The sequence below is a fragment of the Nomascus leucogenys genome, unplaced genomic scaffold, assembly GCF_006542625.1.
Source record: "Nomascus leucogenys isolate Asia unplaced genomic scaffold, Asia_NLE_v1 Super-Scaffold_285, whole genome shotgun sequence".
Lineage (NCBI taxonomy): Eukaryota > Metazoa > Chordata > Mammalia > Primates > Hylobatidae > Nomascus > Nomascus leucogenys.
The window spans coordinates 2,115,370-2,186,240 of NW_022095770.1; the positions used below are offsets into that span (position 1 = coordinate 2,115,370).

At 39.8% G+C, this 70,871-nt stretch overlaps 6 protein-coding genes and 1 pseudogene across 27 annotated transcripts; 5 read left to right on the top strand and 2 right to left on the bottom strand.

The window, feature by feature from the left end:
• Positions 1–4,343: 4,343 nt before the first annotated feature.
• Positions 4,344–4,868, top strand: LOC100583689 (keratin-associated protein 4-2). The gene has a single exon (XM_012503703.1). The coding sequence runs from the start codon at positions 4,344–4,346 to the stop codon at positions 4,866–4,868; it is 525 nt and encodes a 174-aa protein (XP_012359157.1).
• Positions 4,869–15,599: 10,731 nt separating this feature from the next.
• Positions 15,600–16,548, top strand: LOC100580808 (keratin-associated protein 4-12-like). 4 transcript variants are annotated; one of them, XM_030808209.1, is made up of 2 exons: positions 15,600–15,888; positions 15,935–16,548. In XM_030808209.1, exons 1-2 carry the CDS (start codon positions 15,629–15,631, stop codon positions 16,260–16,262), a joined length of 588 nt encoding a protein of 195 aa, XP_030664069.1. In that variant the 5' UTR covers positions 15,600–15,628; the 3' UTR covers positions 16,263–16,548. The 4 variants fall into 4 exon arrangements, with proteins under 4 accessions (XP_030664069.1, XP_030664071.1, XP_030664072.1 ...); XM_030808211.1 differs by having other exon boundaries at positions 15,629–15,918; positions 15,979–16,249; XM_030808212.1 differs by having other exon boundaries at positions 15,629–15,909; positions 16,000–16,249.
• An 8,966-nt stretch (positions 16,549–25,514) lies between these two features.
• Positions 25,515–26,105, top strand: LOC100580484 (keratin-associated protein 4-6-like). 2 transcript variants are annotated; one of them, XM_030808215.1, is made up of 2 exons: positions 25,515–25,795; positions 25,841–26,105. In XM_030808215.1, the coding sequence occupies exons 1-2, from the start codon at positions 25,515–25,517 to the stop codon at positions 26,103–26,105; spliced, it is 546 nt and encodes a 181-aa protein (XP_030664075.1). The 2 variants fall into 2 exon arrangements, with proteins under 2 accessions (XP_030664075.1, XP_003279454.1); XM_003279406.1 differs by having other exon boundaries at positions 25,515–26,105.
• Positions 26,106–42,374: 16,269 nt separating this feature from the next.
• LOC100580141 (keratin-associated protein 4-12) lies at positions 42,375–43,443 on the top strand. 3 transcript variants are annotated; one of them, XM_030808213.1, is made up of 2 exons: positions 42,428–42,629; positions 42,720–43,018. In XM_030808213.1, the coding sequence occupies exons 1-2, from the start codon at positions 42,428–42,430 to the stop codon at positions 43,016–43,018; spliced, it is 501 nt and encodes a 166-aa protein (XP_030664073.1). The 3 variants fall into 3 exon arrangements, with proteins under 3 accessions (XP_003279453.2, XP_030664073.1, XP_012359159.2); XM_012503705.2 differs by having other exon boundaries at positions 42,428–42,573; positions 42,619–43,018; XM_003279405.3 differs by having other exon boundaries at positions 42,375–43,443.
• A 4,907-nt stretch (positions 43,444–48,350) lies between these two features.
• On the top strand, positions 48,351–49,890 carry LOC100593409 (keratin-associated protein 4-7). Of its 13 annotated transcripts, none has more exons than XM_012497554.2 (4): positions 48,351–48,558; positions 48,787–48,823; positions 48,869–49,123; positions 49,214–49,343. In XM_012497554.2, the coding sequence occupies exons 1-4, from the start codon at positions 48,351–48,353 to the stop codon at positions 49,341–49,343; spliced, it is 630 nt and encodes a 209-aa protein (XP_012353008.1). The 13 variants fall into 13 exon arrangements, with proteins under 13 accessions (XP_012353008.1, XP_030664067.1, XP_012353007.1 ...); XM_030808207.1 differs by having other exon boundaries at positions 48,351–48,416; positions 48,657–48,823; positions 48,854–49,123; XM_012497553.1 differs by having other exon boundaries at positions 48,351–48,502; positions 48,623–48,853; positions 49,094–49,343.
• Positions 49,891–55,977: 6,087 nt separating this feature from the next.
• LOC100593988 (keratin-associated protein 4-9-like) lies at positions 55,978–57,107 on the bottom strand. Of its 4 annotated transcripts, none has more exons than XM_004091387.1 (2): positions 56,755–57,107; positions 55,978–56,724 (listed from the first exon to the last, which is right to left on the bottom strand). In XM_004091387.1, the coding sequence occupies exons 1-2, from the start codon at positions 57,105–57,107 to the stop codon at positions 56,445–56,447; spliced, it is 633 nt and encodes a 210-aa protein (XP_004091435.1). In that variant the 3' UTR covers positions 55,978–56,444. The 4 variants fall into 4 exon arrangements, with proteins under 4 accessions (XP_004091435.1, XP_004091436.1, XP_003278340.2 ...); XM_004091388.1 differs by having other exon boundaries at positions 56,445–56,739; positions 56,890–57,107; XM_003278292.2 differs by having other exon boundaries at positions 56,445–56,694.
• Positions 57,108–69,188: 12,081 nt separating this feature from the next.
• On the bottom strand, positions 69,189–69,607 carry LOC100605510 (annotated as a pseudogene).
• Positions 69,608–70,871: the final 1,264 nt, after the last annotated feature.

Here is a 70,871-nt window from a genome sequence, read left to right on the forward strand (position 1 = left end):
TAACACATATAACATGAAAGCTGTGGAATATAACTGCCAGCACAAAAAATTGTCTTCAATAAACTACATCGCATGATGTGATTTAAACTAATTTAAATAGAAACAGCTCAGTATAGAGTATATTCTGTGGACTTGAGAATTATACAGAGTTGAGGCTGAATTCTAACTGTACTGCATACCGACTATGATCTGAGACATGGTATTTAAACTCTGTCAAACTAGGATTACTTTTCTCTTAAGAAAGGATCATAATAACTCAAAAACACATGAAGGTAATCATAAAATGTCAATGAGATAAAGGTGCCTGATTGACAAATAAAAGCACGCTCTCTTGTACTACCAATTAGCCTCTGTTGTATTTTTGTTTTACTTTTTGTTTTGAAATAACTATAGATTAACATGAAGTTGAATAAGAAAAAGTTCCCTGTACCCTTCATCCAGTTTCCCCCAGTGGTCACTTCTCATAGGACCATAGTACATGTCGAATCCCAAAGTCTGACACTGGTACTAAGTTCTAGGGATCTAGTAACTAGCATGGTGATTACAGTTAAAAATACTGTATTGAGTACTTGAAATTTCCTGAAAAAGTAGATCTTAATTGTTGTCACTACACACACAGAAAAGAATAACTATGTGAGGTGATAAGGTATTAACTAACTTGGTTGTGATAATCATCTCACAATATATACATATCAAGGCATCACATTGTACACTTGATATATAAAATTCTAATTGCCAACTACACCTCAATAAAGCTGGGGAAAAATGAAAGTGCTAAAGTACTAGAAGAAATCATGAGAGATTTCTAAACATAATGCAAACTTACATTAAGCAAAAAACACACTCACAAAGAAAAAAAATTGTCAATTAATGTAAATAAGAGTGACCTCCACTGAGTCATCAGTAGGCACCAGTCATCAGGGTTCCTCAAGGGTGTGATTATTTTCCCATAATATAAGGTCTCGAGGAAATCTTAGAGTTGTTCTCATCCACCATAAAGGGGCTTACCACAGTTTTAACCCCATAACAGCTTGGAACCTGCTTCTGTTCACTCTGACTGAGGAAAAAGGCTCAGGACCTCAATACGATGCTGTGTCTGGGTACATCAGAGCCAGTGCAGGCTCAGAACACCAGCCAGCGCTGAAGCAGGGGCATTCGGGAGCCAGATTGTTATCCTGGTTGTGTAATCCTGGAAATCAGGAACAGGGCAGCAGTAGAAACTGGTTAACAATATAACAACATCGTATTCCATTTATTAGACTTACATGCACCTGAGTGCAGAGAGGGAAGCTCAAAGTAATTTCATCCAATTCCCTCCATCTACCAGTCAGCAACACCAGCTCACACTGAAACCCCTCCCCTGATTATCTCTAGAGGCAGCCCATTTCATAAGGCACCTTCCTCATGGTGAGTCAGATTTTGTTTCTCCCTAGGAACATCCTATCTTCCCTATCCTATATCAGCCCATGGCAGCCATCTGAGGAAGTCCATTCTCATACAGAGCCCCTTTAGGCTGCACTGCCATTGCTTTGCTCCACTTTTCTCCTTTTTAGGTTAAATTTCCAAAGCGTTTCCATTTGTTCCTCATTGATCATAATGCCACCCTCACAGCAACTTTGCTTTTCATAAACCCCAATTTATCTTTATCCTTCTAGCCTGGATTGAAATGCATTTTCCAGATGTGTTCTGAACACTCTGGGAAGATTAGAAATGCCTCATCTACCTTAGTAAATGTTCCACTTTCATGAATGTTTCAAGTTTGCATGCAGGAGTTAACACAGCATTAGTGGCAGTAAGTGGTTGGCAGTAAGTGTGAACTAATACTGAGGTTACTAGAGTGTGAAACACCGAAGTAGTCCTCATCATAAACTGCTTCAAGGTCTTCTCATACACATACAGTGGTTGTTTCTGGACGAGAAATTCTCAACCTGTCTTTCTACTGCATGCCTGGAGTAATAGGGCTCATTGTGGTGATCCAGGTTGAGTACCTTATATCTGAAATGCTTGGCACCAGAAGTGTTTCAAATTTCACGTTTTTTCAGAGTCGGAATATTCACATTATACTTGTTGAGCATCCCTAAAGCAGAAACCTGAAATCCTAAATGTTCTATTGGGCATTTTCTTTGAGCATCATATAGGTACTCAAAAAGTTTTCGGTTTTGGAGCATTTCGGATTTTGGATTTTCAGATAAGATGTCCTCAACCTGTAATATTTTGTCTGGTGAAGGGATGCTAAGAGTGGACACAACCTTACGGTGTGTGCATAATTAAATAAATACTCCCAATAAATTTAGATATATTCACTCCTCCTCAATCTCTTTTGCTATGCTGCATTAATAACCACTCATTTGATCTATGATTGGTTCTGATATTTCATCTTTTTAGGTCTGATTCCCTGTGAGAGTATTTCTGTAGTTTTGGAACCATGGTTCTGCCATTTGGTATTTTCTTTGAGCATCATATAGGTACTCAAAAAGGTACCTATATTCACTTTTTCTTACCTTCATGACCCCCAAATATTTGATGAGCAAGTTTTATGGAAAGACCCTCAGCAGAGTTGGGGTGTCCATAGTATCCTCAGAGAGACCAGTCCAAACGGAAATGGCTAACCCAAGAGCATCCTAAATTGGAGGGTGATACATAATTGGAAGAATATGGCACAAAGACAGGAAGTTTCTGCCTTCTTCCTTGGGTTTCCTTAACACCCAGGTTTGGGGGAGAGTGTGTGTGTGTGTGTGTGTATAATATTCCTAAGGTAAAGGGCCTTAGGAGATAAATGTAAATACTTATATATATAAAAATATATATATTCCTAAATATGTTATTATATATATTATATATATACATATTATTAAATACAAACATATATGAAGAATATGTATTACATATAATGTATTATATATTATATATAATATATTCATAAATCTATAATATATATATTCCTATATTACCTATATATAAAGTTCTCTCTCTCTCTCTCTCTCTCTCTCTATATATATATATATATATATATACACACACATACATATATATATTCCTAAGGTCCTTTGGGGGAATATATATATTCCCCCAAACCTGTAATTTTCAAAAGAAAATTATGGGCCTAGAAGAATTAAAATCACCCAAGGTGAGACATAATGTGTATGTATGTGTGTGTATGTGTATATATAAATATATATATATATACATACATGTATATATAAACATATATATGTGTGTGTATGTGTGTGTAGATATGTGTGTATATTTATATATATATAGTGTGTGTGTGTGTATATATATATAGCAAGGACACTGGGTCCTTTACCTTAGGTTGGCAAGTAAACCTTAGAAATAGAGGAGATGACTCAATGTGACTGTTAAAGCCAGAGAGACAGGAAGGAAAAGTCAGAAGGAAAATCAGCCCCTCAGAGCAGAGAGCGGAGGGACCTGAACCTTTTAGTATAGCTGATCTCTATAGCCAATTTCCCCTAAAGGCCCCGAAACTGAGTTTTGGAATGCTGTTTCTCAAGAAAAAGAAGCATCAATAATTCATGACTTAGATGTCCACCTTAAAACAATTCTGCTTTCCCCATCAGAACGTCTAGAAAATGGGTCATGATTCATTGTATGGAAGGTGGCAAGGAATATATCCTAATAGTATTTGTGTTTTCATGCCACCAGTCACCTGTTTCACATTCAAACCTTCATTGCCCACTTGATCTATAACAAACATGCCATGAGATTAAAACACAGCTTTCTCCTCCTGAGTCACCAAAAGAAAATTATGGGCCTAGAAGAATTAAAATCACCCAAGGTCAGACATAATGGATTAAGGAAAATGAGGCTGCAGCACGTGGTACCTACAGGCAGATGTCACATGGCAGTTCAAGGAGGAAGCTACAGCAAGAGGCTTTATTGAGGTGTAGTTGGCAATTAGAATTTTATATATATCAAGTGTGCAATGTGATGCCTTGATATGTATATATTGCGAAATGATTATCACAACCAAGTTAGTTAATACCTTATCACCTCACATAGTTATTCTTTTCTGTGTGTGTAGTGACAACAATTCAGATCTACTTTTTTCAGATTGTTCAAGAAGAGATGACCTGTGGAATCCTAACACACCAGGGGCAGGAAATAATGCTTTTCTCCATGTTGACAAATTTAAGCAGAAAAACAAACTTGCCTAATTTGATAATTGCCTACTTAACAGGACAAACAATAATAAGGAAAGAGTGCTGCATCTGATGACATCAGCCCTTAGCAGGGTATAAAAGAGGATCTGCGGCAAGGAGACTTCCAAACCTTCCAAACGCTCCTTCCTGGAAACCCACCCGAAACCTCCACCCTCTGACACCATGGTCAACTCCTGTTGTGGCTCTGTGTGCTCTGACCAGGGCTGTGGCCTAGAGAACTGCTGCCGCCCCAGCTGCTGCCAGACCACCTGCTGCAGGACCACCTGCTGCCGCCCCAGCTGCTGTGTGTCCAGCTGCTGCAGACCCCAGTGCTGCCAGTCTGTGTGCTGCCGGCCCACCTGCTGCAGACCCCAGTGCTGCCAGACCACCTGCTGCAGGACAACCTGCTGCCGCCCCAGCTGCTGTGTGTCCAGCTGCTGCAGACCCCAGTGCTGCCAGTCTGTGTGCTGCCGGCCCACCTGCTGCAGACCCCAGTGCTGCCAGACCACCTGCTGCAGGACAACCTGCTGCCGCCCCAGCTGCTGTGTGTCCAGCTGCTGCAGACCCCAGTGCTGCCAGTCTGTGTGCTGCCAGCCCACATGTTGCAGATCACAGTGCTGCCAGACTACGTGCTATAGGACCTACTGCCGCCCCAGCTGCTGCAGGCCCCAGTGCTGCCAGTCTGTGTGCTGCCAGCCCACCTGCTGACACCCCAGCTACTGTGTGTCCAGCTGCTGCAGACCCCAGTGCTGCCAGACCACCTGCTGCAGGACCACCTGCAGCCGCCCCAGCTGCTGTGTGTCCAGCTGCTACTGGCCCCAGTGTGGCCAGTCTCTGTGCCACTAGCCTATCTGCTGGCAAACCACCTGCTACAGGACCACCTGCTGCCACCCCAGCTATTGCATTTCCAGCTGCTACCAGTCTTCCTGCAGTATCTCTAGCAGCAGTAGCTCCTCCTGCTGTGACTTCAGCTGCCGCAGGCCCTCCTGCTGCATCTCCAGTTGCTGCCACCCCAGCTGCTACCAGACCACCTGCTGCAGAACCCAGTGTTTCAACCCAACTGCTGTGTGTCCAGTTGCTGTCGCCCCAACTGCTGCCAGACAACGTGCTGCCGCCCAACCTGCTCTAGTGCTTCTTGCTGCCAAGGCTGTCATCTGGACTCACCCGATTCTCATCGACCAGCATTCTTGATGTAGCTCATCTATGAGCTGAGTCATGGGAAGCTAGTTGGAAAACTTGAGTTCCAACCAATTCTTAGATTGAATCTGGCCTCCAAATATATGCTCCCCCCACATTTTACCTCTCTACCAAATGAACATAAGTTGTAATTTGCTCTGAAATCTGTCAACTATCTTAATTGAAATATTTGCTCTCTGCCATAATTTCTCATATGGAACTATTCCATTTTAAACAAATATTTATCTAAATAAATCTTAAATAAATTTTCAGGCATAGAAATATACAGATACTATGTCTCATTATTTTTCTTTTTTGAGTGTGGTCATTACCAGTCAATTTTTCTGTTGCTCTTCTCTGCAGAGGAGAAGACAACAGCATGTAATTTCAGGGGCACCACCTCTATTTCCTCAGCATGCTTTATTTTAATATACAATGGTGGTTTCTTAGAGCAAGCACCTGGAACTCTCTTCTTGAAGAGTTTCTCTAGCCAAGGAGCAAGCTCTGGACTGTAGAGTTCTCTCAGAAGAGTATTCAACAAATGAGTAAGGGTTGGTGAACACATGCTTTAGTTATTTCTCCTCCAGTTGGGAGCATGTTGTACCAGCCTGTCAGAGGTCCTCAGAGACACCAAATTCCAGCTGCCTACAGGGCTATTCTGATCATTAACTCATCTTGTATTCACTTCCCTCCCATTTTTCATGTTCCATACAGCACTTCTTGGGACCACCTCCCAAATATACTCCTGGGTCGGCTCCAGTGGGTACCCAATCTAAGACACCAGTGTTCCTAACCTCAGTATTAGTGCCCTTCAAAACATTTTTCCTTTTGTATTGATATATAACAGATGCACATGTAAAATTTTGATACATCCATATAATTTGTAAAGATCCAATCAGGGTAATTGGATTATCCATCAAAATTTATCTTTTCTTTATGCTAGGAACATCTGAATTATTCCTTCGTAGCTACTTTGAAATGTTTAATAGATTGTTGTTAACTATAGTCATCCTACAGTTATATTGAATACTAGGTCATATTTTTATGTCTAACTTATATTCGTACACATCAATTCACCTCTTCATTTCCCACAGGCACCCTCCTCTGACTCTGATAACCAGCAATCTATTCTTTATCTTCATGAGTTCCATTCCATTAGCAATTTGTCTTTCTGTGCTTGGCCTATTTCACATAACATAATTAAATCATTTTTATACAATATCAGTGGTTGCCCCAGTGTCACGGTCAACTCTTGAGTATACTGTCTAGTAAATAGGTAAATGTTCTAAATAAATTTTCTTCCTCTTCTTCTTCTCCTTCTTCTTCTTCTTCTTCTTCTTCTTCTTCTTCTTCTTCTTCTTCTTCTTCTTCTTCTTCTTCTTCTTCTTCCTTCTTCTTCTTTCTTCTTCTTTCTTCTTCTTCTTTCTTCTTCTTTCTTCTTCTTTCTTCTTCTTCCTCTTCCTCCTCCTCCTCCTCTTCTTCTTCTTCTTCTTCTTCTTCTTCTTCTTCTTCTTCTTCTTCTTCTTCTTTTTCTTCTTCTTCTTTTTCTTCTTCTTCTTCTCAGTTTTGGCACAGTTATCTCTGGACTAGTTGTCTTTAATCTCTCTCTCTCTCTCTCTCTTTTTTTTTTTTTTTTGAGATAGAGTCTTGTTCTGTCACCCAGGCTGGAGGGCAGTGGTGCCGTCTCAGCTCACTGCAACCTCCACCTCCCAGGTTCAAGTGATTTTCCCACCTCAGCCCCTCAAGTATCTGGAATTACAGGTATGTGCCACCACGTCCAGCTAATTTTTGTATTTTTAGTAGAGACGGGCTTTCATCATGTTGGCCAGGCTGGCCTCGAACTCCTGACCTCAAGTGATCCATCTGCCTCAGCCTCCAAAAGTGCTGGGATTACAGGTATGAGCCATCACACCCGGTCTTCAATCTCTTTTTCTTCCACATTATTATATCTGAAGGATAAGGCAGAATTGCCAGGCTAGTAACTTTTATTCTAAAAGAAACTGTGTTTAAGAGGTGTGCTAAGTTGGATTCATTCAAAATAGAGCCAGAAACAAGGATTCTTGGTAAGTGATTTATAAGAAAATGCTCTCAGGAGAAATCAGTAAGAAACTGGGAAGCAGAATACAGGAGTTTAAAAACCTAAGGCAGAAAATGATTTTTATTAAATTATTTTCTCTTCTGACCCCATAGGAAGCTCTAGAGTGTAATTAGTATCACAGACCTATCTTTCTGAGAGGCAAGGTGTTTGGAATTTTGCACTCAGACATCAGTTACCACTAGCTATGGGTCAACCCAGAGGAAGAAGATTCATAGATGGTCCAATCCTCCAGATGAAGTATCAATTAGGTAAACATAAAAAAAAAGAACTTCTAAAATGACAACAAAACAATTAGTTTAAAGAGAAAAAAGTGCATAAAAGAAAAAAATACAGCTGTTCTGTGTAATAAAAGAGGTACCATTTAGGTAGACTTGAGACAATCTGTGTGTATGTTTCTCTTTCACTGTTTATTATTAATAAATTGGCCTATGCATATTTCTGTCTCTTTTTCTGCACAACCGGAGAGTACATGTTATCAGGGGATCATACAATTGAATAATTAAATTGATATTCTCTAATGAGATTTTTTTTTTATCAAAGCTAGGATTCTGTCTCATAGCAGAAATAGGAAAATGTATAAAAGGAGGCATAGTTGAACCTAATACATCTAACATAAGAGCTATGAATTGCAACAGCCACCGAAATAGAAAGTCCTCAATAAACTGCATCCCATGAAGTGATTTAAACTTATTTAAAGGAAGGGATTTAAACTGATAGGGAAGATCTATATACAGTATAGCCTGTGCACTTGGGAATTAGAGAGAGTTGGGGTGAATTCTGACTGTACTACATACCAGGTATGTTCTTGTACATGTTAACTATCTCAGCCTAGGGTTGCCTTACTTTAAAGAAAGGATCACAATAGCCACAAAATATAGTAAGGATGTCATAAATATTCAATGAGATTGGCAAGTAAAAGCATGCTCCCCTTTTTTTCCCAATAATCCTCATATATATATTTTTAACTTTTTATTTAGAAATAACTATAAATTCACAGAAAGTAGAAAAAAAAAGTACAGCAAAGTCCTGTGCACCCTTCACCCAATTTTCCCCAGTCGTCACATATTCCGTCGCTAGAGTACATGTCAAACCCCACAAACTGACATTGGTAAAATCCACAGAACTTGTTCTAGTTTTATCAGTTTTACACGCACTTGTGTATGCATATGTGTATGTCTGTGTATGTTTGTGTGTAAATGTATGGATAACTTAGAAGGAATGGATGAATTCCTAGAAACATAATAACTACCGTGACTGAATCATGAAGAATAGAAAATCTGAGTAGTCCAATAATGAATAAGAAGATTAAAGTAGCAATAACAAACCTCCCAGCAAAGAATAGCCCAATACCAGATAGCTTCACATGTGAATTCTACCAAGCATCTGAAGAAGGATTAATGCCAATCCTTATCAAACTCTTCCACAAAAAGTGAAGAGGAGGGAACACTTCCAACATCTGTTTATAATGGCAGCATTACTCTTTACCAAAGCCAGATAAAGACACTACAAAAAAAGAAAATTATAGGCCAATATACTTTATAAACATAAATGCAAAAATACAAAATACTCAACAGGATACCAGGAAACCTTATTCAACAACGTATTAAAAAGATCATTCACCGTGATCAAGTGGGATTCACTCAGAGGATGCAAGGTTAGGTCAACACACGGAAATCAATAAACATGATACATCACATTAATAGAATGAAGGACAAAAAGCATATGATCACTTAAGTAGATGCAAAAAAAGCATTTTTCAAAATTCAAAATCTTTTTATAAAAAAACTCACAGCAAATTAGGTATAGAGGGAATGTACCTCAACGTAATAAAGGTCACATATGACAAACCCATAGCTGACATCACACTGAATAGGGAAAAACTGAAAGCATTCTCCCTAAGAATTGGAACAAGACTAGGATGCCAACTTTCACTACTCCTATTCAACATAGTATTGGAAGCCCTAGCCACAGCAATCAAGCAAGAGAAAGAGATAAACAGCATTCAAATTTGAAAACAGAAAGTCAAGTTATTTTTGTTTGCTGAATGAAATTGGACCCCTTTCTCTCACCGTGTATAAAAGTCAACTCAAGATGGATCAAAGACTTACATGTAAAATATGAAACTGTAAAAATACCAGAAGAAAACCTAGGAAAAACTCTTCTGGACCTTGATCTAGCCAAAGAATTCATGACTAAGATCTCAAAAGCACAGGCAACAAAAGCAAAAATTGGCAGACGGGACTTATTTAATCTAAAAAGATGACATGATCTTATATCTAGAAAACCCTAAAGGCTCCACCAAAAAACTCTTGGATTTGATAAGCGAATTCAGTAAAGTTTCAGAATATGAAATCAACAAGCAAAAATCAGTAGCATTTATATACACCAATAATGATCCAGCTGAACACCAAATCAAGAACACAATCTCATTTACAATGGTTACAAAAATACTTAAGAATGTATTTATCAAATGAAGTGAAAGATACCTGCAAGGAAAACTACAAAACATTGACAAAAGAAATTGTAGATAACACAAACAAATGGCAAACATCTCATTCTCATGGATCAGAAGAATTAATGCTGTCAAAATGACCACACTGCCCAAAGCAGTCTACAGACTCAATGCAATTCCTACTGAAATACTAACGTCATTTTTAATGGAATTAGGGAAAAAAATCCTAAAATTGATAGGGAAGTGAAAAAGAGCCCAAGTAGCTAAAGCAATCCGAAGGGGCGGGGGAAGCTGGAGGCATTACATTACCTGTTCTCAAATTATATTAAAAGGCTATAGTAACCAAAACAGCATTGTTTGGGGTTAAAAATAGACACATAGATCAGTGGAACAGAACAGAGAACCCAGAAGTATAGCCACGTACTTACAGCAAACTGATTTTTGACAGTTGATAAGAATATACATGGGAAAGGAAATCCTATTCAATAAACAAATGATGCTGGGTACATTGGATTGCCTTTGCAGAAGAATGAAACTGGATCCCTATCTCTCACCATGTACAAAAATCAACTCAAGGTGCATTAAAGGCTTCAGTGTAAGACATGAAGCTATAAAAAAATACTAGAAAAGGCCGGGCGTGGTAGCTCATGCCTGTAATCCCAGCACTTTGGGAGGCTGAGGCAGGTGGATTGCTTGAGGTCAGGAGTTCAAGACCAGCCTGACCAACATGGTGAAACCCCTTCTCTACTAAAAATACAAAAATTAGCCAGGCATGGTGGTGGGTGCCTGTAATTTCAGCTACTCCAGAGGCTAAGGCAGGAGAAATCACTTGAACCTGGGAGGCAGAGGTTGCAGTGAGCCGAGACCAAGCCATTGCACTCCAGGCTGGGTGACAGAGTGAGACTCCATCAAAAAAAAAAAGAAAAAAAAGAAAAGAAAGAAAGAGAGAAAGAAAGAAAAATAAATAAATAAATAAGCTAGAAGAAAGCCTAGGGAAAACTCTTCTGGACATTGGTGTAGCCAAAAACTCATGACTATGCCCTCTAAAGCACAGGCAACAAAACAGAAAATAGGCAAATAAGATTTATCTAAACTAAAAAGTTTCTGCACTATAAGAATTAAAGAAAAAGGAAAGAAACACAAAAGACAGCTTGCCATTTAAGACAGGTTTATTTTAGAGAAAACAAACCTAAGAGCGGCATTTGGCAGAGTCAACTTGGAGGCACACTCTTTTACAGACTGAGAGTTTTTAAGGATTCAGGGTGGGAGAGTTTATTAGAGGCTTGGACTGCTTCTGTGTCTCTTTGTAGTGCTTATCTGGGAGGGAAAGTTGGGTGTCTATTTTCTTGCAGGCATATCCCCTGAGTCTGCATTTAACTTCCCTATCTTAGTGCACGTGAGGCGAAAGGAAAGTGCTTATTAAGGCCCACTCTTTTACTGGGGCCCATTGTACGAGGGTGACGTTTGGCAGTTACCCAAGAGACATTCCTCCTGCTTCCTTCTGTGCCCGAGCTATCTTATCTGTGTTTTACTGTCTGCTGTTTCTGGCTGCTTGTAGTTAGAAGACAAGTGATTTCCTTGAAATGCATGAGGCTAGAAAGGGAGCTGCAACTTCAAGTGGCAGTGTTTGTCCAAGATGACAGTGCTCCTGGTCTGTCATGCACAGCAAAAGACTTAATCAACAGAGTGAACAGGCAACCTGCAGAATGGGAGAAAATATCTGCAAACTATCCATCCAACAGGGGATTAATACCCAGAATTTACAAGGAACTCTAACAACAAAAACATCGCAAATAATTCCATTAAAAAGGGGAAAAGGACATGAATAGACATTCTTCAAAAGAACACATACAAATGGCCAATAAGCATTTGAAATAATGCTCATCATCACTAATCATTAAACAAATGCCAATTAAAACCACAGTGAGAGATCATCTTATACCAGTAAGAATGGCTGTTTTTAAAAAGACAGAAATAACAAATGTTGATGAAGGTGAAGCTGAAAGGGAACCCATAAACAGTTGTTGAGAATGTAAATTAGTGCAACCTCTATGGAAAACAGTATGGAGATTTTTCAAAGAACTAAAACTAGAACTACCATTTGATCCAGCGATCCCATGAGTGAGCGTCTACCTGAAGGAAAAGAAATCATTATACCAAAAATATACCTGCACACATATGTTTATTGCACCACTATTTATAGTAGCAAACGTATGGAATCAACCTAAATGTCCATCAATGGACGACTGGATAAAGAAAATGTGCTATATATAAACAATGGAATACTCTTCAGCCATAAAACATAATGAAACCATGTCTTTTGCAGAAACATGGATGGAACCGGAGGCCATTATCTTAAATGAAACAACTCAGACATAGAAAGACAAATACTGCATGTTCTCAGTTACAGTGGGGCCAAATGATGCGTACACATGGACGTAGAGAGTGGAATGACAGACAATAGAGAGTCTGAAGGGCAGGGGTGTAGGAGGGTGATGGATGATGAGAAATTACTTGATGGGTAGAATGCATGTTATTTCAGTGATGGATACTCTAATCGTCCTGACTCGGCCATTATGCAATATATCCATGTAACAAAATTATACATGTACACAAATAAAATATTTTAAAAATATCTGAATTGGAAAGGAAGAAGTTAAATTGTTTCTATCTGCAGATGACATAATCTTATATGTAGAAAACCCTAAAGACTCTACTGAGAAACTATGAGAACTAATAAACAAATTCAGTAAGGTTGCAGAGTATAAAATCAACATACAAAACCCAGTAGGTTTTCTAAACACTAATAGCAAACTATCTGAAAAAGAAATCAAGAAAACTATTTCATTTACAATAGTTACAATAAAATAAAATAAAATAAAATACTTAGGCACAAGTTTAACCAAGGAAGTGAGGATATCTACACTGAAAACTGTAAAACACAGATGAAAGAAATTGACGAAAACACAAATAAATGGAATGATATCCTGTGTTTATGAACTGAAGGAATATTGTCCAAATATTATTAAAGCAATCTACAGATCTCATGCAATCCCTATAAATATACCAATGACATTCTTCACGGAAATATTTTTAAAAAGTTCTAAAATTTGTATAGAACCATAAAAAACCAAAGTGATCTTGGACACTAAGAATATAGCTAGAAGCACCACACTCCCTGACTTCAAAATAAACCACAACACTGCAGTAACCAAAATACCATCATTCTGACATAAAAACAGACACACAGACCAATGGAATGGAATAGAGAGACCAGAAATAAAGTCACTCATTTACAGCCAATTGATTTTCAACAAAGATGCCAAGAATGGGGGAAGGACAGTTTCTTCAATAAATTGTGTTAGGAAAACTGGGTATCTGCATGCAGAAGAATGAAATTAGTCCCTCATTTCTTACAGTATACAAAATTCAGTTCAAATGGGTTAATGGCTTGAATGTAAGATCAAAAGCTATGAAATTTTTGGAAGAAAGCATGGGGGAAAGATTCATGACATTGGTCTCGGCAGTGACTTTTTGAATATGACCTCAAAAGCACAGGCGACGAAAGAAAAATTAGATGACCGAGATTACATCAAACTAAAAAGCTTCCGCATAGCAAAGGAAACCACAAAAAGAGTCAAGAGATAACCTACAGAATGGGAGAAAATATTTATAAAGTACGTATCTCATAAGGGGTTAACATCCAAAATATAAAAGGAGCTCAAACAACTCACAAGCAAGAAAACAAAAACCTGATTAAAAATGGGCAAAAGACCTGACTAGACATTTCTCAAAAGACATACAAATGGCTAACAGGTTTGTGAAAAACTACTCAACATTACTAATCATTAGGAAAATACAAATCAAAACTACATTGAGATATCACCTTACTCCTGTTAGAATGGCTATCATCAAAAAGACAAAAGACGACAAGTATTGGCAAGGATGTGAAAAAAACTCCCTTGTACACTGTTAGTGAGAATGTAAATTAGTTCAGCCATTATGGAAAACAATATAAGGGTTCCTCAAAAAATTAAAACTGGAATTACCATATGATCCCACAATCCACTTCTGGGTACCTTATGTATCTAAAGGAAATGAACTCAGTATGTTGAAGAAATAACTGCATGTCCAGATTTATTGCAGCACCACTCACAATTGCCAAGATATGCACACAATGCAAGTGTCCACCAACGAGTAGGTGGATAAAGAAGATGCAGTATATACTCAATGCAATACTATTTGGCTGTAAAAAGAAGGAAGTTCTGTCATTTGTGACAACATGGATACATCTCAAGGAAATTATGCTAAGTGAAGTAAATCAGTCATAGAAAGACAGATAGCACATGATCTCACTCACATGATCGCACTCAAAAAAGTTGGTATCATAGAAGTGGAGCAGAGAATGAAGATAACCAGAGGCTGGGGGTGGCTGGGGAGTCAGGGGCTTGAGGAGATACTGGTCAAAAGATATATAATTGTAGCTAGACAGGAGGAATCAGTTCAAGAGGTCTACTTGTATAGCATGGCGACTATAGTTAATGATGATATATTGTACATATTGTATTCTTGAAAAATTCTAAGAATGGATATTAAGTGTTCTCACTGCAAAAAAATTGATAGGTATGAGAGGTAATGCATTTCTTAGCTAGATTTAACCCTTTCCACAATGTATATATGCTTCAAAATATTATGTTGTACATGGTAAATACAATATTATACGTCAATCTGAAAAATAACTAATTGTTTTTAATTTCACTGAGTTTGAGCTCTTTCTATATTCAGCACATCATGCAAGACACAGTAGTGGGGGTAGATAGATTCTTAAAAGTATTATACATATGTTACACAGTGTTAGGGAGACTGGGTGAAGTACAGACAGCCTCTCCTGGGACTGTTTGTTACAGCTGTGTATAAATCTACAATTATCTCAAATTTCTTTTTTAAAAAGTGAAAACACACACCTGCATTATGTTAACAGACAGTTAGAGGCATTTAAAAAAACAATGAGTTATGGAATACAAATGGGACTATGTCTTCCAGAATCTAATAGATTAGCTGGAGAGACATGACACAAAATATAGGAGAACAAAATATCAACTTAAGAAACTGACCTATTAGTAACACCAAGTATAAAAATTTAAGGTTATAGAACATGACCCAAAATTCGAAACATCCAGGGAAACCCATTTCAATAGTGTAGAGGTCATCAAGGCCACATGCAGGCATTGCTGTCCCTTTGCTTATTGCTTAATAATGACCCACAGACTAGGAATGCCACACTGAGCAGATGGGCTTTCTTTGCTGTTGGTCACTAGAGGAAATGCATAACTGGAAGTGTGACTGACCAAATCCCATTTTGGTAGAGGATACCTGAAGCGAGAGTGAGAAATGCAATTCCAAATGCAGGGAATCACATGAACAGCCCTCTGTGGAGGAAGAGGAAGACAATGTGGTCTAGAAGATGCTACCAAGGTGTGAATCATGAGAGAAGGCAGACGTGATAGATCTTATTACATCCGGACAAGAAAATTTTGTTTTCAACAAGTTTAAACCATTAAATGGGCAAACATTATTGTGTAATCTGATAATCACTTAGTTATTAAGTAAACAAAAACAAGCAAAATGCAGTAACAACAGGACAGCTGGGCAGTATATAAGAGGCTGTGGCCCAAGGACACTTCCAAACTTGAGAACCTCATTCTTCTAGAAATCCACCCAGAACCTCCACCCTCTGACACCATGGTCAGCTCCTGTTGTGGCTCTGTCAGCTCTGAGCAGAGCTGTGGCCTGGAGAACTGCTGCTGTCCCAGCTGCTGTGAGACCACCTGCTGCAGGACCACCTGCTGCCGCCCCAGCTGCTGTGTGTCCAGCCGCTGCAGACCCCAGTGCTGCCAGTCTGTGTGCTGCCAGCCCACCTGCTGCCGCCCTAGCTGCTGCATCTCCAGCTGCTGCCGCCCCTCTTTCTGTGAATCCAGCTGCTGCCACCCCAGCTGCTGTGTGTCCAGCTGTTGCAGACCCCAGTGTTGCCAGTCTGTGTGCTGTCAGCCCACCTGCTGCCGCCCCAGCTGCTGCCAGACCACCTGCTACAGGACCACCTGCTGCCGCCCCAGCTGCTGTGTGTCCAGCTGCTGCAGACCCCAGTGCTGCCAGTCTGTGTGCTGCCAGCCCACCTGCTGCCGCCCCAGCTGCTGCATCTCCAGCAGCTGCTGCCCCTCTTGCTGTGAATCCAGCTGCTGCCGCCCCTGCTCCTGCCTGCGTCCAGTCTGTGGCCGAGTCTCCTGCCACACCACTTGCTATCACCCAACCTGTGTCATCTCCACCTGCCCCCGCCCCTTGTGCTGTGCCTCCTCTTGCTGCTAATCTCTCCTTATGATATTTGTCATACTATGAATATCTTCATTAGTCATATAAAATTCACTGTAGCCAGCCAGTCACTGGAAAAATGAACACTTCCCTGCCAGTTTGTCTCATGTGGCATTCAGAGTGGACATTCAGCTCTTCTAGGAAATGACAGACATAAACACATTCATTAAAATATGTTATGCCAGGCCCCAATGTAGTTATTTTTAGATGAGCAGTGTCTTATTCGAAGGGGACACTAACTGTGATGATCTCATATAATATTGTTTTCATGTATTAATAAACAGCCATTTCCCTAATATTGAAATCTTCTGATTTGTTAGTGATTTCATTGTGACTGTGTGTGTGTGTGTGTGTGTGTGTGTGTGTGTGTCTTTACCTGTCAGTTCACATCGAGGGCCATCTCTCTTCAAATGCAGGAGAGCATGTTTAAGAGCCTGGGCTCTTGATTCATGTTACCTGTATTGGAATCACGACTCCCCTAGGTATTTCTTGTATGGCATGGGTCAACTTTTTTAATCTCCTCAGGCCTCAGTTTTCTTTCTCTGTGAATAGAGATAATGCATTACATTCTTTAAATGTTCAGAGACATAACCCGTGTAATATACTCCCCACAGGGCCTGGTACGTAATACAGTATAGACTCTTAATGGATACAGTTTCTGGCCAAGCGTGGTGGCTCACATCTGCAATCCTAGCACTTTGGGAGGCTGAGTGGGTGGATCACTTGAGGCCAGGAATTCGAGACCAGTGTGGGCAACATGGTGAAATCCCTTCTCTACTGAAAGTACAAAAATTGCTTGGGTGTCATGGTGCACACCTGTAGTCCCAGCTACTTGGGAGGCTGAAGCAGGTGAATCACCTGAACCCAGGAGGAGGAGGTTGCAGTGAGCCGAGATCATGTCACTGCACTCCAGCCTGGATGACAGAGCAACTCTGTCTCAATAAATAAAGAAATAAATACAATTTCTGCTGTTACTATGATTGAAACACTACCCCGGGCTAGAATAATAGCTTAGCATAATGTTCTTTTTGACAGAACGCAAGAAAATTTGTATCATTGTTGCACTGTCTTCTACAACTCAAAATTAAGTTTTGGTATATGCCTCAAATGTCCCTTAAAAACTCCAGCAAGTTGAACATCATGAAGTCATCTACATTTTGTCTGACTGTATTTGTACTTCCAGTATGTTCCATTATTGGTTGTGGAAATTTTGAGTGTTCTCCCTAGCTCAGGTACTTTCCTTTCTCCCTCACTCCTTCCTTCCTTCCTTCCTTCCTTTTTTCCTCTCTTAACATAAAATGATCTTTCAGAATACAAAGTGTACCTTCTAAGTCAAGATTTCGGGAAATTTATGACATCCATGGCAGCTTTCTCATAAAAGTTTTACATCTTTTAATTAATAGATGCTCAAAGTCTTAGTATTTCCAGATTGAAACTCCTTTATAATTTTAGCCCATAATGTTACTGAGGTTTTTTCATTTTCTTGATGGTTTTACTCCTTTGTTTTGGGCTTTAATCACCTTGCTTTGTCTTAAGAGAACATGGGTGGGACTTTTCCTTGAGACTCAGTTTTCTCATCACCAAAACTCAAATAAGTGTTATTCTATGTAGATGAAAAAATGTGTCACAATATGTGCAATATATCTTATTTATATAAATATAAGGGTTTATATTTTGGCTAATAATCCAAAGTATATTAAAACTGCTTTAAATCCAAAATTTCTACAAATCAGAATTTTATTTATTGGCTGTGTTATATTTCCAAAGAAATGTAACTAAGAGCTAATTAGTAATTCTGAAATGTAAAAATAAAGAAGTTTTAAGTTGTCAAGAGACTACATGAATAGAAGTTAACATTACGTGGGCTTCACTCCAGCCTAAGTTAGGCGTTATGGTCTTAGCATATCATAAAAATGCCTTGCAGACACTTTCAGCTTCAGCCTTTTCCACTCACTCTAAATTATTCTACAGAGTACAGACTTGTCATTTCATACATCAGAATTAACAAACCTTTTATCCTCTCATATGTTCTTCTTTGACAACTGCTCATTACAGGATGCAGGCTTTGGTTTTAACATTAGGCTTTATTAGCTAAAGTGAAATCAAAGACTATAGGTTTTATATGGTCTTTTCAGTATTAAAGTATATGAGGCTTGTAATTTCCTGTGTCCACAAGAACTGGGCCACAGCAGGAATGAGATGACACAGTGTATCTGTGTAATAATGAGACTATTTGTGCAAAGGTGTAGCTAGAGTTCAGGGAAAGCAACAAGGGAAAGCTCAGTACCTAGGGTTCACAATAACAAGGAGCAGGTACCCTGGGTCTGAAGGCCTATGCAATAATTTGGGTGAAATGTCCCAAGGGTGGCATGTGAAACTTCTTAGGATAAGTATGCACAGACACTCAAGTACAGTCATTGGCTTTGGAGAGAGTTATGGTGCTCTGAAGGGTCCAAGGATGATATGGAAGACATTGTGGTGAAACCCAAGGTAGATATAAATTTATGAATGGGAAAGTGTGACTGCAGTTATTATTCTGTGGTCACATCGGCTTTATCTAAATGCATAGTAGAGATGGATTTTAAGTGAATGAAACATGGACTTAGTTGATGTTTCATTCGCTTCAAAGTCTCTCAGTGTTATTTGCCCATGCTAAATATATACCTTTGGAATTGTTCAAGCCTTTCTGGTTAGTAAAACTAAGCAAGATAGAACTCCAGAAGGGCAACAAGAGATGCCTGTTTTGATTAAAGAAGTAACTGAAATAAGAGTTTTAATTCCCATGAACTCCCTTATAACAGTCCCATCTGGCCAGTAAGTAAGGAAGAGGTTAATCAACAGGCTTGGTGATTAAACAAGTTGGTTCCACCAATTGTTTCAGCTGCACCACCTAAGTCAGAATTTTACAGGAAACTCAACAAACCTAGTAAGACTCATACGCCACTGCAGACTCAGCTAGTGTAATCTTTTCAATGCCAGTTTCAGAGGCCAGACAGGTGCAATTCACATTTTCATGGCAAGGAACCCAGTATACATATACCATTTTGCCACACAGATATATGAGTTCACTAGCATATTGCCATAACCTATTAAGGCAGGCTTGAACTTGATAACCATTAAAAGCATGTTAATACCATACATTGATGACTGTGATACTAGCGCATGAAAAATCATTAGCGAATTGAAAATCAAGTCCAGAAATAGACTAACGTACATAAAAGAATTTATTATATGAAAAGGTGGCACTTTAACTTAGTAATGGAAAGATGTATTGTTTAATAAATGATGTTGAGCCTTGGTCATATCTGATTATAAAACATTTAAACCTCATATTTTGTATCTGTATAAATTCCTAGTAGGTAAAATATTTTAAAATATAAAACATGAAACCTTGAAGTTAACAGAAATTATGGGATAATGTTTATGTAAATTTATAACTGGAAAGGCCTTTTAAAATATGACACATACCCAGGAGCTGTCAAAGAAAAAAAATTCATAATTTTACTGCATCAAAATCAACATGAGGATAGAGAAAATTCCTTTCATATTTGATTTTGCAGAGAGGTAGTATGTTTAGTGATTAAAAACATGGACCCAGTGCTGGGCTGGCTGAAATAAAATTATACTTTCCCTGCTTACTGGCTTGAATCCCACCTGTGCCTTAAGTTTCTCTTCTGTAAAGGGAGGATTATAATAGAATTTACCATACTGGATTGTTGGGACTAGTAATTGAGTGAATATATGTAAAACAGTAGAACAATTGCAAAACATGTCATTTGTTATTTTGTTATTCCAGCATCCAGCAAAATTCTCAGTATACAATATTTAGAGAAGAAAGAAAAAGAAAGAAAGAAAGAAGGAAGGAAGGAAGGAAGGAAGGGAGGGAGGGAGGGAGGGAGGGAGGGAGGGAGGGAGGGAGGGAGGGAGGGAGGGAGGGACAGGAATTCCGTAACACGTTGGGTTTTTATTTTGCTTAAGTTTCTGAAAAGAACAAGTATAGTTAGTGCATAATTGTGCCAATGATTCCATTCTAGTCTTTTAATGTAAATATTTCTTCCTTATCTCTAAATGGCTTATTGTTTTTAAGTTCTTCTTTTTTAGGCACATCTTATCCTTTCTGATTTATTTATCCTTTAAAAATTTTAATTATTGGCTTTAAGTAGGTAGGGAGTATAAATTACATATATAGAAAATTATAGAATATGTAAACAATTAGTTCAATTGAAATATCTTTTATAACTTTTAGGAAGAACCCTTCTTATACCTCTATTTTCAATTTGTTCCAAGTCTCTAAGGATTCTTTCAAAGAAAGAATTTAGTTATTTCATAAATAAATTTATTATTTCATAATAAAGAGAATAATTTATCTTCGTTATGCTCATGGCCATCACCTGATGCTGAGAGTTCAAATTTTACTCTGTCTCACTTCAACTTTTTTCTTTTGTTTTCTTTTTTTTTTTTTTTTTTGAGATGGAGTCTCACTCTGTTGCCCAGGCTGGGGTGCAGTGGCGTGATCTCCACTCACCACAAGCTCCGCCTCCCGGGTTCATGCCATTTTCCTGCTTCAGCCTCCCGAGTAGCTGGGACTACAGGTGCTCGCCACCATGCCCAGCTAATTTTTTTGTATTTTTAATAGAGACAGGGTTTCACCGTGTTACCCAGGATGGTCTTGATCTCCTGACCTCATGATCCACCTGCCTCGGCCTTCCAAAGTGCTGGGATTACAGGTGTGAGCCACCGCGTCCAGCCTCACTTCAATTTTTTAATGGCATCTCTTCCCAGAAATCCAGGAGTGTTTTGTCATTTCTAAAGGCAGATCAAAAATTAAAATAAATTGTGCATAGCATATATATTGAAAGCACTATTGCCAAAATTATAACAGCAAGAAAATTATCACAGTGGAAGAGATCTGACTGAACCAACTCCTATCTTGCCTTTAACCTCCAAATTGCCCTGGGCTTGGGCCAAGCTAACCTGGGGGATGAATTTAGTTTATAGTTTAAATGATAATATCCATTCCACAAAACTAAACCACCTTTGTAAAACTAATGAAAGTTCAGCAGGTTAAGAGGATGAGAGGAGGCTGAGTTCTGCTAAGGTGTAGACATAAGCAATTACCAGCCACCATACCAGAGGTCGCAAGATTTGCAACTTCCCTAATTACTCCTGCAGATAACATCACTACTGTCGAACCTAAATTTAGACTTTTGAGATGTCTTTTCATGTTTTTGCATTTCTGATAATCAGTAGGCCCACCTGTACCTGTGACTCTTGACTCAACTGGTCCTGCCCCCACCGACCCCCGATGCCTGAAGCAAACTCAGCTCACAGGGACCATGGTCCACAGCCCTATGATTACATCCACAACCAATCAGCAGCACCCATTCCTTTGCCCACAAAACTATCCTTGAAAAACTCTGGCATCCTAATTTTCAAGGAGGCTGATATGAATAATAACAAAGCTCTGGTCTCCTTTTTAGCTGGCTCTATGCACATTAAACTCTTTCTCTATTGCAATTCCCCTGTCTTGGTAAGTTTGCTCTATCTGGGCAGCAAGCAAAATGAACCCAAGCAAGCAAAATGAACCCACCGGGTGGTTACAATATCACCTAACATTCCTTCCTGAAGGCTTTTCATAGCTCCCCACCATTTCTTCCAGGATTTGAGGGTACCCACAATTTCTCCCACATGCTATCAATCCCAACTTCTCTCATTACTTCTCAAAACACACCTTTCAGCATATCACTTTCACCATCACAAGCCAGGGTCATGCTGCATCTCAATTATGTGCTCCTTTTATATCCCCTTTCTCTTCACCTATTTGAATGGTTTGTATTCTCAAAGGTCAGTGTGACCCTTGAAAGCCTTGACAAAATCTTCATCCATTAAACATATGTTTCCTCATTCTATTTCAGGTTCTGTTATATAAAGATGAATAGATCATAGTCTATGCCCTAATGGAGTTTGTATTTCAGAAGGAGCCAATAGACAAATGAATTTCTGATAGAGAATCAGATGGTAGAGGCTGTGCATATATAAGGCACAACAGATGTGCAATGGAGGAAGGACCTTGCTTTGTGTGAGAACAAGAAAGATATTGGAGAAAAATGGCATCTGGACAGTATAAAACAACTAGAAGAATGCTAAATTAAGAAAATAAAAAATATTTTACCCCAAATATATTTTTTTGACATATTTTAAGGGCCACATGGCCAGCAGACTAAAGTGGCCCTGCAAAGCTGTCTTTTGTGAAGGAAATTTGCATCTGTAGAGAATCTCCATTAATGCAGCCAGGCCTTCTCATTATAGGCCTTTCCTGGATCTAGAAAAGAATAACTGACTGTCTGACACCCTTAGAGTTCTGAAAAAAATTATTTACCATCTGTTTTCTCTGAGAGTTGCTACCTGTGAGATTTCATCCACATAACAAGACCCCCTTTGCTAGCCAAGCCTCTTTCTTTCTCCCTCCCATAACCTGTTGATATGGTTAGGCTTTGTGTCCCCACCCAAATCTCATCTTGAATTGTAGTTCTCGTAATCCTCACGTGTCATGAGAAGGACAAAGGGGGAGGGAATTTAATCATGGGGTTGGTTACCTTCATGTGATAGTGAGTTCTCTTGAGATTTAATGGTTTTATAAAGGGCTTATCTTCCTTCTCCTCTGCACTTCTCCTTGCTTCTATGATGTGAAGAAGGACGTGATTGCCTCCCCTTCTGCCACGATTATAAGTTTCCTGAGGCTCCTCCAGCCATGGTGAACTGTGAGTCAATTAAACCTCTTTCTTTTGTAAATTACCCAGTCTTGGGTATTTCTTCATAGTAGCATGAGAATGGACCAATACACCTACCTGCCTTGCCACTAAAACCTGTTTCCTGTTTTTGGCCATGCTCTGAGCCCTCATTCTTTCTGTGACCTCAAGATGATGTATAAGCTTCTGTACCTCATTGAGGGGTTGAGTTTTCATTCTGAAGGCTCTTGGGTATACTTGTTAGATAAATGTGTACGCCTTTTCTCCTACTAATCAGTCTGCCTCAAGTCAGTGATTTTTCAGTGAGGAAAATCATTCCTCCATTGCACTTCTGTGGTGCCTTATCTACACATGGGTTCTATCATCTCATTCTCCATTGGAAATTCATGTGTCTATCGGCTCCTTCTAGAATACAAACTAGGGCAGAGATCTCCAGGTTCCTCAGGCCCCACATAAGCTCACAAGAGACATCCCTTCATTCCCAGGAAGAGAAAATATCATGAAGGTAATTTGTTCTTTCCTTGAATAATTGCTTTTCCTTGAATGTCCACAGCACTAAAGAAGACCCTTTATTTAGAACCATAATCATGTGAGGATTTTGTTTAAAAACTCTTTGTGGGCCTGGCACGGTGGCTGTCTCCTGTAATCCCAGCACTTTGGAAGGCCAAGGTGGGTGGATCACCTGAGGTCCGGAGTTTGAAATCAGCCTGGCCAACATGGTGAAACCCCATCTCTACTAAAAATACAAAATTAGCCGGGCGTGGTGATGCATGGCTGTAATCCCAGCTACTTGGGAGGCTGAGGCAGAAGAATTACTTGAACTTGGAAAGTGGAGGTTGTAGTGAGCTGAGATTGTGCCATTGCACTCCAGCCTGGGCAACAAGAGTGAAACTCCATCTCAAAAAATAAATACATAAATAAATAAAATAAAAACTTATTATGAATGCAATTTCTGTGTAAATGTAACTGGACCCATGTTCAACTGCTTGCTGCTGGAAAGCCAACACATACGAGGCAAGGGCTGGTGAAAGGAAAGTTAGTTCTAGTTGGAGAGCCAGTAAACCAAGAAGATAACCTTGCTTTGTGTGAGGCCAAGAAAGATATTGGAGAAAAATGGCATTTGAACTAACCGGTAACGAATAATCAGAAGAATGCTAAGTGAAGGAAATAAAAACATTTAGCCCCAGGATATACCTCATTGACATCCTTTAGCTAGTGAACTAGCATTCTAAAGTGCCATCTTAAATTTTAAAATTTGCCATAGGGTTTTGAAAGGGAAACTTGGCAATAGGAGACATGCAGGGGTGGTGCAGGGTGCTGAGTCTGCATGTTTTGTTCCAATGGCTATCTTGGGTGTCCAGAGGTTTGGGAGGCATTATTTTGACTTCAGCCCAATGGTGGTGGACTAATTGTTCAAGATTCCCCCTATGTGAGAGGATTCCCCAGGGCTCTGTGCCTGGTTTGTTTCAAGATTAGCCTCTGGAATTTCTTAAGCAAAAATATAATTAGATAAGATATTAGATATTATTGCCAGAAGGGAGTGTGCAGAGAGGGAAGGAATGAAGAGGTGAGAGGGGAGGAAAGGAAGAGAAAGTGGGTAATTTTTAAAATTGAGGTCCACAGTTACATAAGTACCTATAAGTTAAAGAATATACCTTTTATATTCCTCTCAATGCTTCTAAAAAATACCTTAGAAATAAGTGATACTAAAAAAACCCTGCTAGATGTTTTAGCTCAAAATGTATGAAAAAGATTTTAACAAAATGTCAATAAAGCATAACCATTACACATTTGATATTTCAAAAGGCAGATCAAAAACTATGATCCACATTACTCTACCTCAGCCTGTAGGACGCTTTTGAAGACAGACACAGCTCAAGCCCAGATGATGCTTTGTTCCTTAGAAACAGTGAGTCATTACTAACTGTTTCAAGGTGCACCAGAGTGATGAGAATTAACACAGCTTGCAATGACCTAGGAATTTAGTTAGCTCAATGGCCACCCAGAATACATACAATGAATCATAAGCTTCCTCATTTCTAACACTCAAAAACAGGAGCATACTTTCTTTTTTCCTGTCAGCATTCCAGCTGATTGACACATGCATTTCTCCATTAGAGATCTTAGCCCAATCAGAAGCTCTCCCAAAATGATATCAAGATGAGAAACAGACAAGCGACAGTGGCCCTCCCATATCACATGATACCCAGAGACTGAAGTCATGTGACACTGAAACCAAGGAAAGGAAAACAAGAGGTGACTCATGTGGGAACACCAGGGTGAGAAAAGGGAAATAATCATTTTCTATATATTGGGATTTTTTACTAGAAAAACACAATAATATAATTTAGTAATTGCATTTGCGTCATATAAACAAAAACAAGGAAACAATCTTCTCATAATCACAAAGGCTCTTCAGCTGGGTATAAAAGGGGACATGTAGCAAGGAGACTCCCAAACTCACGAAACTCACTCTCCTGGAAACCCACCCAGAACGTTTACCCTCTGACACCATGGTCAGCTCCTATTGTGGTTCCGTCTGCCCTGACCAGGGCTGTAGCCTGGAGACCTGCTGCTGCCCCAGCTGCTGCCGCCCCAGCTGCTGCCAGACCACCTGCTGCAGGACCACCTGCTGCCGCCCCAGCTGCTGTGTGTCCAGCTGCTGCAGACCCCAGTGCTGCCAGTCTGTGTGCTGCCAGCCCACCTGCTGCCGTCCTAGCTGCTGTCAGACCACCTGCTGCAGGACCACCTGCTGCCGCCCTAGCTGCTGTGTATCCAGCTGTTGCAGACCCCAGTGCTGCCAGACCACCTGCTGCAGGACCACCTGCTGTCGCCCCAGCTGCTGTGTGTCCAGGTGCTGCAGGCCCCAGTGCTGCCAGTCTGTGTGCTGCCAGCCCACCTGCTGCCGTCCCAGCTGCTGCATCTCTAGCTGCTGCTGCCCCTCTTGCTGTGAATCCAGCTGCTGCTGCCCCTGCTGCTGCCGTCCCTGCTGCTGCCTGCGTCCAGTCTGTGGCCGAGTCTCCTGCCACACCACTTGCTATCGCCCAACCTGTGTCATTTCCACCTGCCCCCGTCCCTTGTGCTGTGCCTCCTCTTGCTGCTGATCTCCTTTCCTGAACCTATCTCCTCCCCTTCAGCTCACTCATCACAGAAGCAGACCTTGTACATCTCACAGACAACTCAGGAGAGGGCATTCCCACCAACTGTGTGTCCATATCCTGGACATATATCTAGAATATATGTCCTGGCTATATGTCTAGAATATGTGTTCACCATGTTGACCCAAGTGTGAAATTAGATGTTATTTACAGAAAGAAATTAATAGAATTTACCAAATTTTATACCTTATATTTGTATTTATGGATACCAAGTTCTTCTGTCCAAAACATGGAAATTCTTGCAGGGTAACTCAGGGCAAGAATGTCTCACTCTCAGATTTGAAAGTCTGATTGTTTCACCCTGTATTTCCTTTTACGGCAATGTTTCTGTATCTTATTTTTGCTGCTTCTGAATAAAACTCCACTTTCGTCGCATAGAAATACAATGTTCTTTTTGTGTTGCTTTGTAATGATTGTCCTTAGTTCCTGAGAAATTACACCCAAAACACAACTGAACAAATCCTATTCTTGCTCTCACCTTCAAGAAAATCTCAACATGTAATGACTTAAAAAAAATGGCAATACATGGATGTTTCCGAAAGTATTGAAAAAAATAAAGATTTTTAGTTAAGTTTTTTTTATGAATATGGAGAAGGGTTATATCCCACAGCTAAATTTTCTTAAATATTTTTGAAAGTGTATCTTTCCCTACAATCTCACTCCTCTCTTATTTGCTTTATTCTTCCATTTCCCTCCTCCACCCATGCCCCCCAATCCTGTTATCTTGTTCTGCCCTTATCTCTTTTATCCCATTCCTGTAAAACCAGAGGCTACTCTTTAAGGTTTATCCATCTCTCATGTAATTCAATTTATCACACTCTCAGTTGCTTTAATTTCATCTCCATCCATTAACAACGAAATAATTACCTTTAGGGAAAATCAATCTTCTGAGAAGTTGGGGAATTGCAGAAAATGTAAAATACTCAAATTTTAGTATTTTTCCTACCTTAGTGACTTTTCTGTGATGTGTATTTAACAACATGATCTTGAGGCACATGGTCTTGGTCAATAAATTCTACAAAAATGAATTTTCATAGAGAAATATGGGGACTTAGAAGAAACCAACTAACGGACTAGTTTGGTTCTTATCTAAACCCAGAATATGGCCTATAAACTCCATCCTAGGGGGAAAATGGTGAAAATAAATTTTACGTCAATTCAAGCTAGTAAAAGCAGGAGAAACATTTAGAAAGTTCTGTACTAGATACATATTCTAGGAGTTAAAGTTCCAGTAAATAATGTAGTGGTATTGAATCGTGAATCTTTAACTTCCATAGGTTCTACTACATGAACAAACAATAATTTAGACCACGTAGGGGCATTATTCCTCCACATCACTTACAGCACACAACTCCTAATGGGTCAGAGAAAGTAGGTGAAAAGTAAATGAACCTTCAGTTGGTCTCAGTATATGAAATGGGACTTTGAATGCCATGGGACTGAATGTGGCTTCCTGGTCATAGGGAATAAGGGTCTGAGAATAAGACATCTACGCCCTGATCTGTGGGATACTCCATCACTTGTAAGTTGAAAACAAAGCAACAGAAACCACAGGAGACTGGAAAGGCATCACCAGAGAAGTAAGACAACAACTAACAGAGTGCAAGGTCCAAAATCCCGATGAAGGAAAGAGTGGTCACTTGACAAATTAAAGGACACTCATAGGTGAGAACTGAACTGTGAGAACACTTGGACACAGGGCAAGGAACATCACACACTGGGGCCTGTAGGGGGGTGTGGGGCTGGGGGAGGGCTAGCATTAGGAGAAATACCTAATGTAAATGATGAGTTGATGGGTGCAGCAAACCAACATGGCACATGTATACCTATGTAACAAGCCTGCACATTGTGCACATGTACCCTAGAACATAAAGTATAATTAAAAAAAATTAAAGGACAGAATTCTACTTCCAGTTGTGACAAAGTATCTGATAGAAGATTCAACCTCTCAGTAGGAATGACTCTGATAATTAGACAAAACTAAGAAAACAGTTGTTGATGAGCATTGGGAGTTGACTTATATTTGAGGGACAATGGTCTCAGAAAAAAATTAAACTCCTTCAGCTGAAAGACAAGATCACCCCCAGCCTCTACAGTTTTTCATATATAATTTCTGAATTTCTTGCATTCAATTAAAAAAATTACCATGCATGCCAGAAAAAAATGACTAAATGAGAAAATCAAGAAGAAGAAAAGGAAATAGAAACAGAGCCAAGGATGATCTATATACAGGTACTAACACTGACTTTAGAATACTTACAATTAATATGTTTGAAATAATAGATTAAAAATGTAAATTTTATTAAAGAAGTAGAATCTATTTTTAAAAAGTTCAGTGAAAATTCTAGAACCAAAAAACTCAAAAACTGAAATTAAGAATTCAATAAATAAGTTTAACAGAAGATTAGACAGAAGACAGGAACAGCAAAATGGAAGTAGAAAATATTCACATTGGAATGCAGAGAGAAGAAAAGTTTTAAAATGGAGAAAATAGCATAAGGCACACTTGGAGCATAGTGAAAAGTCTAACATACATGTAAATTGGAGTCCCAGAAAGAGAGAAGAGAGAATGGAGAAGTTATAAACAAAGAGATACTGGAGGGCAATTTGAAATAATTGATGACAGACCTTAAGTCACAGATTCTAGAACATCTCTGAACCCAAGCAGAGTGAATAAAAACAAAAACAACATGTAGGCACATCAAGGAAAGTTGTTGAAAACCAAAGATAAAAAGAAAATCATAAACATAACAAGAAATGGGTACAGCCATTATAGAAAGCAGTATGGAAATTTCTTTGAAAATTACAATAGATCTACATATAAAATCTAGCAATTCCACTTCTAGGTATATATCTGAAGGTAAAAAATCAGTATCCTCGAGTTATCTGCGCTCTCATGTTTACTGCAACATTATTCTCAATAGCTAGGATATGGATTCAGCATGTGTCCATTGAAGGATCAATGGATATATATTTATATGTATATACAAATATAAATATATATATAATATTATATATTTTATATATAAAATTTTGTATATAAAGTATATATTATATATATTTTGAATATAGAATATATACAATATATATTTAGTATATAATATATATTATATATTAATACTATATATTATATATTTATTATATTATTATATTTATAATATATATAAATAATAAAATTAATAACATATTATATATTAATAATAAATTATCAATAAAATAAAATATTAAAATATATATTATATATTTATATATATTTATTGTATATTCATTATATAATATATAATATATAATATTATATTATATATATTATATACATATAATATATATTATATATTATATAAAATATATATTATATATTATATACTATATAATATATATAATATATATTATATAAAATATATATTATATATTATATAGTATATAATATATAATATAATATATATTATATATTATATAGTATATAATATATAATATAATATATATTATATATTATATAGTATATAATATATAATATAATATATAATATATATTATATAAATAAATATATGATATATATTTTAATATTTTATTTTATTGATAATTTATTATTAATATATAATAATATATTATATATTAATATTAATATTAATATATGTTAAAGCATACATATAAAGAAATATTATTCAGCTTTAAAAAAGGAAATTCTGCCATTTGTGACAACATGGATGAGCCTGGAGGATATTATGCTAAGTGAAATAAGGCAAACACGGAAGGAAAGGTACTGCATGATGTCACTTATATGTGGAACCTTAGAAAAAGTGAAACTCACAAAAGCAGAGGTAGAATGGTGGTTATTAGGGGCAGGAAGGTGAAGGAAATTAGAAGATGTCTGTCAAAGGGTACAAGGTTGCAATTATGTAGAATGAATAAATTTTAAAAATTTAATGTATAGCATGGTGACCACAGTTAATAATACTGTACTGTATGCTTGAAACTTGCTAAGAGAGTAGATATTAAGTGTTTTCACACACACACACACACACACACAAAGGCAACTATGTGAGGCGATGAATATGTTGATTAGCTTGACTTTAGTAATCGTTTTACAATGTATATCAAAACATTATATTGTACACCTTAAATTATATATATATATATAATTTTATAATAAAATAATAAAATAAGTAAAAGCAACAGGGGAAAAAACAACACATGCTTTTCCAAAAAGAACAGGAAGCCTAAAACCCAACTGAAATAATGGAAGTAAGAAGATGATGAAGAGACATCTTGTGAAGGGAAACACTGCTGATAGAGAATTATACGCCCAGAGAAACAAAAAAGGTAATGAAATTAAGTTATTTTCAGGAAAACAAAAATGAGAGAATAGGTTAACAGAAAACTTTGCTAAAAGAAAAAGACTAGGCCAGGAGCTGTGGCTAACGCCTGTAATCCCAGCACTTTGGGAGGCCGAGGTGGGTGGATCTCTTTGAGGCCAGGAGTTTGAGACCAGCCTGACCAAAATGGTGAAACCCCATCTCTACTAAAAATACAAAAATTAGCTGGGCATGGTGGTGGGTGCCTGTAATCCCAGCTATTCAGGAGACTGAGGTGAGAGGATTGCTTGAACCCAGGAGGCAGAGGTTACAGTGAGCTGAGATTGCACTACTGCACTCCAGGCTGGGTGACAGAGCGAGATTCTGTTTCAAAAAATAAAAAAAAAACAAAAACAAAAACAAAAAACAAAAGAAAGGCTTCAAGTAAAAGGAAAGTGATAGGAAGGATGGTCCCAACAAAGGGTAATTCTACATTGTTCTTTTCCAAATCAGTCATTTTCTATATTCCATTTCTTCATTATGATTTTCATTTTTAAATTTTTATTTATTATACTTTCAGTTCTGAGATACATGTGCAGAACGTGCAGGTTTGTTACATAGGTATACACGTGCCATGGTGGTTTACTGCACTCATCGACCCATCATCTAGGTGTTTTGTTTTGTTTTGTTTTTTTGAGACAGAGTCTTGCTCCATTGCTCCATCACCAGGCTGCAGAGGCCCGATCTCAGCTCACTGCAACCTCCACTTCCTGGGTTCAAGCAATTCTCCCGCTTCAACCTCCCAAGTAGCTGGGACTACAGGCGCACACCACCACACCCAGATAATTTTTGTATTTTTAATACAGACGGGGTTTCACCATGTTTGCCAGGATGGTCTCGATCTCCTGACCTCATGATCCGCCTGTCTCCGCCTCCCAAAGTGCTGGGATTACAGGCATGAGCCACCACGCCCAGCCCATCATCTAGGTTTTAAGCCCCACATTCATTAGGTATTTGTCCTAATGCTCTCCCTCCGCTTGCCCCCCACCCACCGATTTCCATTTTTTGTTTACCTTTTAAACCCATTTATATACAGTCTCCTTCAGAATTTTCAGTTATCTCAATTCCCAGGGGTTACATTCCCTTTTCCTATGTCTACTATACTACTCATGATAAATTATTTTCTTACATATTTTGTAATATTTGCCTGTGCATTTATCTTATGCAGAAATTGACCCCTGTGGGGCATCCCATGTAATCTGTGTGTGGTTTCTTAGAGGTTTATTTTTCCTTGTGCTTAATGCTTTCTTATTTTTATACTTTTTTCTTTTTGGGGGTTTCTTTCTGTGTGCTATTCCTTTTGCTTTTGTTTCTGATTATTTCAAGGACACGCACTATTTAGTATCAGCAGTTTCTCACCTTGAGGTTCTTCCACTATGCATATAGTGTGAATTAGGAAGCTTGGTGATATTGCATGGTTTAGCTGTTCATGACTTTATTACCACATAAAATTCCTGTAGGCAGACTAAGGTTTTCTTGTCTCCATCTTACACACAAGAATGCTTTCAGAATGTAAACTTTAAGTTTACATTCTTCTCTTTTGACATCAAAAGGGATCTTGGCATCATGAGAACAATCTGCCCAAACAGCATTCTTAAGAATGTAAACTTTATATAAGGGTCTTACTTCCTAGATCCTGCCTGGTGATAAGTTCAGGTCTCATTTCTTGTACCTGCCTGAGTTTTAACCACCAGCCTCCAATTCTGAGGGCATCTAACTGGACGCCAAACCTTCCCACAGGCCACAGGACATCAGCTAGTGTTTGCCATTTGAGTTTCCTCTTAGTTTCTGACAAATGAGAATTTTTCTCTACTTTTCTCAAGTTTAACTACATGATTGAATTTTTTTTTAATTTTTGAAGCATTTATATTGACTTGTACAGGAAGTGGGTCTGTCAGTATCAACTCAGTCAGCTACATTGCCAGAAGTTCTTTATTTTCAGAGACCCAAGGAGATGAAAGATTTACTGTGTTAGAAATATTTTTAAAGGGTTTTTATAGTAGATGCTCCTATGAAGTAAATTTTATTATATACTTCAGCATTTTCTCCAAAAGACCCAAACTCCTCACTCTTATTATACTAACAATTGTTAAGTTTAGCCTAAAGCTGCCTCTTTACATATTTTAGATTTGGCATAAAGGTTTCTCCATGCATAGTAAAATGTAACCTAACTGGATACGTAAACAAACTGTAACCTACCTTTCCAACAAGTATCCAACTCCACAGCAGCCCAGTTCTGGTCAATCACAGGGGCCAACTGTTTAAACCATGTTCAACTAAAGCAAACATTGATCTCTAACCAACCCAGCTATTTCTGTCCCTCACTTTGGTTTTCTGTATGTCACTTTCCTTTTCCTTTTTTTTTCTTTTTTTTTTTTTAGATTAGGGCTACTTTTCATAATTGAGGTGTGTGATCATAAGTCAATTCTTCATCTTAATCTTCAGATATTTAATAGAACGTCATATGGTCTCAGTTGCAACTACTCAAATCACTTTCCTTTTTCTATCCATAAATGTTATTTAACCAAATGGCAGCCAAGGAGTCGCTCTGAACCTGTACTGGTCTGGGAGCCGCCCAATTCATGAATTATTCTTTGATGAATTAAAATCTGTTAAATTTAATTTGTCTAAATTTTTCTTTTAACAAGCTAAAGAAAAAACACTTTTTCAATCCTAATTCATTTCATTTTTAAACTTTTTTCATTTTTGAAAATATTTCAAACTTACAGAATAGTTATAAGAGTAAAGAATTCCTTATGCCATATAGTCTTCACCTAGATTCAACATTTGGCCACATTTGATTTCTGTCTCTCTCTAGAGAGATGACATGGATAGAGATAGACTTATGTCCTAAGACTAAGGACGTTTTCATGTATAACCACAGTAAAGATATCAATTAAACTAAATGTTGATGCAATATTATTACCTAATATACATGCTATATTCAAATGTTGCCATTTTTCCAATAATACCCTATAAAGCAATTTTTATCCATGTTCATACATTGCATTTAGCTATCATATCTCTTTACTTTATTTAGACCTGAAATACTTGCTCAGACTGTCTTTATATTAGATGGCGCTAATATTTTTGAAGATAGCAGGCCAGTCATTATGTGAAGTATTTCTTAGTCTGAGTTCATCTGATGTTTCCTCATGCTTATATTCAGGTTTTGCATTTTAACAGAAATATTGCATAAGTAATGTGTCCTTTCAGTGTGTGACTTCACGAGACACATGCTAGTTTGTCCATTATTAATGCGGCTAACTTTGATCCCGTGATTAAGCGTACGTTCTCAAGTTTCTCCACAGTAAAGTTAACATTTTCCCTTTGAAAATAATAAATAGTTATTGGGAAAATATTTTGAAGTGTGCAAATATCCTGCTCCCCATCAAACTTCCACCCAATAGTTATAGCATTCATTGATGATATTTACTTGATCAAGTTTTATTATAATGGTTGTAAATGGTGATTTGAAACTCCTTTATTCCTTCTGCATTTGCTCATTGACTTTCTACTGTCATGGATAACTTTCTCATCTTCCTTTTTTTAACTTCTCCATTTAATTCATATAAATATGGACTCATCAAGACTTAATTTTATTTGATGGGTTGTAATCTATTACTGCCAATATTCATTTTGGTGCTCAAGTCCCATATTAAACCAGTGAGAGTTTATTCAGAGTAGCTCCAAATGCCTATTCATATTTTAAAACAATAAGTCATTGGTAACAGTTTCAAATTGAATAAAGGAAATGATACCTGGTGCATACTTTGAAGAAGTCTGGAGAGTCCACTATCTAATGAGCATTTGTGACTCACAAATAGGATATGTCTTCCTCATTGCACACAGGTAACTAACTCAGAAGGATGAGCTTGTTTCTTTTTATTTCCCTACTCTAATTCTGCTTCTCTTTGACATCAAAAGAGATCTTGGCATCATGAGAACAATTTGCCCAAACAGGATCATGGCATGATACACAGATCACAGGTACATACCAGTGACTGAATCCATGTGATGGGCCGTCTTGAGAAGACACAGTAGACACAGAAATAGGCAAGATAATTCTGTGAGAAAGTCCAGATTGGAAAATCTTAACACACTAGGAAAGGGAAATTATATTTTCCTTCATCTTAAAATATTTAACCAGAAAAAAGTAATGATCTAATTTCATGAACAGGTGAGTTTTAAATTTCTATAGGTGAGTTTTAAACTTTCCCTCTACTCTCTAGATCTGAGAATATGAATCTCTGAAAAAAAGTGACAGCAGACAGATCAACAGGAGAAAAGGCATACAAATTTATTACATGCATATGCAGAGCCTCACAAACTATAAGACTTGAAGAAGGGCCAATGATTGAAGTTTCTATAGCGTCAGAATAGGGTCTTGGGGATTCTTAGGGGAGGTGTCCACAAGCTATGGGAAGGTGAGGGGAAGAAATGTATGGTGAACAAAGGCTGTCTTGCTATGTAGGTAAAGTCTTTCAGGTAGCACCCCTCAGAAGAAGGCAAAGCCTCTCTGGGATGATGTCAACATTTAGCCTTTTTTCCTGTTATATATCTTTCCTGGATGTCTTCAGGCAGAGATGGGAAGCTTAGAGAAAACCTTTGCTTATAGCTGCTGTTCCCCACAATTCCCCAATCAACATACCAAAGAATCATATTTTGGGGTTTTGTTTTCTGAGCCACAACATCTCCATAAGAAAATAAAGTAGGAAATGATCCAGGACATGGTCACAGCAGCTTCAGCAGAGTACAAAAAAGAACAGGCAGCAAAGGGACTTTCAAATTTACTAAGCTCACTCTGTTACTAATATGTATATTTAGAATTGTTATATCTTGCTGAATTGCTCCCTTTGTTATTATATAATGACCTCCTTTCTCTGTTTTTACTGTTGTTGATTTTAAGTTTGTTTTATCTGCTCTAAGTATAGCTACTCTTGCTGGAAAAATAAGCTCATAATGGTCAAAATTGAGACGTAACATTATAAAAGCCTTGAATTTTGAAGAAAAACATAATAATTATTTAAAGAAAAATAATCATTTGAACATCTGGCAAAAATGTCCATGTCAACTAGAAGGAAATAAAACTAGCTTGTTTTCACACATTTTGATGAAAATGTCAGAAGATAATAGAGTAACACTCAAGGAAAGAAAATGTGAGGCAAAGATTTTAAATTCAGCCAAACTGAACTTCAGGTATAAAGGCCACAGACAAACTATTATAAGCATGAAAAAACCCAGTGAATATTCTCCCCCATGGGTGTATCCTGAAGAATTTATTAACAAGTGAACTTCATAAAATCAAATGACTAAAGATACTGGAAGGACATCTACATGAGGTCTGGATCGATATATATCCTTTGGAACTAAGAACAAGAATGAACGATAAGCCTAAGAGAGGAAGTGTGATACATAACAGCTATGTACTGACAATGTCGATACAGCACAACTACCAAAGCAGGAAGGAAAAGGAGAGCAAATATATAAAGTATAAGTTTGCTGATGGCCTTATAGATATTAAACAGGAATTCAAATCTCATGCTCAGGGAGTGAGGAATAAAGAAGTAACTAGGTAATTTCAATATTTCTGTAAGCAGAGAATCAACTGACAGTAGCTAAAAAATAGAGCTCATGAGGTATATAAAGGTAACCATTAGTACAAAATACAAACATTCCTAAATACCAAAAGGAATACTGAGAAAGAGAGAGAATTTAAAAGGTGAAAGATTAGAATTTTAAAAGTGAAATATAGAGAGATAGAAAGATAAAGAGACAGAGAGGCGAGAGAGAAATATTTAACAAATATATAAATATAACTTATTATATATCACTATTATATATAAGTACAATAAAAATGACATAATTAAAGTTAAGCATATTGATTATATCCATATATATAATAGGCTCAACTCACTTTAAAAAAAGATTTTCAGATTGGCTTATGAAAAGGAAAAGTCAGCATTATGCTGTCTATAAAGAGACACAAGTGAATCAACAAGCATCAGAAGGTTAAAAGTGAAAAGATAAAGACAGAGATACATATAATGAAAATGCAAATGGAAGAAAGCAGGGGCCACAATTCTTATATCCCACAAGTTAGACTTACACAAAAAGCATTGCAGAAGACAAAGTAGGAAAAGGTATTATGCTAAAGGCTACAATCAACGTATAAATATAGAGATAAAACTTCATATACAGAAGCTACAGTTAATATAAGAATAAACATAAGACAAGCCAATAATCAAATACTCTAATCCACTATGGAATTAATGAGAGAAACTGTGGAGAAAAATTAATAAGAATATTATTTTATGTTTTTGTTTGCTTTTCTGAAGATCAGTTGGCTGTAAGTATTTGAGTTTATTTCTGGATTCTCTATTCTGTTCCATTGATCCATGTGCCTATTTTTATACCGGTACCATACTGTTTTGGTGACTACGGCCTTAGAATGTAGTTTGAAATCAGATAGTGTGATGCCTCCAGATTTGTTCTTTTTGCTTAGTCTTGCTTTGGTTATATGGGCTCTTTTTTGGTTCCATATGAATTTTAGAGTTGTTTTTTCCAACTCTGTGAAGAATGATGGTGGTATTTTGATGGGGATGGCATTGAATTTGTAGACTGCTTTTGGCAGTATGATCATTTTCACAATATTGATTCTACTCATCCATGAGCATTGGATGTGTTCCCATTTGTTTCTGTCATCTATGATTTCTTTCAACAGTGTTTTGTAGTTTTCCTTGTAAAAGTCTTTTGACTCCTTTGTTAAGTATATTCCTAAGTATTTTTTTTTTTTTTTTGCAGCTATTGTTAAAGGGGTTGAGTTCTTGATTTGATTCTCTGCTTGGTTGCTGTTGGTGTATAGAAGAGCTGGTGATTTGTGTACATTAATCTTGTATCTGGAAATTTTGCTGAATTCTTTCATCAGTTCTAGGAGCTTTCTGGAGGAATCCTTAGAGTTTTCAAGGTACACAACCATACTGTCAGCAAACAGGGACAGTTTGACTTCCTCTTTACTGATTTGGATGCCCTTTATTTCTTTCTCTTGTCTGATTGCTCTGGCTAGGGCTTCCAGTACTATGTTGAAGAAGAGTGGTGAGAGTGGGCATCCTTGTCTCGTTCCTGTTCTGAGGGAATGCTTTCAACATTTCCCCATTCAGTATTATGTTGGCGGTGGGTTTGTCATAGATGGCTTTTATTACATTAAGATATGTCCCCTGTATGCTGATTTTGCTGAGAGTTTTAATAATAAAAGGATGCTGGATTTTGTCAAATGCTTTTTCTGCTTCCATTGAGATCATCATGTGATTGTTGTTTTTAATTTTGTTTATGTGGTGTATCACATTTATTGACTTGCATATGTTAAACCATCCCTGCATCCCTGGTAAGAAACCCACTTGATTATGGTGGATTATCTTTTTGATATGTTGTTGGATTCAGTTAGCTAGTATTTTGTTAAGGATTTTAGCATCTATATTCATCAAGGATATTGGTCTGTAGTTTTCTTTTTTGGTTATGTCATTTTCTGGTTTTGGTATTAGGGTGATGCTGGCTTCATAGAATGAATTAGGGAGGATTCCTTAATTCTCTATCTTGTGGAATAGTGTCAAAAGGATTGGTATCAATTCTTCCTTGAATGTCTAGTAGAATTCTGCTGTGAATCTGTCTAGTCCTGGACTTTTTTTTTGTTGGTAATTTTTTAATTACCATTCAATCTCACTGGTTGTTATTGGTCTGTTCAGGGTATCTAATTCTTCCCAATCTAAGTTAGGAGGGTTGTATTTTTCCAGGAATTTATCCATCTCTTCTAGGTTTTCTAGTTTATGTGCATAAAGGTGTTTATAGTGGCCTTGAATCATCTTTTGTATTTGTGTGGTGTCAGTTGTAATAGCTCCCATTTCATTTCTTAGTGAGGTTATTTAGATTTTTTCTCTTATTTTCTTGGTTAATCTTGCTAATGGAACACCATTCAAAGCTGACCAAATTATTTTTTTAACTCCTGTCAGTATGAGGGCTCCAGTTCATATCCCCATTGGTGCTCAAATAACAAACTTCAAGTTGGTCTCTGGCTACTTCTGATGTGAATCTAGTAGATTTGTTTGTTTTTTTATATAATAAGATATTCCAGGTTCATTTGTATATTTCCTTACCCACACTTATATTCAGCCATTTCTCCAAGGAACCCCTGTTCCTTGTAGTGAATATGGCATTTGGGACGAAAGATTGAAATGTAAAAATGATGAGTACTACTAAATTGATTATTTTCTCTCGACTTTTTCAGTGTCCACAACTAGAAAATATTTACTTAAAAGATAAAGTACATCAGCGTTTCTACTGATAATTACAGGATTTTTACTTAACCTCATATCTTTTTCCTAAATCTCTTTTCTTCCTTGCCAGAAATAACAGTTCCTCGATGTAATTACTCATTTTCTTTGTTACATAATGCTTGCACAACAATCTTGGAATAATATTGCCAATACTAATAACAACAGTATAGTTATTGCAAACAAACTTAACAGGTTTTTGAAAAAAACATTTTGGCCTTGGGATAGTTACTTTCTCTGAAGTTATGCCTGGATATACAGTTAGATTCCATTGTTGTGGTGGTGGTTTTAGTGATTTTTAAAATTTAATATTTTTATAAGTATGTAAAATATTTACATGGGTGCAAAGTCAAAGCTACAGAAAAAGATACATTCAAAAATAATCTAGTGTCTGTTTCTATCTTCTCTATTCTATTCCCTCCATCCTCTATGGGTCAATTTTTAAAAAACAAACATGGGCTGGGTGCGGTGGCTCACGCCTGTAATCTCAGCACTTTGCGAGGCTGAGGCAGGTGGATCATGAGGTCAGGTGTTCAAGACCAGCCTGGCCAAGATAGTGAAACCCCGTATCTACTAAAAATGCAAAAATTAACCGGGCGTGGTGGTGGGCGCCTGTAATCCCAGTTACTCAGGAGGCTGAGGCAGAGAATTGCTTGACCACAGGAGGTGGAGGTTGCAGTGAGCCAAGATCGCACCACTGCACTCCAGCCTGGGTGACGAAGTGAGACTCCGTCTCAAACAACAACAACAACAACAACAACAAAACCAAATATGATTGATTCTTCCATTATTTTTTTCTTTGTTTTTCAGCTACATTGTTACAATTGACATATAATAAATAAACTGCATATACTTAAAATGCACAATTTGATGTTTTGACAGAAGTCCCTCTTTCCTGTTTTCTCATTTCCAATCTTTCTATTCTTCTGTGATTTTTTAAAGTGTAAGCAAATATACTTTCGATATTTATATCCTGGATTTTTAAAACATTGTTGTAGAACAACTGTACACATTTTTCTCCACTGCTTTATCGTCTCCTAACAATATCTACTGGAGATTAATTTATAGCAGCCTATAGAGACACTCCTTATTCCTTTTGACAACTGCATAGTACTCCATCATGGGAAGGCACCACAGTTTATTCACCAGTACCCTATTGAAGGACACCTGGGTTGTATCCAGTGTTGTTGTAGTTTTTAGTTTTTTTCCCAAATAGAACTGTTATGAATCATCTTGTGCAATATCTTTCATATATTTACCCAAGCATCTTTGAGATATTTTATGGAATTGGGATAGCTGAGTCAAAGAATAATGCTGCTAGTTATTGCCAAACCTTCACAAGAAAAATATGAGCATGCCTATTTTCACATCATCTCACTTCCAGAGAATGTTGTCAGATTTTGAATTTTTGATAATCCAACAGGTGAGAAGTGTCATATCATATTATTTCATTTCTCTTATTATGCATGAGATTGAGTATATTTATATGGTGGTAAAATATTTGCATTTTATTTTCCCATTAGGCTGTTGGTCTGTTTTCTATCTATTTCCAGAAGTCTTTTTTTCTTCTTCTTCTGTCACCCAGGCTGGAGTGCAGTGGTGCAATCTTGGCTCACTGCAACCTCCGCCTCCTGGGCTCAAGCAATCCTCTCACCTTAGCTTCCTGAGTAGCTGTGACCACAGATGCATGCCACCTTGCCTTTTTTTTTTTTTTTTTTTTTTTGCTTTTTTGTGTTTTTTTTTTTTTGGTAGAGATGGGGTTTTGGCAAGTTAACCAAGTTGGTCTCAAATTCCTAAGCTCAAACAATCCGCCTACCTTGGCATCCCAAAGTGCTGGGATTACAGGTGTGAGCCACCGTGTCCAGTCTCAGAATTCTTTTATATACTATTAACCCTTTGTCTGTGATATAAATTGCTAGTCTTTTTTTAAAATTATTTAGTCATTTGTGTTTTTACTTTGTTTATGATGGTTTCTTACCATGCATCTTTTTTTTTAAATTTTACTTTAAGTTTTGGGATACATGTGCAGAACATGCAGGTTTGTTACACAGTTATACATATGCCATGATGGTTTTCTGCACCTATCAGTCCGTCATCTGGGTTTTAAGCCTGACATGCATCAGGTATTTGTCCTAACGCTCTCCCTCCCCTTGTCCCTCACCCCCGACAGGCTCTGGTGTGTGATGTTCCCCTCCCTGTGTCCATGTGATCTCATTGTTCAACTCCCACTTAGGAATGAGAACATACTGTGCATCTTTTTAATTATAAATAATTGTTTTTAAATATCAGGAGGGATTTAATTGCAAAATGTTCATGTGCAAAATGTTCCTTGAACACTCTAGGAGAGACGCCCTTTCCCTATTACAGACTGTGTGACTTCAATCTATCTGGGCCTCAAGTACCTTGGATGTAAAGAATTCAGAAAAATTGTGTCTACATCATAGAATGCCTGTGAAGTATAAACAAGATAACAATTATAGAGGACTCAGAAAATTCCTGACACATAGCAAGCACTCAACAAATTATAACTATTAGTATTGTTTCATCTTTCATTGGAAGTGTACAGATTAAATACATAATTGTTATTTTGTTCACTAATCACAGGATTCTCTAAATAGTTGCTAAACTCTTTCCTATACATGTTTCTTATTTGTCTTGTTTAAGTGTCTGTAGGACAGAAATTTAAGCTTGATCCTTTATTTCTTTTCTCCATGTATCAAGCAAAATATCTCCAACATACATTGTGAGAGAAAACAGCTTTTGACTATGAGAAAATATACTTTCAATAACACTTTAGTTAAACACATTCACTGGGTATCTTGACTTACCAACAAAATAGAACAGAAATATTCTATATGATCCACATCTCTGAAGAACATGCCAATAATAATTTATAAAGGGACCCATCATGCCAATATGTTTTTACTTTTAAAAGCAATGAATCATTGCATTATATCTGTTTCAAGCTGAATAGATTCAATAACATGAAACAGCAATTTCAGTGGGATCTTTTATATGTCACTGACCAGCCACAAAATTCAAAGGAATCACAGTGTTCCTCATTATACACAAGTTGCCTCCCATCACCCCCCAAAGATGAATCTTTCATCCCATTTTCCTACCAGCATTCTATGTAATTTATTTTTAACCTCTTTGAGAGCAGAGTTAGTCATCATAAAATCTATTCTCAACTTATTATCCAGGAGTCAAATAAATAAAGAGCTAACACTTATGAAATCCAATCAAACAATGTCATGTAATGGGTCTACACATCAGAAGACACATCAGATGAAGGAAGGAGAATGAGAGCTGATTCACTTGGCTTAACCAAATTGGATAGCTCAGAATACGACAGGAAAAGGAAATGGTGCCTTTTCTATTTATAGAAATATTTACCAGATAAGCACAACTATCTAATTTACTAAAAAACAACTGATTCTCTGTTAGTAATGTGCAAACCACAAGATTATTCATATGGCCATAGTAGCTCTCAGCAGGGTATAAAAAGCAAAAGAGAGAGCAAGGAGAGGTCAAACTCAGAGCACTCATTCTCCTGGAAACCCACTGAGAACCACCACCCTCTGACACCATGGTCAACTCCTGTTGTGGCTCTGTGTGCTCTGACCAGGGCTGTGGCCTGGAGAACTGCTGCCGCCCCAGCTGCTGCCAGACCACCTGCTGCAGGACCACCTGCTGCCGCCCCAGCTGCTGTGTGTCCAGCTGCTGCAGGCCCCAGTGCTGCCAGTCTGTGTGCTGCCAGCCCACCTGCTGCCGCCCCAGCTGCTGCCAGACCACCTGCTGCAGGACCACCTGCTGCCGCCCCGGCTGCTGTGTGTCCAGCTGCTGCAGGCCCCAGTGCTGCCAGTCTGTGTGCTGCCAGCCCACCTGCTGCCGCCCCAGCTGCTGCATCTCCAGCTGCTGTCGCCCCAGCTGCTGTGTGTCCAGCTGCTGCAGGCCCCAGTGCTGCCAGTCTGTGTGCTGCCAGCCCACCTGCTGCCGCCCCAGCTGCTGCATCTCCAGCAGCTGCCACCCCTCTTGCTGTGAATCCAGCTGCTGCCGCCCCTGCTGCTGCCTGCGTCCAGTCTGTGGCCGAGTCTCCTGCCACACCACTTGCTATCGCCCAACCTGTGTCATCTCCACCTGCCCCCGCCCCTTGTGCTGTGCCTCCTCTTGCTGCTAAATCTCTGCTATGAACACACCACTTCCTTATTACCTCCTTTCCTACAGATGAAGGCTCTCTTTTCAAACATGTGGACTGTTCAAGAGAACTGATCTGGGTCCCATAAGCAAACCTCATCTTTAGAAATTCTGTATTTGCATTCTACCTTTTGTCCAAACTCCCTGCCTTCCAAATGAATTCATTGGCAATCTCCTAATAAATTGACAAATTGCCCTCCAACATCCCCCCACCTCTTTGACTTCAGGACATTTATTCATCTGCCTAAGGAATTTGAAGATTGCCTCCATCATTTGTAGGGCCACAGATCTTAATGCCTCCGACCTTGAAGCCCAGTGAAGTCTCTCTCTTAAAGTCTTTTGCAAACATTTTTGTACCTTGTTATTTCCATGTACCAAAATAAACCTCTATTCGATTGGCACTGAAAATTGAATATGATTCTTATTCTCTTTTTAAAAAGGGTTTTATATTTGGGTTCTGGGTGATTACATTTAACTACACCTGTCCTGTAGGGCAGACAGCACAGATTAGTCGACCTTCTAACAGAGGTCAACTGACATCGATCTCTGCCTAGTTTTTTTCTAGAAAAGTCTTTTCAGGCTTAGGCAAATCAATTGGTCATTTTGTAGTCTTTAGACAAAAAGAGTGAAGCTGAAGTCATGAAATATCCATGAATGTAACAACAGGGGAAACGTTTTGAAAGATTGAACACAACTAAATATCTTTTAAAAAAAATTTCAACTTTTATTTTAGAATCAAAGAGTACATATTCATATTTGCTACATGTTGTGTGATGCTGAGGTTTGGGGTACAAATGATTCTGTCACCAGGTAGTGAGCAATGGGTCATTTTTAGCCCTTCCTCTCTCCCTCTCTCCCCCTTTTTGGAGTCCCTAATTATTCTCATCTTTGTGTCCATGTGTACTCAATGTTTAGCTCCCATTTGTAAGTGAAAACATGCAATATTTGGTTTTCTGTTCCTGGAATAATTTGCTTAAGATAATGTCCTCCAGTCACATCCATGTTGCTGCAAAGGACATAATTTCATTGTTTTTTATGGCTGTGTAGTATTCCATGGTGTGAAAATGTCACATGTTCTTTATCCAATGTACTGTTGATGGGCACCTAGACTGATTCCATGTCTTTACTATTGTGCACAGAGCCGTGATCTTTTAAAACACTGTCTTTCAATTTTTTTTTTTTTTGGCCAGTCAAAGCAGCTAATAGGTGGTTTAGCAAAGTCCATGCATTTTCTACTGAGTCATGTGCAATGAATCCTCAGCACAAACACACTGGATCTGCTTCATTCTGACTGGCAGAGTTTCAATGGGGAGTTCATGCTGCCATGTAGAGAGGGCCACCTTCATGGCCAGGCAGGTGATGGAAATGAAGGAAGCAGGCCTGGTGAAAACTCATAGGTATGCTGGAGACTGATTTTTTTTCTTTTTGTCCAAAGTCATCCCCTCTTTTTAGGATGAAACTATAAAGACCCACATTTCTCCCCAACTAGGGTTGCTTCTAAAGGGTCATCTCATCTCCAGAACTCCCTATAGGTTCATCTGAGACTTCCACTGAGATTGCCCTGCAGTTTGATTTATCCCAGTGTCAAACCTGATCCTTCCCTTCCCTTCCCTTCCCTTCCCTCCCTTCCCTTCCCTTCCCTGCCCTGCCCTGCCCTGCCCTGCCCTCCCCTTCCCTGCCCTCCCCTCCCCTCCCCCATCCCCCCTCCCTTCCCCTCCCCTCCCCTCACTTCCCTTCCCTTCCCTTCCCCTCCCCTTCCCCTTCCCTTTCCCTCCCCTTCCCCTCGCCTTCCCCTTCCCTTTCCCTTTCCCTCCCCTCCCCTCCCCTCCCCTCCCCTCCCCTTCCCTCCCCAGTGTTAATCCCAAGAGCATGCTTCAATAAACCTCCTGTATGTTGCTGTCCATCTCAGTGCCTGCTTCCTGGGGAACCCAGCCTGTCCCCCAAAACAATTTGAAATTCATGATAGCTAATTTGAGAGCTCAAATGACTGACTGAAATGTACTTTTGATATTTTAGTTCCTGAAAGAAATAAGAATGTAAACATAATAGCAGAAAATACATTTAACAGAATCTGTAGAAAAAATTATGAATTTTATATAAATCACATTTATTATTTTCTAAGGATGTTTAGATGATTTATACACAAATATATGCTCTTTAAACATTTAGACAATACAGAAGAATGTGACAATGTGACCAAAAGTAAGTTTCCCATCATGGTCTTTGTCAATCCCATTCAATACCTAATGTTACAAATTGAGATACATCCTCATTAAATGCATGCGTAACACATGTATGTATTTATTCGAAAACTTGGCTTTCGTTGCACGTCTCTTGATCTGACATTTATTCAAACATTATTTTATGTCCTTCAGGAAATGTTAACACTTTCTTTCACATAGGCTTGGCAGATTTATTTACGTATTTTTCTATTTACTCTTGAGAATTGGGAGTACATGCTTCTTTTTTTTTTTATTATACTTTAAGTTCTAGGGTACCTGTGCACAACGTGCAGGTTTGTTACATACGTATACATGTGCCATGTTGGTGTGCTGCACCCATTAACTCGTCATTTACATTAGGTATTTCTCCTAATGCTATCCCTTCTCCCTCCCCGCACCCCACGACAGGATCCAGTGTGTGATTTTTCTCCATTAAATTTTAGAGAGAATTATTGCTAGTGTATAAAAAGTCTATAGATTAGTATAAGTTCATATTTTATCTGATCTCATGATTCATACTAATACCCAGCTGACTCTCCAGGATTTTACAGGTGTGCAATCATGGTGGCCAAGTGCCTCCAGTCTCAGGCTTTTCCCCAGTGTTCGTCCCCAGCTGCCCACAGTGGGGGCCCTACCATTAACACAAACACTCTTGGGATTTTCTACCTTTCCTGTCTTACTTTCACCATTTCCTCACTTGTGCTTCCTGGGATCATCCCCCAAATAAATTATGTGCACCCCGGTCTTTTTCTCAAGGTTTGCATTGGGTAGAATTTAAGCTAAGACAACAGATGATCAGCAAACATTTTTGGCTGACTGATATCAAACTGGAAATAATGGTTATTTCAATCAACAAGAGTAAAACGAGGAAGTCAGGAGGTGAAGGAGAACCAGTACTACCATTTGGCGTTTACTTCCTTCCTGTCTTTTTACTGTGTGAATATAGGCATGCATGTTAAACACTGTATTCCTGGTTATCTATAAACAGGTCTCATTCTATAAATTGAATCTTAATTTCCACAATAAATAACAAATATGTTATTTATCAGGTGACATGTTACCTACCACATAAATGAGTTTAGGCTTCCTGAAATGTAATTATGATCTTTTTGTTTGGAATGTTTTCCTCTATTTTATCCAGAAGTCAAAAGATATATACATTTTTTAAAGGACCTTACATGCCCCTATGTCATCAAAAAAGCCTTCATTCACTCAACAAACATTTACCACCAGTGTTCTCTGTGCTGAGTATCATGGTAACAAGAATAAATGCCATAGCCTATGCCTTCAGGGTATTTGCATTGCACGTGGTGGAACGACAGAAGTAAATGACTATGATACAGTAGAATGTATCAAATTATGAGCACAAGGCAGGAAATCATGATACATGAATGGGGTAGCTTATCAGGAAAGATATTATTGAGGAGGAAATATTTTAACTGGGTCTTGACACATGAGTAGGAGTTTGCAGAGTGGACAAAAAAGATGAAACATTCCAAGAAGATGAAGCAGTTTTAGCAAGCTTAGCAAATGTTATTCTTTACCGCTTTCTTGGCTACACTAAGACATATTAGGCTTACTTTCTCTTTAACCTTGGACAAGTTTTTTGTTTGTTTGTTTGTTTTAACTTTTTAATGCTTCTTTTGAGTATTCCCTTAAAAGACTAATAAGAATATAAACTAGTTCATAAGGTTATATTAAAGTGCGAAAATGAAACAAATATAAGATATTTGGTACAATGCCCGCTACATAGTCAATACTTCACAAGTAACATACATACCCTGAGGGTGTATGGAACTTATCCACATACTATACATTTTTTATTTTAGTTGTTTAATGAAAATAATTGTAATTCTTTTCATTTCTGCTGAACTCTGTTTGCTATCCATGTGTCTTATGACAGTACTTGCAAGAAAAAGATGAGGGTTTATCTGTTCTACACCCAGAATACCCAATAGAACGTCTTGGATGCATGTTATTGAAGGCTTAATAATTCTAAATATTCTTCGTATATAACATATGCTTTTGTAAATGAAAAATCCATCATGCAATTTTGATGATCAAAGATTAACCAGGCTGGGTGCAGTGGCTCATGCCTGCAATCCCAACACTTTGGGAAGCCAAGGTGGGTGAATCACGGGATCAAGAAATCGAGACCAACTTGGCCAATGTGGTGAAACCCTGTCTCTACTAAAAATACAAAAGTAAGCTGGGTGTGGTGGTGCACACCTGTAGTCCCAGCTACTCGGGAGGCTGAGGCAGAAGAATTGCTTGAACCCAGGAGGTGGAGGTTGCAGTGAGCCGAGATCATGCCACTGTACTCCAGCCTGGCTACAGATTGAGAATCTGTCAAAAAAAAAAAAAAAGTAAATCAAAACTTCCTACTCATAATGCATATACTGTAAGACATACAGCAAAATGTGTTTTTACCCTTTAAAGGCAGTGAGTCATGGGTAAGTATTTTTGCTGGAGGCTGTGGAATAAGATCTGACAGAGTTTAGAACTTGTTGGGATCTGACCATCTGCCCGACCATCTGAGATGCACACACGGGATCAGAGTCATCCTCATTACAGATGGGACATCCTTCCCCAAATGAGTGCTTCCTTCTAATTCCTTCACAACATTTCACCTGACCAGGACATTCTTTGACAACAAAAGATACATTCACATTATAAATTTTGTCCCCCATGATTTGCAGACAGCAATCTACAGGTAGGAGGGAGAGTCACAATTAAAAACAAAATGTCAGAGAGTCCTGTGACCAGTGCTTTGTAAAAGACACTGCATAGACCAGGGACAAAGGTGACCCCCCACTAATGAAGAAATATGACAAGCATTTCCAATGGAAACACAGGAGCACAGCAGGAAAAGGAAATGGGTTATTTTCTCTGTTTTGGAGTATTTAACTGGAAATACACAATGATGTAATTACATGATTAATTTTCCCAGTAGGTAAATAATAACAAGGAAATAATGACGTGGTGGCAACAGGCCTTCAGGAGGGTATAAAGGGGCTATGGACCCAGGAGACTCCCAAACACAAGAACTTCACTCTCCTAGAAACCCAACTAGATCCTTCACCCTCTGACACCATGGTCAACTCCTGTTGTGGCTCCGTGTGCTCTGACCAAGGCTGTGGCCAAGACCTCTGCCAGGAGACCTGCTGCCATCCCAGCTGCTGTGAGACCACCTGTTGCAGGACCACCTGCTGTCGCCCCAGCTGCTGTGTATCCAGCTGCTGCAGGCCCCAGTGCTGCCAATCGGTATGCTGCCAACCCACCTGCTGCCGCCCCAGCTGCTGTCAGACCACCTGTTGCAGGACCACCTGCTACCGCCCCAGCTGCTGTGTGTCCAGCTGCTGCAGGCCCCAGTGCTGCCAGTCTGTGTGCTGCCAGCCCACCTGCTGCCGCCCCAGCTGCTGTCAGACCACCTGTTGTAGGACCACCTGCTACCGCCCCAGCTGCTGTGTGTCCAGCTGCTGCAGGCCCCAGTGCTGCCAGTCTGTGTGCTGCCAACCCACCTGCTGTCGCCCCAGCTGCTGTCAGACAACCTGCTGCCGCCCCAGGTGCTGCATCTCCAGCTGCTGCCGCCCCAGGTGCTGCATCTCCAGCTGCTGCCGCCCCAGCTGCTGTGTGTCCAGCTGCTGCAGGCCCCAGTGCTGCCAGTCTGTGTGCTGCCAGCCCACCTGCTGCCGCCCCAGATGCTGCATCTCCAGCTGCTGTCGCCCCAGCTGCTGTGTGTCCAGCTGCTGCAGGCCCCAGTGCTGCCAGTCTGTGTGCTGCCAGCCCACCTGCTGCCGCCCCAGCTGCTGCATCTCCAGCTGCTGTCGCCCCAGCTGCTGTGTGTCCAGCTGCTGCAGGCCCCAGTGCTGCCAGTCTGTGTGCTGCCAGCCCACCTGCTGCCGCCCCAGCTGCTGCATCTCCAGCAGCTGCCACCCCTCTTGCTGTGAATCCAGCTGCTGCCGCCCCTGCTGCTGCCTGCGTCCAGTCTGTGGCCGAGTCTCCTGCCACACCACTTGCTATCGCCCAACCTGTGTCATCTCCACCTGCCCCCGCCCCTTGTGCTGTGCCTCCTCTTGCTGCTGAGCCCAGTACCCTGGCTCATCTCTCCCTTCACCGCAAGCCCACAGATGTAGACGATTCTTCTGTGCTGACTATTAGGACACATGGAGTGGGATTGATGTCATTCAGCAGGGTGGACCTCATGTTTCCAATGAGCCCATCACCATCCCGCTGACTCTGTGAAGATATTCTGGTTCATTTTAAACTCCCTCCCTTGCTTTCTTTTTCTTCCAGTCATGGCACCAAATACGAATTAATTTGTAATCCACTAGCTAAGAAATTATTCCAATCCTCTAAATTCCTCATTTTTAAAATCATTTTGAGCCTACAGAATATCCTTCCCAATGAGGTAGACATTATCTCCCTTTCAAACATTATTTGTCTGTCAGCCTTTCAGTCATTCTTTTCTCTTGTAATGGGAGGAGGCTGCCCCTTCCAAGCTCTCCTGCTTTCTCCCTGTTCTCTCTTTCTGTCTCTGTTTGTTCGAATTTGCCAGAATTTTTCTATTTTATTAGTTCTTTATCTTTATTGTGTTCACAAAATATATTGTATTAAACTTTTCATTTAGAAATCTTTTATTGTTTTTTGCATTTTTTGTGATAATTTTCACTGAATTTACTGATTCATGGGGGTGAGGTGGGAATGCAGTAGAAGGGGATTCTCAAAGCATGATTCCAAAGTAAGACTTCAGGTATGAACTAATAGTGCCAAACTGCTCCCATGTCACACATAAACTAAAATAAAATAAAAGCTGTTGATTGTTTCAATGTGATATATGGAATGGCTTGGGATAGGTAAAGCCCCCAGTATTGTTGTTTATAAGTTCATCCATGATTTTAGAACTTATGATACCATGGTGTGTCCGGAATTGGTGGGTTCTTGGTCTCACTGACTTCAAGAATGAAGCTGCGGACCCTCGCGGTGAGTGTTACAGCTCTTAAGGTGGTGCGTCTGGAGTTTGTTCCTTCTGATGTTCGCATGTGTTCAGAGTTTCTTCCTTCTGGTGGGTTCGTGGTCTCGCTGGCTCAGGAGTGAAGCTGCAGACCTTCTCGGTGAGTGTTACAGCTCTTAAGGCAGTGTGGACCCAAAGAGTGAGCAGTAGCAAGATTTATTGCAAAGAGCGAAAGAACAAAGCTTCCACAGTGTGGAAGGGGACCCGAGAGGGTTGCCACTGCTGGCTGGGGCAGCCTGCTTTTATTCTCTTATCTGGCCCCACCCAAGTCCTGCTGATTGGTAGAGCCCAGTAGTCTGTTTTGACAGGGTGCTGATCGGTGCATTTACAATCCCTGAGCTAGACATAAAAGTTCTCCACGTCCCCATCAGATCAGTTGGATACAGAGTATCAACACAAAGGTTCTCCAAGGCCCTGCCAGAGCAGCTAGATACAGAGTGTCGATTGGTGCATTCACTAACCCTGAGCTAGACACAGGGTGCTGATTGGTGTGTTTACAAACCTTGAGCTACAGAATACCAATTGGTGTATTTACAATCCCTGAGCTAGACATAAAGGTTCTCCAAGGCCCCACCCTGAGCTAGACACAGGGTGCTGATTGGTGTGTTTACAAACCTTGAGCTACAGAATACCAATTGGTGTATTTACAATCCCTGAGCTAGACATAAAGGTTCTCCAAGGCCCCACCAGAGCAGCTAGATACAGAGTGTCCATTGGTGCATTCACAGACCCTGAGCTAGAAATAGGGTGCTGATTGGTGTATTTACAATCCCTGAGCTAGACATAAAGGTTCTCCCCATCTCCACCAGACTCAGGATCCCAGCTGGCTTCACCCAGTGGATCCTGCACCAGGGCTGCAGGTGGAGCTGCCTGCCAGTCCCATGCTGTGTGCTCGCACTCCTCAGCCCTTGGGTGGTCGATGGGACTGGGCGCCGTGGAGCAGGGGGTGGCGCTTGTCAGAGAGGCTCGGGCCGCACAGGAGCCCATGGAGGGGGTGGGAGGCTCAGGCATGGCGGACTGCAGGTCCCGAGCCCTGCCCCGCAGGAAGGCAGCTAAGGTCCGGTGAGAAATCGAGCACAGCGCCGGTGCGCTGGCACTGCTGGGGGACCCAGTACACCCTCCGCAGCCGCTGGCCCGGGTGCTAAGTCGTTCATTGCCCGGGGTCTGCAGGGCCGGCTGGCTGCTCCAAGTGCAGGCCGCCAAGCCCATGCCCACCCGGAACTCCAGCTGGCCCACAAGTGCCACGTGCAGCCCCGGTTCCCGCTCACGCCTCTCCCTCCACACCTCCCTGCAAGCTGAGGGAGCCGGCTCCTGCCTTGGCCAGCCCAGAAAGGGGCTCCCACAGTGCAGCGGTGGGCTGAAGTGCTCCTCAAGTGCTGCCAAAGTGGGAGCCCAGGCAGAGGAGGCGCCGAGAACCAGGGAGGGCTGTGAGGAGAGCCAGCGAGGGCTGTGAGGACTGCCAGCACGCTGTCACCTCTCAATGGTAATACTCCTCACTCTTCTGTGTCATTCAAAAGGCACATCTCATCCTATTGCATTCCATCTTGATTCAAATCAGTTAAGGCAGACTCCAAATGTTATATAAGGGAATTTTGTTATTTTGTTGTCGGTGGACCAGTTCAGGTTCTTGAATTTGCTGTGCAAAAGAATTTGAGGGCCAATCCAAAGTAGGAGTAAGGGAAGAAGTTTGTTGCAAAGCAAAAGTACCCATTGAGAGGCAGAGTGGGCTGCTCAATGGGAGAGACAGCAGCTAGTGCTGTAAGAGGGATTCCTTTTATGGGAGCTACACATACATAATCAAAAAATACTGGCGAGGTCAAGTATGCAAAGGCAGACCTGCGGTTGGCACATGTGCTCAGGATCCACATGGGTCTAACACCCATCGCATGTATCATTAGCATATGAAATCTCCACCTAGGGGTGTTTTTCTTGTTGTGGTTGTTTTTACTATTAAAATGAGGAAAAGTTTACTATAAGCTGAACCTTGAGCCTAGCTGTGCATGCAGGACCCCAGCGAAGTCCCTGCCCACCCTCCCACCCACCCACCCATCCCAGGAAGGAATTTGTAGTTAATAGTTTCTTGGGCTTTTAGTGCAAACTGGCTAGAGATTGGGGAAGCTACATCAGGAATAAAGGGCTTTTGCTCTCTTTCCCAGGTTGTACTAGGTATCAGGAACTTGTAACCCTCTGGTTGTCTGCTGGTATTCTGTAGGACCCCTTATCTTGCGAAAGAGTTAGGTGCTGATGCACAAAGGTGCAAGTGAAACAAGCCTGCTGTGAAAGGCTCCTGCTGGGCTTCACACAGGGGACAAGTCAGTGTGGCCTTGTGAACCCCCAAAATCTGAGACAGGTCTCAGTTAATTTAGAAAGTTTATTTTGCCAAGGTTGGGGATGTACACCTGTGACACAGCCTCAGGAGGTTCTGAAGACATGTGCCCAAAGTGGTCAGAGCACAGCTTGGTTTTATACGTTTTAGGAAGACATGAGACATCAATCAACATATGTAAGATGAACATTGATTCGGTCCAGAAAAGGCGAGACAACTCTAAGCGGGGAGGGGCTTCCAGCTCATAGGTAGATAAGAGACAAATGGCTGCTTTCTTTAGAGTTTCTGATTGGCCTTTCCAAAGGAGGCAATCAGATATGCATTTAACTTAGCGAGCAGAGGAGTGACTTTGAACAGAATGGGAGGCAGGTTTGCCCTAAGCAGTTCCCAGCTTGACTTTCCCCTTTACCTTAGTGATTTCAGGGCCCCAGGGTTTATTTTCCTTTTACATTTCCCCCCTTTTCTTCTTAAAAATCTTTTTGAGAAAGCATTTCAGAAGAAAGTCAGTCTTTGGTCTCAAGTTTCATCTGCTATCTCACGGTTGGGATTGTTTATTCCTAGAGAGATAATTCCTGAGTTATTAGGAAAGTTCATTTTTAGCCAGCTGTGAAGTTTCATGTCCTATGAAGAGAAAATAGGGGAAGGAAGGGAGAAAAACAAAAATAAACAAAAGAACAATCCTGGAAAATCAATATGGGCCACATTACTCTGAAGTGCATACATCAGTAGGCAGCTATGAAAGTGGCTTATGTATGTAAATAGGTTCCTGGTATTTTCTTCTGAAGTTTAAATTCTCTAGCTTCAGTTCGCAGGGCTTTACAAAAGCACAGATGAGTTTTCAGTGACTCCAAATTAGGAAAAATGGGGGAAAGAAGAAGAAAAAAAAACTGAAAACAATCTTTTGAAGGCTTGTAGCCAAGAAAAATTAGAATTCAGTCCAAACTGTAGAAAATAATAAAAATGGAAAAACATTAGGCAAGACTAGAATCTAACAACAGGTGTACTATCATTTTTTGAAACAATTCTCTCTCCCGTTTCCCATTTTTACTAAAGACAAATCATGGCAGGGCTGATTTTCTTTATTATACTTGACCTGATTATTTGTATACAGCGTAGCCATAGTAATAATTTTTTTTGCATAAGCTTTTAAATTGGCTTTGATGGAACTGAAGCAGGATGTTTTCCTGACCCCCTTGTGGGACAGGAAGCAAACACAGAAACAAAGTGCATGGTTTTTTGATTCTTTTTGTTTGTTTTCTTCTTTTGCAGCTGCAAGGAATTTTAGCCAAATTAGACAGGCTTTGTTACACTTAATTTTGAATTCTCACTTGGATTTGACCAAGTCAGGTAGAGTTGGTCAAGTCTGATTGGGAGAAAGACCAAAACAAACAACAAAAAATTCCAACAATAGGATCACCAAGCACTCTAATGATAAGGAGAAAATAAGACCATCTGTCTGTTAAACTTTAGCCCAGACAAAGCCCCAGTTCAGCTACTTACCTAGGGATGGCTCTCAGGCTGAAGGCTGCCTTCTACCATCCTAGAAGCAGGAAAAAAACTCAAACTGGTCTTCCCTGCTGGGGGTGAGCTCAAACTCTACATGCCTTTCATCATCATGGAAGCAGGAAATATTGCCTTCCTTGTAAAGGAAGTAAAAGTAAATCTTGCCTTCCTCATAAGGAAGGCAAGTAAGCAAGTAAAACTCCAAAAACAAAAATAGGTGGGGCAGTTGTACAGCAAAATAAACTTTAGATCTTCACCAAATTTTGGGAGATCAGGGATTCTTTGGGGAGGGTGCTCCCAGACCTCAGCAAATTGTCCTATTGGTTTGAGCCATAAAGTTAGCTCATGCTATTCCCAGTCACCAACAGGATATTTGTCAAAGGTCAGGGGCATCTCCACTTGGAATCCCTTCACAATTACCAAAATGTTAACCTTGAAAATCTGAGACAGATCTCAGTTAACTGAGAAAGTTTATTTTGCCAAGGTTGAGGATACTCCAGTAACACAGCCTCAGGAAGTCCTGACGACATGTGTGTAAGGAGGTCAGATCACACTTTTGTTTTATACATTTTAGGGAGACATGAGACATCAATCAACGTATGTAAGATGAACACAGATTTGGTCCAGAAAAGGCAAGACAACTCGAAGGAAAGGCGGGACAACTCAAAGCTCGGAGGCGGCTTCCAGATCATAGGTATATAAGAGACAAATAGTTGCTTTCTTTTGAGTTTCTGATTAGCCTTTTCCAAGGAGGCAATCAGATATGCATTTATCTCAGTGAGCAGAGGGGTGACTTTGAATAGAATGAGAGGCAGGTTTGTCCTAAGCAGTTCCCAGTTTGCCTTTTCCCTATAGCTTAGTGATTTGGGGTCCCCAATATTTATTTTCCTTTCACAGCCTTCTAACCTTATTTATCCTCCCTCATGTTTAAGAAGGCATCATAACTCTATGATTAAGATCTGAGCAACATTTTTCTTAAAGCATCTGAAAAAATGTGAAGCTTATCAATGATATCTGAAGAAATCATCTTAAACTTGATTGGCTCAATAGCTTAGGGCCACTTCAGAGCTGGTAATATTCAAATAAAAGTAAAAACATCAAGAGCAGGTGCTCCTACTAGAATGCCAAGTTATAATCATTTGCCATATTCTTTCAGATTCAAATGAAGGCACCTCTGTTGGACATTCTAATTAGGATATGCACCCCAGCTGCGACCTACTCAAGGCTGTGAACTAATTCCAATAAAATAATTCTTGAAAAGTGAGCCTTGAAATTTTCAGCCTTTCTGGGTTTATATATATTAAAATGTTAAGTGTGGAGTTGTTTAAATTATAATGTAAACCCGCAGAGACCACACTCAGCAATATACTATGCTATCCAGATGAAATACAGCTCAATATGCTTTTTTGTCTCAGCGGAACTCACTGGGAAATAAAGCCCACTTTTTGATTATAAATTCCAAAATGTTGTTTATTGAGTGAAATGAATTCAGTACATGAAATTCTTTATAGAAGATTTCCCTTCTTTCATTGGTGTCTAATTTTCAGAAATTTGGTTTTATCTTTTTTGTCAAAATAGGGACGATAGTATTATGAGATATAATGTGTTAAAGATAAAATGTGTTCCAAGAGCTAAGGCATGAATTAAATCTGTCTTAATTTAGGATATTAAGACACATGTGCACACATACACACACACGCACACACATATACACACAACACTTCTATTCCAATACCTTAAATTATCTATATTCAATATAGCATGTATCTTCAAAGTGATTTCAACATGGGTTGCTCTTCCTGTGTCTTTCTGTAAAATATAATTGCCAGGGAATCAGTAAAATAATTATGAAAGCAACAGAGAATGATACCAATGAATTCTTACGTGCAGAAAAGTTTATTAGAAAGCAGAGATGCAACAAAGCATAAGAAATTCACACTAGCAGAACACAGAATATAACTGGGTGGCTGGATCTGAGGGTGCAACCTCAGTGACAAAACTGGTCCTGCAGATAATGTCTACCTCACTGAGAAGAAGAATAGGTACCTCAAAGTGATAAAGAAAATGAGGAAATTAGAGGATTGGAATAATTTATTAGCTAGTGGATTACAAATTAATTCACATTTGGTGCCACCACTGGAAGAAAAAGAAAGCAAGAGGGAGTTTAAAATGAACCAGAATGTTCTCAAAGAGTCAGTGAAATGGTGATGGGCTCATTGCAAACATGAGGTCCATCCTATTGAATGACATCAACCCCACTCCATGTGTCCTAATAGTCAGCAAAGTAGAAGGGTCTACATCTGTGGGCCAGTAGTGAAGGGGGAGATGAGTCAGGGCAGTGGGCTCAGCAGCAAGAGGAGGCACAGCACAAGGGGCGGGGGCAGGTGGAGATGACACAGGTTGGGCGATAGCAAGTGGTGTGGCAGGAGACTCGGCCACAGACTGGACGCAGGCAGCAGCAGGGGTGGCAGCAGCTGGATTCACAGCAAGAGGGGCGGCAGCAGCTGGAGATGCAGCAGCTGGGGCGGCAGCAGATGGGCTGGCAGCACACAGACTGGCAGCACTGAGGCTTGCAGCAGCTGGACACACAGCAGCTGGGGCGGCAGCAGCTGGAGATGCAGCACCTGGGGCGGCAGCAGCTGGAGATGCAGCACCTGGGGCGGCAGCAGGTTGTCTGACAGCAGCTGGGGCGACAGCAGGTGGGTTGGCAGCACACAGACTGGCAGTACTGGGGCCTGCAGCAGCTGGACACACAACAGCTGGGGCGGTAGCAGGTGGTCCTGCAACAGGTGGTCTGACAGCAGCTGGGGCGACAGCAGGTGGGTTGGCAGCATACCGATTGGCAGCACCGGGGCCTGCAGCAGCTGGATACACAGCAGCTGGGGCGGCAGCAGGTGGTCCTGCAGCAGGTGGTCTCACAGCAGTTGGGGTGGCAGCAAGTCTCCTGACAGAGGTCTTGGCCGCAGCCCTGGTCAGAGCACACGGAGCCACAACAGGAGTTGACCATGGTGTCAGAACGGGGAGGATCTGGGTGGGTTTCCAAGAGAGTGAAGTTCTTGGGTTTGGAGGTCTTCTGGGTCCATAGCCTCCTTTATACCCTGCTGAAGGCCCATTGCCATCACGTCATTATTTCCTTGTTATTATTTACCACGTGGAAAACTTAATCATGTAATTACATAATTGTGTGTTTCTAGTTAAATACTCCAAATGAGAGAAAATAACCCATTTCCTTTTCCTGCTGTGCTCCTGTGTTTCTATTGGAAATGCTTGTCATATTTCTTCCTTAGTGGGGGTCACCTTTGTCCCTGGTCTATGCAGTGTCTTTTACAAAGCACTGGTCACATGACCCTGACACTTTATTTCTAAATGTGATTCTCCCTCCTACCTGTAGATTACTCTCAGCAAATCATGGGGGACAATTTTTACAATGTAAATGTGTCTTTTGTTGTCAAAGAATGTCCTGGTCAGATGAAATGTTGGAAAGGAATTAGAAGGAAGGACTCATTTGGGAGAAGGATGTCCCATCTATAATGAAGATGACTCTGATTCCATGTGTGCTTCTTGAATGGCTGGGGAGATGCTCAGATCCCAAGGAAGTTATAAACACTGTGTCAGATCTCATTCCACCACTCCAAGTGAAAGTACTTAGCCATGACTCATTGCCTTTAAGGAGTAAAAACACATTTTTCTGGATGTCTTACAGTATAGGCATTAAGAGTAGGAAGTTTTGATTTATCTTTGATCATCAAAATTGCATGATGGATTTTTCATTGACAAAAGCATTTGTTATATGTAAACAATATTTAGAATTATTAAGCCTTCAATAATATTCATCCAAGACATTCTATTGGGTACTCTGGGTATAGAACAGATAAACCCTCCTCTTTTTCCTGCAGGTACTTTTATAAGACACATGCATAGGAAACAGAATTTGGAAAAATGAAAAGAATTACAATTATGTTCGTTAAAGAACTAAAATAAAAATGTATAGTATGTGGATAAGTTGTACACACCCTCAGTGTATGTATATTACTTGTGAAGTATTGACTATGTACCAGAGATTGTGCTAAATATCTTATATTTATTTCATTTTCACTCTTTATTACAACCTTATAAAGTAGTGTACATTCTTATTACTCTTTTAGCAGAATACTCAAAAGAAGCATTAAAAAGCTAAAACAAACAAACAAAATACTTGTCCAAGATTAAAGAGAAAGTAAGCCTAATATGTCTTAGTGTAGCCAAGAAAGCGATAAAGAATGCAATTTGCTAAGCTTGCTGAAACTGCTTCAACTTCTTGGAATGTTTCATCTTGTCCACTCTGCAAGCTCCTACTCATGTGTCAAAACCCAGTTAAATATTTCCTACTCAATAATATCTTTCCTGATAAGCTACCCCATTCATTTATCATTATTTCCTGCCTTGTGCTCATAATTTGATACATTCTACTGTATCATAGACATTTACTTCTTTCATTCCCCCATATGCAATGCAAATACCCTGAAGGCATGGGCTATGATGTTTCTTTTTGTTACCATGATACTCAGCACAGAGAAGACCGGTAATAAATGTTTGTTGAGTGAATGAAGGCTTTTTGATGACATAGAAGCATGTAAGGTCCTTTAAAAATGTATATATCTTTTGACTTCTGGATAAAAGAGAGGAAAACATTCCAAACAAGGAGATCAGAGTTTCATTTCAGGAAAACTACACTTATTTATGTGGTAAGTAACATGTCCCCTGATAAATAACATATGTGGAAAGTTGTGGAAGTTAGGGTTCCGTTTATAGAATGAGACTTGGTTATAAATAACCAGGAATACCGTGTCATCCCATTGTGGAAGGGAAAAGAGAGGGTGAGACAGAGAAAGAAGGAGTCAAAGTCATCCTTTCATAAGGAACCTACTCTTGTGATAACAACACTAATCCACTCATGAGGGTGGTGTCACCATGACCCAAACATCTCCTGTTAGGCCCCACCTCCCAACACTGCTGCATTGAGGATCAAGTTTCCAACACGTGAACTTTGAGGGACACATTCAAACCATTGCATTCCACCCTAGGCCCCCCAAATCCATGTCCTTCTCATAGGCAAAATATATTCATTTTATCCCAATAGTCCCAAAGTCATGTTCCAGCACCAACTTAAAAGTCAAAATGTAAATCTAAGAGTGTCATGTAAATCTGATATGAATGAGACTAAACACAGGGCTTATCCTGAGGCAAATTCTCCTCCATATGTGAACCTATTAAAGAAGTTAGCTAGTTCCAAAATCCAATGGTGGAAGAGGCATAGGATAGACAGGCCCATTCCAAAAGGGAGCAACAGGAAAGAAAAAAAGGGTAACTGGCCCCAGATGAGTCCAACAGGGGAGACAGCATTAAATCTTAAGACTGGAGAATAACCTTTGACTCCATGTGCTGCCTCCTGGATGTGCCCGCCATGGGCACATAGTGTTAGGCCCCAAATGCCTTCAGATAGCCCTGCCCCATGGCTTTACTGGGCTCAGCCCATGCAGCAGCTATCTGATTGGAGTCTCTGCCTGCAGCTCTCTCAGGCTAGTATTGCAGGCTGATAGTTCTACAGTTCTAGGGTCTCAGTGGCTGCTCTGACCCCCTGTTTTCCTGAGCATGGCTCTAAGAGGACCTCTCTGCTGTGGCTACACCCCTATGGCAGGCTGTCAGAAACATCCTTTCAAACCTAGGTGGACCACCATGGCCCCACAACTCCTGCAGCCTGTGTATCTATAGTCAGTACTACATGAACGCCACCAAGGCTTATAGTTTGTGCCCTCTGCAGCAGCAGCACAAGTTTCATCCAAGCCTGCTTGAGCCACAACTGGAGCAGCAAAGGGGCGCTGTGCTAGAATGTGGAGAGTACCAAGCCCTTTCTGACCTCAAGATTCTCTCATTCGGAGCCTGCGATGGGAGGAATAGCTTCAACAATCTCTGAAATGCCTTCAGAGTCATTCTCCCATTGATTTGATGAACAGCACCTAGCTTCCTTCTATTCATATCAATCCTTGTATCAAAGGATTACTTGGCCACACCCTTGCATGCTTTTTCATTCTTTATATGGTCAGGCTGCACATTTTCTACATCTATACTTTCTGTTTCCCTTTTAATTGTGAATTCCACCTTTAAATCATTTCTTTCCTCTTGCATTTTACTATACGCAGTTCACAGACTCCAAGCAGCTCCTTCAACATTTTTCTTGGAAATTTCTTCCCCCGATATACTGGTTCATCTTTCTTTAACTCTGCCTTCCGTAAAGCCCTTGGACATGAACATAATTCAATCAAGTCCTTTGCCACTTTGTAACAAGGATGGCCTTTACTCCAGTTTCCAATTTTTGTTCCTCATTTCCGTCTGAGATCTCATCAGAATAGCCTCTATTGTCCATATTTCTCTCAGCACTCTGGCCATAACCACCTAACTAATCTATAAGAAGATTCAGACTTTCCCTACAGCTATTATTTTCTTCTGAGCCCTGACCAGAATCACCCTTAATGCTCTCTTCATAGCATTACAGTAGTCCTTCCCTATCTGTGGATTTAATTTCCACAGTTTCAGTTACTTATGGTCAACCATGGTTCTAATATAGTGAATGGAAGATTCCAGAAATAAACAATTTGTAAGTTTTAAATTGCATGCCATTCTGAGTTGTATGACGAAATATCACCAATCCTGCTCTGTCTTGCCTAGGACAAATGTCCTCCCTGTGTCCATACTGTATACATGACCACCCTTTAATCCCCCAGTAATTACCTCAGTTACCAGACTCACTGTTGCAGTATTGTAGGATATGCAGTGCTTGCTTTCAAATAACCCTCATTTTACTTAATAATGGCCCCAAAGTGCAGGCCACACTAATTTGGTTGACTTGGACTTTAGAAAATAATGTCACTTAATGCTATTCTGCCATAAAATCATAATAAAATCATATATTTTGTAGCAACATGGATGGAACTGGAGATCATTATCTTAAATGAAACAAGTCAGACACAGAGAGACAAATATCGCATATTCTCACACATGGGGGCTACATAATGTGTGCGCATGGACATAGAGAGTAGAATGATAGACCACGGACACTCAGAAAGCTTAGAGAGTGAGAGTGGGGTTGACAATGAGAAATTACTTAATGAGTACAGTTTATGTTACTCATGTGATGATGGCCTAAAAGCCCTGACTTGCTAATTATGCAATCTATGCATGTAACAAAGTCACACTTGTACCTCAAAACTTAAAAAATAAAATAAAACAATAATGTAATTTAGCTTGTTCCCAATACATTTAAACATAATTAAGCATCATAGCTAAAGAATGCTTCTAAGTGATGAGGTTCAAGGCTCAAGTACAGAATAATATGATTCACTTGCAATTAGCACAAAGTACATTCATGCTAGGTTAAATATATCTTCCATAATTACATTTACCTTCCCAATTTGCCCATGAATTTTTTGGAAGATGCCAATTTTCACTGGGTACAGGCCAGGGAAAATTAGCCTGCACATGTCCCAAATTAATAAGATTTTGTTGTATGATGATAAATTACAGCAAGAAATTTAAGAAGTGTAGGAGATATTCGGGACATTGTCCTAATTCTTTTCTATGATGTAACCTGATCATCAGAATTTCAGGTAATATGTCAGTCAAGTAATGAATTATTGCCCCAACACACAATACTCCCAGGAATGCATAATGCCAATGGAATAGAATAGAATAGAATAGAACAGAACAGAACAGAACAGAACAGAACAGAACAGAACAGAACAGAACAGAATAGAATAGAATAGAAGAATAGAATAGAGCAAAAGTGAATCACTGATGCCACAGTCTTCAATGTTGAGAATATTCACAGGGTTATGTAGGATTGGCTTAGGGCCTTGAAGAGCCCTGTGTAACTCACAGTTGGGATCACAGTAGCAGGTCCATGTGTGCAGATGAGCTTTACATTGGTCAGAAATGTTCTTTTGGAAGGCCTTTGTTGGGTTTGATATAATCGGAAATTAGGAGTCCTATAAAGCTGTAGATCATCATTCACTTATCTATTCAACAATGGTTGAGACCTCTCTCATTCTGTTCTACAGACTATGCAGGAACTTCCATACTACTTGTTCTTTAAGACTTAGGTGCTATTACCTCCTCCAGCAAACCTTTCCTGATGCTCTCTGCCCAAGCCACCTCTCCCTTAAGTTACCCTCTTCTAAGATCCTGCTAGCATGCTCCTCATGTGTTTCATATTGTTGAATTTATTTTTAGCTTTTTGAAAGCTTTTTGGAGATATAATTGACAAGTAAAAATTGCATATATTCAAGGTGTACAAAATAATGCTTTGATATATATATACATTGTGAAATAGATGACCACAATCAAACTAATTAACATATCAATCACCTCACATAGTTATTCTTTTTGTGGTGAAAATACTTGTGTTCTAGCAAACTTCAAGTGTACAATACAGTATTGTTAACTACAGTCACATCGCCATACATTCAATTTCCAGAACTTACTCATTTTGGATAGCCGAAACTTTATACTCTTTGACCAACATCTACCCATTTCTTCCTCATTCTACCCCAGGCAACCACCATATAAGTCAGATCATGTAGTATTGGTCTTTCTGTGTCCAGCTTATTTCACTTAGCTTAATGTCCTCTGGGTTCATCCATGTTGTTATAAATGATAGGATTTCCTTCTTTTTAAAGGCTGAATTGCATTGTGAATAATGACATTTATACACATTTTCTTTATCCACTCACTCATCTGTGGATGGGCACGTAGATGTTTCTGTATCTTAGCAGTTGTGAATAATGCTGCAATGTACATACAAGTGCAGATATCTTCAAGATAGTGATTTTATTTATTTTGGATATATATCCAGAAGTGGAATTGCTGGTTCACAGGTGAGTTTTATTTTTAATTTTTTGAGGACCCTCCATACAGTTTTCCATAATGGCTGCATCAAGTTACATTCCCACCAACAATGTATAAGAGTTCCCTTTATGGCTGGGCGTGGTGGCTCACGCTTGTAATTCCAGCACTTTGGGAGGCCGAGGCGGGCGGATCACGAGGTCAGGAGATCGAGACCATGGTGAAACCCCGTCTCTACTAAAAATACAAAAAAAAAAAAAAATTAGCCAGGCGTGGTGGCGGGCGCCTGTTGTCCCAGCTACTCGGAGAGGCTGAGGCAGAAGAATGGCATGAACCTGGGAGGCGGAGCTTGCAGTGAGCCGAGATCGCGCCACTGCACTCCAGCCTGGGTGACAGAGCGAGACTCCGCCTCAAAAAAAAAAAAAAAAAAGAAAGAGTTCCCGTTCCCTTTACACCACATCCTTGCCAACACTTATCTTTTGACTTTTTGATAATAGCCATCCTAACAGGCGTGAGGTAATATCTTATTGTGGTTTTCATTATCACTTCCCTGATGATTAGTGATGTTGAGCACCTTTTCAAAGACTACATTTGATAGTACTTTAGAATTCTCAGGTCAGTTGGGAAGTTGGAACACAAAGGGAGAGGAAAAATGGTGGCTGTTGGATAGAGAGGGATGTAAGAGCTAAATTCTCATCACACGTAACAGTGGGCCAATAGATAATATCTAAACTTTAAAAGTCAGGAAGTAGTAGTGTAACCACACCATTTAGAAATATCTTTTTCCTGGAGTTCTTCCTCCAAAACCCTCATCTTACTGTTCTCCTCTTCACTGATTGCTTTCTAGGCTTGCTGTACGGTTGTCATTTTTGGATTTACCTTGAATGCAGTTCTGATTTTCTGTCTTGAAATTCCTGTTTTCTGAATCTATGTTCTCCTCTTTGTCAACTTCTTCTTCATTTTGGTGGTGCACATCCTCCAGACGTTACTTTAGAAAGGGTGCAGGGACAATAAGGATTTTTTTGGACTTTTCATATCTGAAAACGTTACTATTCCTTTGTTTCTATTTGGTAGTTTGGCCAGGCATGGAATTCTAGGCTAAAAAACATCCCACTGAGAAATTTTAAGGCATTTCCCATTGTCTTCTGGCTTCTGGTGTTGATGTTGAAAAGTGTGATGCCATTTTGCCTCCTGAACCTTGGTATGGGAACCACATATTATTTTCCTCATTGGATGCTTTTAGTACCATTTTCATATCCCTAATATTCTGAGATTTCACAGTGATGTATCTTGATGTGAGCCTTACATTCACTGTTCTCAGCACTGGTGGTCTTTTAATCTGTAGCTCCCTTCTGAAAGAAATTTTCTTATACTATTTCTTTGATAGTTTTCTCCCTTGTATTTCCTTTCTTCCTTCCTTCCTTCCTTTTTCCCTCCCTCCCTCCCTTCCTCTTTCTGTTTCCTTTTCTTCCTCTCTTCCTTCCTTTCTTTCTTTCTTCCTCTTCTTTCTTTCTTTTCCTTCCTTCCTCTTTCTCTTTCTTTCTCTCCTTTCCTTCCTCCCTCCCTTCTTTCCTTCCTCCCTCCCTCCTTCCCATCTTCCTTCCTTCCTTTTCTTTCTTTCTTTCTTTCTTTCTTTCTTTCTTTCTTTCTTTCTTTCTTTCTTCTTTCTTTCTTTCTTTCTTCTTTCTTTCTTCTTTCTTTCTTTTTTCTTTCTTCTTTTTCTTTCTTTCTTTCCTTTCTTTCTTTTCTCTCTTTCTCTCTTTCTTTCTCTTTCTCATTCTCTCTTGCTTTCTTTCTTTCTCCCTTCCCTTCCCATCTTCTTTTTTCCTTTTGAGACAAGACTTCACTATGTTGCCCAGGCTGGCTTCAATTCCTGGGCCCAAGGGACCCTCTCACCTCAGCCTCCCAAGTAACTGGGATTATAGGCACAGGCCACCATTACACCTGACTCCTTATGTTTTCTCATCTGTCTTTCTAAAATTTTTCTTGAGTGGTAGATCTCCCGAATTGATCCTCTTTGTTATTATATTTTCTTTAATGTCCATTTCTTTCACTTCTTTTTATAATTTTTTTTTACATATCTTCAAGACAGGAGAACAAATTATTTGACTTCTTGTTCTACTTTACCTTCCAAACATTTTACTGAACTTTTTTCTAATTTTTTCTATCACATTTTAATTCTCAAGGTTTCACTAGAATTCTCTGACTGCTCCTGTTTGTTAGAATCTTGTTTTTATTTCAAAGAGAATTTCTTCTCTTAGCTCTCTTGAGTATTTTATGTATAGTAGTTCTTGTTTTATAATTTTTTAGTTCTATTCTGCTCCCTGTATTTTCTCTTCCTGTCAAATTTGTTTTTCCCCCTTTTTCTTTTTTTCTTTTTAAATTAGTGTGAATTGTCAGGCTGGAGACATTTTCCAAGTGTCTGCAGCATATTGGTTAACATGGCACTAAAAAGCCAATTGAAATTTCTGTGTGGACAGCAGGGCTTGTTAATTGATCTCTTCACCTCCCCTCCCCTTCATCCACCAAAAGGAAGTCAAGATTTATATGTTTAGTTTCTTTAGAGGAGAATCTTCCAATATCCTGCTTGGAAGGCTTATGGCCATCAGAGTCCTGGATGCTGAGCACAGTGCTCAGATTTTCACTGCATGAGTGTTTTCTGTTCTATTCTTGACTTTTGTTCACTCTAGTATTCCCAAATCTGGAGTCTCTCTCACTAAATTTTCTGGAAAATAACCCTTGTTTCTCCTGGTTGGAAGTGGGGGAGGCCTAATGACCAACTTTGTAGGGTGGGGTAGGGATCCAGGGGTCGAAGCAGCCCTCTGCCTACCCTGCCTTCAGTATTACCTGGTGCCTCGGGCTTCTGAGCCTTTCTGAGGATTCAAGGAAAACCAGCTTTACACTCTGTGGTACTCTCTCTGTATGCATTCACGTTGTAGCTCCTTTTGTTATCTTTAGTTGACCACCATTGCTCTTGCCCCAAATTTGCTGCACTTTCTTATCTGCTGTTGTCTCCTGTCCTAAGAAAATAAGATGAGGGTTTCTGTTTTTTTAACACCTTTTAAAAGTTGGTGCATCATAATGGATTCAAAGAGGATAAGAGGACATAAAAGTTTATTTTCTGACATTTTAAGGAGCTGCTATTACTAAACTGTTAAAATTAGACTTAGTATCTCATATATACACTCCCCCTTAAGTGTTTCTGAAGTAAACTAGTGCCCATGCTCCAGATGTTGGTGAGATTCTTTCTTTGTGTTTCCAAAGCATGTTAAATAATCCTGAAGGTTAATTTTATTTTTCAATATTTTATTCACTCCTAAACTGCATTGAAGGGCAAAAAAAACTGTGGCATGCCTGTGGTCCCAGCTACTTGGGAGGCTGAGGCAGGAGGACAGCTTGAGTCCAGGAGTTGGAGCTTGCAGTTGAGCTGAAATGGTGCCACCACACTCCAGCTTAGGTGACAGAACCAGACCCTGTTATTTTGATCCACACAAGCTATTGGTCATGTGTGAAGGCAATGGAAAGACTTCCTCATAGATTCAAGGACTCGGGATATATAACTTCCCTTTAAAATTCCTTTAAGAAATGTTCCCATTGACTGAAATATAAGTCAAAATAAAGAATTCCATTACAGTATAGGTGTCATGCATAAAATAATGGTTCTGAGAGATGAAGCTGATAAAATTTAAAAAGATTCAAATATATTCTAAAAGTAGTAGGGGATAAAAAATAGCAAAGAATACACAAGTGGTAGGAAAATAAAAAGTGGGGTAACAATACCTATATTTTCTGGTAATAAAGTGGGCATGGTGGCTCGCACCTGTAATCCCAGCACTTTGGGAGACCAAGGTGGGTGGATTGCTTGAGCTCTGGAGTTCGAGACCAACCTGGGCAACATAGTGAGACCCTGCCTCTACAAAAAATACAAAAATTAGCTAGACATGGTGGTGCATGCCTGTGGTCCTAGCTACTTGGGAGGCTGAAGTAGCTAGGGGAGGTTGGCTTGAGCCATGGAGTTGAAGTTTGCAATGAGCTGACACGGTGCCACTGCACTCCAGCTTAGGTGACAGAGCCAGATCCTGTCTTTCAAAAAATTCAAAAATGAAGATAACATATTTATAAATGTGTATGTGCCATAGAAAAGATCATAGAAATGAACAAAACAAATATAGTTTTGCAATATACAGATATGACAGAATAGGCATCATTACTAGTTTGAGGCTCTGATAGATTTCTCAGGCCTAGGTACTTAAGCAATACTGAAACGAGAAACAGCTTGTATAGACCATTTATGGTCCTGGAATAAATTGAAAAGGATGCCTGAGCCCAAAGATATGATTCTCATGTCACATTACCATATCAATTTTCGAATATGTTGTTTTGAGTTTTGTGCTGGCTTTACTTTTTTATTTTCCTCTTCAGCTAAAAGTTTTGCCTAGAGCTCTTGAGCCTACTGATATCATTTTGATTGATATCATTTTGAAATGGAAGGAAATGGCTTCAAAAGACACAGGAAATACAATATGAGCTGAACTCCCAATGCAAAAGGGAATCTCAAAGTTATAAAGGAAACACAGGCAGCTGGGTGACTTGATCCAGGTCATGTGTAGTGAGCCCTAAACTTTGCATGTCTCATAGTTAGACCTGCATGCAAACTCTGCAACTGGAGCTTTAACGGAGCATGAGTGGATGAATATCATTAATGGGTCAATGAAGCATCTCAAAAATAGAACTCAACTGCAATTCCAATTTGGTTTCCATCACTTTCTTTCCCATAGTGACGTGTTTCATCACTCATGCTCGCTGATTTTCCCACTGACTCTATGGCTTCAGCCTAAAATTATGCCTCTTATTTTTCCATAGAACTCACCATGAATTAATCTTGACATATCCCTCCTCCTTAAAAGGACTATAATTTTTTAAATGTCTTTTTAATAATACTACCCTTCATAAAGATATAAACAGTCGGCTGTGATTTGATTCTCCTTCACATAATCTTATGTGTTTGAGACCTGTGCATGTTACCCTGAATTTTCAGAATTGACACATTTTATTTCTATGAATCAATCCTTCCGTATGTATTACTTTTCTTCAATAGAGAAGAGTCCTTTTTCTCACTAATATTACAAACATACTCTCCTTGACATATGCATTTAAATTAAATCCATGATTAATTGAATTAATTGAGTGGAGAGGGAAAGGAAAGAAAAATAACTTTCAGTCCAGGCGTGGTGGCTCACGCCTATAATACCAGCACTTTGGGAGGCCAAGACAGGCGGATCACCTCAGGTCAGGGGTTCGAGACCAGCCTGATGAACATGGAGAAACCCCGTCTATATTAAAAATACAAAATTACCCGGGCATGGTGGTTCATGTCTGTAATCCCAGCTACTTGGGAGGCTGAGGCAAGAGAATCACTTGAACCTGGGAGGCAGAGGTTGCCGTGAGCTGAGATCATGCCACTGCACTCCAGCCTGGGAAAGAAGAGAGAAACCCCATCTAAAAAACCCCATCCCTCACACACAAAAAAAAAAAAAATCCACGATTTTATTGTGAGTTGCCTGAGGGATGAGAAGTGGGTCTCATTCATTTTATGCAATTCCCAGAGCCCAATAGCTTGCTAATTGGGTCTTAATTTAATTACAGTAAAAATTGACTTCTTGTTTTGTCTCAATAAACTTGATGGCAGGTAAAGTGAGCAATCTGTTTTGGATAAAAAAATGAATTATTTGGCATTTTCTCTAATACAGGCTTTGGCTGATACATATAACATCAATTTTTTTGTTATTGCCCATACAATAGGAACCCAAACCATTTTCCAAATAAATAATCAACACTAAGAAGAACTGAAAGGTCACAAATGTTTTTGATACCAAGAGAGTATTTATTGAGATATAGTTACTCTACCAGACGTAATTCATTGCAAAGTCCAGGCCACACTCAGCAATTGTAAGCTTAGAAGCCTGTTCCAATGAAATAGTGTGAAATATCTGGTCATCTGACTGCACACCAAGCATAGAAGTTGGAGGTTTTGTAAGATATTCATTTAAATTGTTGCTTTTAAAATAGTTGCTTGATGGAATGAACAATGAGCTACATAAATGTAGTGGTGGATCAGAGCAAGGCCAGGTCCAGTGGAGAAGGGGAATGAGAATGACTGGTACACTGACAACATGGTGGTTGAACCAGGGCTGGTGGTCAGGAATGAAGTTCAATAGCAAGAGGATTCATAGGAGACTGGGCCACAGCAGGTGGTCTGGGAGCAGACTGGACGGTAGCAGCTGGACACACAGCAGCCGGGGTGGCAGCAGCTAGAAGTGCAGCAGAAGGGTGGCAGCAGGAAGGCTGGCAGCACTGGGGTTTATAACAGCTGGGCCTGGAGCAGCTGGCCACACAGCAGCTGGGGCGGCAGCAGCTAGAAATGCCACAGCTGGGGCAGCAGCAGGTGGGCTGGCAGCACAGGGACTGGCAGCACCGGGGCCTGCAGCACCTGGACACACAGCAGCTGGGATGATAGTGGGTGGTTTTGCAGCAGGTGGTCTGGCAGCAGCTGGGGCAGCAGCAGGTCTGGCAGAGGCCTTGGCCACAGCTCTGTTCAGAGCAGACAGAGCCACAACAGAAGCTGACCATGGTATCAGACGAGAATTGCAGATGACAAGCAGGAGGCACTTCTTCCCGTACAATGTGTCTCCATGTGGTTCAGGGACATAGCCACCCTCATCAAGCAACAAGATGAATGGTCTTTGACCCACACAAGCTCCACCAGAAATACTGATACCCTCTTAAGTCACTAAGTCTTTGGTCTTTCCCGCCTTGTAAAAAAGCTTGGCTCTTTATGCCATACTTCACAGAGCCCTACTCCTGATTCATGTTCTTGAGAATACAAAGTCACAGTTGTATTTGAATTTAGGCCACAGTCTTATGGATGGGATTGCACTCAGCAAGGAGTTGATGAGAAGGTCATGGGCTTGGACTCTTCTTGGTCAGGCTATGGCAGAAGCTCAAGCTGGAACAGTGCTTCACTAAGGAGCCTCAGGCTCAGCCCCCTGCCCTCCCACAGAGGAATGGCAGGTGCCAGCCCCTTTATACTAGGATGAAGGCCAAGGTCCCAGAATCCCAAGGACCTTTGCCCCTATCCGATGGCTTCCGCTATGCCTTGACTTGTGCAGACACCTGCATGGGGCTACTGTAGGCATATCACAGCAAGTATGTCACCCAGAAAACCACCATAAAAAGACTGGAGTTGTGTGTGGCCTGTGGCATCCCCACTGATATCAACAGTGCCCAGGGCTCTCACTTTACCATATACAAAGTGCAAGAATCGGTGGAGACCCTGGATATCCATTGGCATTTCTACCTGCTGTACAACCCTATAGCAGCGGGGCTGATTGAATGGATGAAACAACCATGAAGAAACAACTCTGGCAGGAGACGCCCTCTCTGACTCTGTGGACACACTGCTTACCAGCACCCATCTGCGTCCTGAATGAAACTACCCAAATTAGATGTGTCACTTTGCAAAATCACATGCCCTGGACGCTTGGTGTGGATCTTCTGCATTAATTAAAACTGAATGTTGTGTGTATGTGTCCCTGATTACTCTCACAATGTAACTCAGGCCATGCAGGCCCAAGATACCCCTGAATTAACACATGTGTTCTCATCTCCCCAGTGCACACACTTTTCTGGCTCAAGGACCTCATACCACAGTCATGATACAGGTTGACAGGGTAAGGGATGGTTCCATACTCCTTTGCCTCAACCTGGGACTCAACCTGGGGCTATGCCCTTGCCACAGGACCTACCCACTGGAGAGCACATGATTACGCTGGCCCGGAAATCACAAACTAGCCCCAGATGATACATTTTTTTCACTCCATGGGGCAAGGGCATA

What these genes read in the sequence shown, in the direction of transcription:
- LOC100583689 (XM_012503703.1), top strand. Translation starts at nt 4,344, where the DNA reads ATGGTCAACTCCTGTTGTGGCTCTGTGTGCTCTGACCAGGGCTGTGGC.
- LOC100580808 (XM_030808209.1), top strand. Translation starts at nt 15,629, where the DNA reads ATGGTCAGCTCCTGTTGTGGCTCTGTCAGCTCTGAGCAGAGCTGTGGC. An exon ending in TGCCACCCCAGCTGCTGTGT is followed by an intron (nt 15,889 to 15,934) that starts GTCCAGCTGTTG and finishes GTGTGCTGTCAG; the next exon opens with CCCACCTGCTGCCGCCCCAG.
- LOC100580484 (XM_003279406.1), top strand. Translation starts at nt 25,515, where the DNA reads ATGGTCAGCTCCTATTGTGGTTCCGTCTGCCCTGACCAGGGCTGTAGC.
- LOC100580141 (XM_003279405.3), top strand. Translation starts at nt 42,428, where the DNA reads ATGGTCAACTCCTGTTGTGGCTCTGTGTGCTCTGACCAGGGCTGTGGC.
- LOC100593409 (XM_030808205.1), top strand. Translation starts at nt 48,351, where the DNA reads ATGGTCAACTCCTGTTGTGGCTCCGTGTGCTCTGACCAAGGCTGTGGC.
- LOC100593988 (XM_004091387.1), bottom strand. Translation starts at nt 57,107, where the DNA reads ATGGTCAACTCCTGTTGTGGCTCCGTGTGCTCTGACCAGGGCTGCGGC. An exon ending in ACAACCTGCTGCCGCCCCAG is followed by an intron (nt 56,725 to 56,754) that starts GTGCTGCATCTC and finishes CTGCCGCCCCAG; the next exon opens with GTGCTGCATCTCCAGCTGCT.